Source organism: Clarias gariepinus, chromosome 2 (genome assembly GCF_024256425.1).
Source record: "Clarias gariepinus isolate MV-2021 ecotype Netherlands chromosome 2, CGAR_prim_01v2, whole genome shotgun sequence".
Classification (NCBI taxonomy): Eukaryota; Metazoa; Chordata; class Actinopteri; order Siluriformes; family Clariidae; genus Clarias; species Clarias gariepinus.
In genome coordinates this window covers 2,000,694-2,054,122 of record NC_071101.1, presented here as the reverse complement: position 1 = coordinate 2,054,122, position 53,429 = coordinate 2,000,694, and the positions used below count along the sequence as shown (strand labels likewise).

Sequence of the window (53,429 nt, the reverse complement as noted above, 5' to 3'; positions counted from 1 at the left end):
CCGCTCCTGTCTCACTCACCGTCGTCCAACAGGTTTCTACTGGGTTTAGATCTTAAGATGACTCCAGACGCTCCACACCACGTCTTTCACTTCTTTTTCACTTCACAGCTCCTCTTCACTCGAATCGACTCAATTTAATCGGCGACATCATCAGTTTAGTGCACAGGGAGGACTAAAACACACACTGTACATCCATAATGTTAACCCTGCCTGCGTCATGTTGTGTAGCGCCACCTTCTGGACTACATACGGCCTGTGAGGGTGTGCTGTGCTGTTTATGTTTCTGTCAAAATATATATATAATTTCTAAGCTTGAAACTAATCTCAACTTCAAAAGCAGCTGATTATAACCTGCATCACTTCTACCACCTAAGTGCGTCCTTATTGTCCAGGTGTCTCTTAATGTCGTTCTCTAGACAAGCACATGGTGGCGCTGCAGGTTTTCAGGTGTGATTTAAGGAAGGGTTTTTATTTCAAATGTTTATGATCCAAGTCTAGAAGAAAAAAAACTTTTTCTCTACAGTTTCTCTCCTTAGTTCAGCTCGAAACAGGAAGTGTGTGTTAACGTTAAGCTCACATGAAGTGAATTATTTATTTGGATGAACTTTATGGTTAAGATCTTCCTCATTTTCTCAAAGACACCACACGACACACACCGTTTATATTCAACACTTTTTAATTTCACTGTTGTATAAATAAACTCTGCTTGATCAACTGGACTGTACAGTCTCTCATATAGAATTATTACAGAAATATATTGTACAGTTTTACAGTCTCGTGTTCACCTTCACACACATTAAACAGACATCTTTACTTATTGAAAATAAATCTCTTCTTCGGACACAAAAAAAGATAAAGACGATAAAATCACCAGTGTTAGGACTTTATAAATTATAAACCTGATAAAAAATAATAAAGAATAATAAAATCTTAAAAAGAAATGTCATTTAAAAAATGAATCTTGGCTGCTCTTGGCTAAATCACGCACATATTAACACACACACACCATGTAAAATATAAATCCTTCTCTTATTAACGAGAAACCTGTCACACACACACACACACACACACACGGTCTCATCGCCAAGGGATTAAAATAACGGGACAACAGGACAGCTGCATTAAGTCTTTGGCAGAGTGTTGAGTCTGAGATTAGTCTTTGGTGGAGTGTTGAGTTTGATATTATTTTTAGCATAAGTCTTAAATCCGGGATTAGTCCTTTAGTTCTGAGATCAGACTTTGCAGGGGTTTTGAAGCCAAGATTAGTCTTTGCAGGAGGGTTAAGTCTCGGATTAGTCTTTGTGTGGCGTCTTGTATTATACTTTGATGAGTGTTGAGTCTGAGATTAGTCTTTTTTAACGTTCTTTATCTGGTATTAGTTGTTGCGGGAGGGTTAAGTCTAAGATTAGTTTTTGCGTGATTGTTGAAGTGCTAAGTATGGGATTAGTCCTGAGTCTAAGATTAGGCTTTTTGGGAGTGTTGAATCCAGGATTCATATTTGAGTTTTTAGTAGACGTTTAGTAGAGTTTTTTTCTTTGCAGGGGTGTTAAGTCCAAGATTAGTCTTTAAGACTGTTAAGCCTGGAGTGTCAGTATTTGTTGGAGTGTTAAGTCCGGGATTAGTCTTTGCTGGAGTGTTGAATCTGAGGTTGTCCTCAGGTGGAGTGTTGTTAACTAAACTGTACAGTTACTTACAGACAGTCAGGGGTTAGTTTTTGAAAAGTGAGTGGCTCTTAAACCATATATAGCTAAACTTCAAACGCTGATTAGCGCTAGCATTTGCATTTTAAGACAAACATGTTGATTATATGCTGTAGGAAAGAAGGCTCGGGTCGGCATTTAGGTAAAAGTGTGTGTGTGTGTTACGTCAGGAGTGTGTCATCTGTCAGAATCGTGTTAATGACTGTCTTATGGTCAAGTTCAAAAAGAAGTAAGAGGCTAAACACACCTTATTACAAGTCCGGGATTAGTCTTTGTCGGGTGTTAAGGTTTACAGGAGCGTCATGTTTGTGCCCTGAGACGCAACGCTATAAAATACGGGACGTCTCTAATCTATAAGACTCGGCTAACAAATGCTAGCGTTCTGAGATAAACATAGCTGCTTTCTTCTAAAGTGTGTTAAGTCTTAGGGTTTAAAAAAAAACGGAATAATTGATTAAACTAATTTGCTAACGCTAAAACTATAAGAGAAAAAAAAAACATGCTAATCAAATGTGCGTAAAATAATTCATACAGCTGAACTCAAACTAATAAACCAAAAGCCTAAACATGCTCTACAGAAGTCTTACTGAGGAATTTAAACTGATTCTCTCTGATGTTTAGACACCAGTGATGAGACCAGGATTAGTCTCTGAAGCTTCAGGTTGATTGGACTAAAGTTTAAAACTTGTTAACATTAAACGTAAACGCATGCTAATACAATGCCGTGAAAAGAGAAGGTTCAAGATAGTTATCTGCTGGAGTCTGAGATTAGTCTTTAGTACGCGTCACATTCGGTCCAGAACTCGACCTCTAATAAGTGCTAAAAGCTAAAGAATGCTAAAAACAATACCTGGCTAAAGTGCAGTGTGTGGAAGCAGGTAGAAGAGATGATTGATCATGTGACAGGAAGTTAGTGGAGCAGTACAGGAAGGTTCATTTTTTGGGTTGTTTGTTTTTCTTGTTCAGGATCTTCATTAGGTTCTTTGACATAAAGTAGGGTTTCTCAGCGCTGCCGTCGTTTCTCTCCAGGTCCTCCACTGAGGAACACAGTAAGGAGTATGGTGAAGAACATGGTGAAGAACTCTCAGAAAGGAACATGGTGAAGAACCCAGAGAGGAACATAGCGAGGAAAATGGTAAGGAACAATGTGAAGAACTCAGAGAAGAACATGGCAAGGAAAATGGTGAGGAACACAGCAAGAAGCTTGTTGAGGAACACAGTAAAGAACATGGCGAAGAGCATAAAGACGAAAAATAGTCATGAACATCATTAAAAAGACAGCAATGAATACAGCGAGGAGCAAAGTGAAGAACTCAGTAAAGAACTCAGAGAGGAACATGGCGATGACCACAGTGAAGAATGTAGTAAAAAATGTAGTAAAGAAAACGATGAGGAACACGATGAGGAACACATGAGGAACACTGAGTACATGATTAGGAGTAAAAGGGGGCGTGGCCAAGTCTCCCTTGTGGGCAGTGAGGTGGTGTACTTACAGAAGCAGAGGAACAGTGTATCCACACACATGCTGTAGACGCTGAAGAACGCGCTGGCAATGAGATACGCACCAAACACTACCGCCTGTTACCACACACACACACACATCAACACATCATTTCCCTGTCCCATAATTCATCAAGTGTAAGTGTGTGTGTGTGTGTGTGTGTGTGTGCGTGTGTTCTTACGATGATGGGCATCCAGTAGTAGTTAAGTGATGAAGCTGTGAAGGCCGAGTTGGGAACCACGATCCTCCCGCTGAAGAAGAAAAACGCCAGCACACCTGTGGAGGAAATAAACAAACAAACAAACAGATAAACAAGTAAACAAACAAATTAATAATAAACCAGTTTAAGTTCAATCTGAGAAAGAAATCAGGATTAATTTTAAAAAAATCATTTAAGATTTTAAATCAGAAACTAATGATACAAGCAAATTAACATGTAGACACTGAGACCGTCCGTCTGTCTGTCTGTCTGTCTGTCCGTCCATTTCTCTCTGTACGTCGGTCTTTACAGTGGTGCAAAAAAGTATTTATTCAGCCACCAATTGTGCGAATTCTCCCACTTAATAAGATGCGAAAGGCCTGCAATTTTCATCATAGGTATACCTCAACTATGAGAGACAAAATACTAAAAAAAAAAAATCCAGAAAATCACATTGTAGGACTTTTTAAGAATCTATTTGCAAATTATGGTGGAAAATAAGTATTTGTTCACCTACAAACAAACAAGAGTTCTGTCTCTCACAGACCTGTAACTTCTTCTTTAAGAGGCTCCTCTGTCCTCCACTCGTTACCTGTATTAATGGCATCTGTCATCAGTATAAAAGACACCTGTCCACAACCTCAAACAGTCACACTCCAAACTCCAAGACCAAAGAGCTGTCAAAGGACACCAGAAACTAAACTGTAGATCTGCACCAGCCTGGGGAAACTGAATCTGTAGGTAAGCAGCTTGGTGTGAAGAAACCAACTGTGGGAGCAATTATTATAAAATGGAAGATATACAAGACCACTGATAATCTCCCTCGATCTGGGGCTTCACGCAAGATCTCACCACATGAACTGTGAGCAAAAATCCCACAACCACACGGGGGACCTAGTGAATGACCTGCAGAGAGCTGGGACCAAAGTAACAAAGGCTACCATCAGTAACACACTGCGCTGCCAGGGACTCAAATCCAGACGTGTCCCCCTGCTTAAGCCAGTACTGCCCGTCTGAAGTTTGCTAAAGAGCATTTGGATGATCCAGAAGAGGACCCGGAGAATGTCATATGGTCAGGTTGAAACCAAAATAGAAATTTTGGTAAAACTCAACTTTCATATTTGGAGGAGAAAGAATGCTGAGTTGCATCCAAAGATCACCATACCTACTGTGAAGCATGGGGGTGGAAACATCATGCTTTGGGGCTGTTTTTCTGCAAAGGGACCAGGACGACTGATCCATGTAAAGAAAAGAATGAATGGGGCCATGTATCGTGAGATTTTAAGTGCCTCCTTCCATCAGCAAGGGCATTGGAGATGAAACGTGGCTGGATCTTTCAGCATGACAATGATCCCAAACACACACCGCCCGGGCAGCAAAGGAGTGGCTTCTTAAGAAGCATTTTAAGGTCCTGGAGTGGCCTAGCCAGTCTCCAGATGTCCACCCCATAGAAAATCTTTGGAGGGAGTTGAAAGTCCCAAAACATCACTGCTCTAGAGGAGATCTGCATGGAGGAACGGGCCAAAACACCAGCAACAGTGTGTGAGAACCTGGTGAAGACTTACAGAAAACCTTTGACCTCTGTCACTGCCAAAAAAAGGTATATAACAAAGTATTGCAAATAAATTCATAAAAAATCCTACAATGTGATTTTTTTTCTTCTTATTTTTCTCTCATAGTTGAGGTTTACCTATGATAAAAATTACAGGCCTCTCTCATCTTATTAAGAGGGAGAACTTGCACAATTGGTGGCTGAATAAATACATTTTTGCCCCACTGTATGTCTCTCGTCACGTCTGTCTGTCTGTCTGTGTCTATCTGCCTGTAATTGAATCTGTCTGTCTGTCTTTCATTGCATCTGTCTGTCTGTCTCTTGTTGATCTGTCTGTCTGTCTGTCGTTGCATCTATCGAGAGACGAGAGTCTATCTCTCATTGTGTTTTTCTGTCTGTCTCTCATTGTGTCTGTCTGTCTGTCACTGTCTGTCCCTCTGTCTGCCTTTCTGTCTCTCATTGTGTCTATCTCTCGTTTTACCTGTCTGTCTCCCATCGCGTCTGTCTGTCTGTCTCCCATTGCGTCTGTCTGTCTGTCTGTCTCTTATTGTGTCTGTCTCTCATTGCATCCAACTGTCTGTCTGCCTGTCTGTCTCTCATTGGTTCTGTCTGTCCGTCTGTCTCTCATTGCGTCTGTCCGTCTGTGTCTATCTGCCTGTAATTGAATCTGTCTGTCTGTCTCTCTCTCATTGCATCTGTCTATCTCTTGTTGATCTGTCTGTCCCTCTGTCTGCCTTTCTGTCTCTCATTGTGTCCGTCTGTCTCTCATTGTGTCTATCTCTCGTTTCATCTGTCTGTCTCCCATCACGTCTGTCTGTCTGTCTGTCTCTTATTGTGTCTGTCTGTCTCTCATTGCATCCAACTGTCTGTCTGCCTGTCTGTCTCTCATTGGTTCTGTCTGTCTGTCTCCTATTGTGTCTGTCTGTCTGTCTGTCTGTCTCTTATTGTGTCTGTCTGTCTCTCATTGAATCCAACTGTCTGTCTGCCTGTCTGTCTCTCATTGGTTCTGTCTGTCTGTCTGTCTGTCTCTCATTGCGTCTGTCCGTCTGTCTCTCATTGCGCCTGTCCGTCTGTCTCTCATTGCGTCAAACTATCTGTCTGCCTGTCTGTCTCTCGTTGTGTCTGTCTCTCTCTCTCTCTCTCTCTCTCTCTCTCTCTTTCTTACCCACTCCTCCCACTACCAGCAGTTTGCCGAAGAACAGCAGCAGGTCGGTCACTTTATCCAGCACCACCACCCTGAAACACACACACACACACACACACACACACACACACACACACACAGTTTAAACTATATTTTACTTCTTTCTCTCTACTCTGTTATAACTGTACTCACCTCCATTCAGTTTTTTTTGTTATTTTATTGTAATTTAACTAAAATCTAATAATAATTAAATGACTAAACCACAAATCTATCATTTACATACCCCTTATTTTTTGTTATGTATTTAGTTTGTTTATGTTTTGGGTTTAATCAATTCACTAATGTCATTACACTTAATAATTACAATCTTTTATTTATTATCAATGATGTATATGTACTATTGTGATGCTCAGTTGTCTTTACAGCTTCAGTATAAAATCTTATGAACATTATGATTATGATTATCGTTGTGTTGTTGTTGTTGTTGTTGTTACCTGATGATGTTCCTCATGAGCAGAGAGAAGGCGTTTTTGGCTGAGACACAGAAGTTTTTACCGTAAATAGCGATCTGTGAAGAGAGACAAAACGTCAGATTTAAAACTCTTACACTGACTCTGTGTGTGTGTGTGTGTGTGTGTGTGTGTGTGTGTGTGTGTGTGTTTTACCATGATGTAAGCGTTTCTGTTGATGAACTTGATGAATTTTTCCAGGCAGTAGAAGCAGCATTTTAGACAACAAATCAGAAACCGAGCACAGGGGTTCTGAGCCTCTGCACACACACACACACACACACACACACACACACACACAAGAAGAGAGACACACAAACTCACTAATTAGAGACATGAATTAGAGTTTGAGAAGTATTTGAGACAGGTGTTCAATACATGCGAATTAGAGTCGTGAATACGAGGCGGTTATTAGTCAAATTAATCTGAGACGTGTATACAAGAGACATGAATTGAGACGTGTATATGAGACACGTGAATTCAAGATGTGAATTTCGCACACGTGTATTCATGTATAAATAATTCATGTTATCACTGTACATGGTTAGGATATTTGAATTCATGAAACCTGTATTTTAGACGTGTGTATTCGACGTATTTAAAAGACGTGTGTATTCGAGTTCTGTGTAGTGAGACACGTGAACATCTGGGCGTGGTCTGCTCTTGGTCTCAGCCAGTCAGGTGTGTGTTAGTGTCACTTTAGGGTTTATAATGTAGCTTTAGCGTGCTAGATCATCTTTAGTACAGTAAGTGTGTGTGTGTGTGTGTGTGTGTGTGTGTGTGTGTGTACACACCTTTACACTTGTGGTCTATGTACTCCAGAATGATGCGCACTATTTGCACGATGGTGAGAATCAGAGCTCCGAACGCCAGAGAGCCGACGTGATACCTGAGAGAGAGAGAGAGACATGTGACTGGTTTGTTGGAATTGTTTGTTTGTTTGTTTGTTTGTTTGTTTCTTTGTTTGTTGTCTTCAAACTGTCACCAGTCCCAGTGTTTCAGAATCAGGGCGGTCTGTAAGCACTTATGGAGGAGAGTGATCTCCTGACTCCTGACCACACCCCCTTCCTCCACACCAGAGTTATCTCCAGGGCGTGTGGACGAGGTTCTCACCGTAGCGCCCTCATGAAGGACGAGATCAGAGGGCATGCTGGGATATCCGAGGGTTTGTCGAAGGCCCAGTAGTAGGAGGCGAAGGCGCCGGCCAGCGTGCACTGCCCCAGAGCGATGACGAAGTTCACGCACCACAGGAAGCCCACCACATTGTACACCTGCAGGTTGAAGAGGTTCCTCTGGAACAGACCGTCCGTGTTGTACTTTATGAACACGCAGCGCGCTGAAGAACAGTTCCCGTACGCCGAGGAGTTAAACGTCTGGACACCAGGGGGACAGAGACAGAGCGAGAGAGAGATTAGACCATAAGACATGAGGGAGTGGGAACACATATAATGATGAAGAAGAAGAAGAAAAAGGAAGGGGGAGATAAGAGAGAAATTAAATAATAGAATAAGGAAAATAAAGAGAGATATAGAGAGAGGAATTATTAAAAAAATAATACCTAAGACTGAAACATCCTATTTCCATAAGTATTCACCCCCATCCCTTAGTGTAATTGGTCAAAGCCCCTCTAGCAGCGAAGACTCCAGACTCGAGTCTGAGTAAGTGTGTGAGTGATGCCACAAGCTTGGCACACCTTTTTTCCGGGAGTTTCCTCCGTTATTCACAGCAGAATCGTTCTCGCTCCACCAGGCTGGATGTTCATTGTGTTCATTGTACACATCCATCTCCAGGTCTCTCCAGAGATGTTCTATTGGCTCCAGGACTTCCACTTCCACGTAGTTCTTCTGAAGTCACTCCTGGGTTTTCTTGGTCTTGCTGAACTGAAAAACCTTCATCCCAGCCTGAGACCCTGAGCACTCTGGAGAAGGTTTTCACTCAGGATAGCACTCTATCTGTCTTTATTGTTCCCTCTATACTGAGTAATCTCCCAGAACCTCACTCCTACAGAGTCCTACAGAGACCTACAGCATGATGCTGCCACCACCACATCTGACTGTAGGGATGCGTTTAATAAGAAGATGTGCAGGATTCCAGAAGTCTGAGAGTCCTTTTGTCTCTCTCCAAAACTCCGAGCTGGATGTGATGTGACCTTCAGAGAGGAATGGCTTCTGCCTGTCTGCTGGACCATACGGACCTGACCCTTCACATTTATAGGCTCTTCATCCCTGATTGTAGGTTGAAGAGTGTAGATTGTTCCACATCTCTTCCAGTTGAGAACGGTGGAGGCGACCAGTGTCTCAACACAATCCTGTCTCTCAGGTCTACAGATAATGGTTTTGTTTTCACAGATTTGTTTAGACTCTGAAACACACCATCTACTGTGAGTCCTAATATAGACAGTGTCTATGTGTGTGTATACTGTGTGTGTGTGTGTGTGTGTGTGTGTGTGTGTGTGTGTGTGTGTGTGTGTGTGTGTGTGTGTGTGTACCACGGGGTCACAGGTATCGTTGCCGGAGATGGAGCTGCAGCCGTTCTCTGAAGAGTTGAAAGCTACAACTTTGTACACTGGACCTCCAGATGTGGCCAGATAACTACACACTGTGTTAAGGGCAAATATTATCCCTCACGCGTACACACTCTCGCGTACACACTCTCGCGTACACACTCTCGCGTACACACTCTCACACGCACAGTGATACAGAGAGAGGATACAGAGCAGTGATGCCCCAGTAGGACACACACACAAGCAGCATCACAAAGGTGACTATCGGGAACACCAGCGTCGACATCATGTAGCCCACCGCCCTAAACACACACACACACACACAATTTAATTTAAAATGCTGCCTATATGTATAAAAATGTACAAAATACTGTGTGTGTGTGTGTGTGTGTGTGTGTGTGTGTACCTGCTGGACTCCTGAATAACTGCGATGGCGATAAGAATTCGAGTTCGGAGAAAAATCAGCAGTAACAGGAGAATCGCCTCGACCACGCAGAGAATGATCACTAAGGAACAGAGACAGACTAATCACACCACAGGCTCCGCCCACAACTTCCCTTAACCAATCACATGCCTTGCCACAAACTTCTCATAACCAGACACATCACAGGCCCCGCCCACAACTCCTCATAATATCTCAATGTCCGCCCACAACTCTCCCCTAACCAATCACCATGCAGGCTAGGGTTAGGGTTAGGGTTAGGGCTAGGGTTAGGGCTAGGGCTAGGGCTAGGGCTAGGGTTAGGGCTAACCCTAGGTGCCCACAACTCTCTTTACCAGTCCTGTTGCAGGCTCCACCCAGAACCCCCAGAACCAATCTGATCTCATGCGTTGCTCCCACAACAACCCCTTAACCAATATTTAATTCAATTTAATTTTATTTGTATAGCGCGTTTAACAATTGTCATTGTCGCAATGCACAATCAAAAGAATTATTTAAGTTTGTATGGAATGTGAATGTGTATGAATCAAAATGGTCGGATCGTCCCTGATAAACAAGCTGAGGGCGACAGTGGCAAGTAAAAACTCCCTGAGATGGTAATAGGAAGAAACCTTGAGAGGAACCAGACTCAACAGGGAACCCATCCTCATTTGGGTGAAACAGAATACAATACAATATCTGGCTCCTCCCCATAAACAATCCAATCTCATGCTCTGCTCACAACCCTTAATCAATCACATCACAGACTCCGCCCACAACTCCTACTTAACCAATTCAATCTGAGGCTATGATGAGAACTTCCCCATAACCAATCCGATCTCAAGCTCCGTTTACAAAACCCCTTAATCAATTACATCACAGACTCCGCCCACAACTCCTACTTAACCAATCTCCTTAACTCAACACACTCGGAGGACAGCGCTATCCACTCCTTCCACTTGTGCGAGCTCACAGACGCCTCTGATTGGCTGTAGACCAAGTACCTTGCATGCCTCCCCTGTGAGAGAGCTCGGCCAATCAGCTCTCTCTAGACCATCGGCTGCAGTGGCCCTTAAACTTAACCAAACTAATCTTGCGCTTTACCCACAACCCCATAATCGTTTACACAACATGCTCTGCCCACAACTCCCCATAGTCAATCACATCACAGTTCTTACAGAAGGCCAGCCAGGTGTCACGGATCTGCAGGTACACGTTGACGTTGGTGGTGAAGCCCACGTTGTTGTAGGTCAGAGTGGAGTTTGCCAGCAACGCATACTCATTATAGCAGTACCAGATACCTGAGAATGAGAAACACACACACACACACACACACACACACACACACACACACACACAGTGAGTCATCACCATCATCATCCTCCATCAGTTCCACACTGTAACATACCCAACCTACCGAACGCTCCCACTGCCAGAACTCCAATGATGAGGATCCACACCAAGATGGCCGCCAAGAAGCGCAAGAGAATCAGGAACAGCAAACTGACCACCATCGCTATCACCAGACCTCTGCGGGAGAGTGTGTGTAAAGGTTAATACACACACACTGCTGGTGTACAGCATTTACTACCTTTTAACTACATAAACACGCAGTTTTACACAATTTACACAATGTGCTCAAGTTAGCATGCAATTCCAGGTGTGACCACCAGGTGCTACACAACGGACTATTTTGGCTTGTTTAATAACAAAATGATGAATAAAGGAAAAAATGACAAGAAAGACACAAAAATCAAACAAAGAACAATAGAAACAACAACAACAAACACTGAAACTACAAACAAAAAGCTGAAAAATATCTCATCAGACACGTCTGATCTGATCTTATCTTATAGTGTCCGGGGTAACTTAGTGGTTAAGGGGTTGGATCACTGATCAGAAAGTTTGAGGGTCAAACTCCAGCACCAGCAAGTTAACTTTCAACGGCTCAGATATAAAATGAGATAAAATGTAAGTTACGCTGGATAAGAGAGTCTGCCACATGCCATAAAAAGAAAAAAAAAAACATCCGTCATGTCTCTTAGGGTCAGAGTGTCAGCATGTCACGCAGGATCTGGGGACATTAGGACATTTTCAAAAATAGGATTGTTCTTCACCACACCTAACCCAGGTGCCTTTCTGGGTCAATGGAGCTCCAGAATCTGCAGTGATGTTTTATCTGATGCAGCTCTCTCTCGAGTGGAGACGTTACAGAATCACGAATAAGATGGTGGAGAGTTTCTAGAGTGTGACTAAAATAGTGTATAGTGATGTTTTATTTCACACTCACAGGACGATCCACTGCCAAGTCGAAGCGAAGTCTGCGAAGATCCGCATCCCCACGTCTCGAGCGTTAAACCCACCGACAACGTCACTGAGAGACAGAGAGAAAGAAACTCTGTATGGGTTTTAATTCAACATTGTTAGCCATTAGCCATTCCCAGAGAGATCCCTGTTCACTACTACCCACAGCAGCTACACACACTCTACACACCACAGTCTCACACATACACACACACCAGACTAGCTATGTACTCTGTATAAGAAACCCCAGAGTGAAGCTCACTACCAGCTCTACAAATCAGCATGTGGTGTCCAGCTAACTAAAAGGTGATTGGAGAGAAGAAATAAGATGCTGAGTCCAATTTACAAATCTGAAGCGCTTGTTGTGAGTGTGGGTCCTAGATCCGGATTCATTTCCTGCTCTTAGCTGGTGTCTTCTCCAGATCTAGTTCCTGAGTTGTTGCCGTTGGTTTACCGTCCCCACAGAATTCTACATTCTGGTTCCTGAAGTAGTTCCTGTTCATTACTTATTAGGTCCCAATCTACCCTCTACCTCTGATCCTGATCACTTCTCAGTTCTAAAAGCTAATCATACCTTTTGCCTACTCATTCCTCCTACTCAGACCCCAATTGACTGTAACCCCAAGATCCTCAACGTTCCTTGTGATGCAACCCTCAACGTTCCTCATAGTGAGGCCCTAAAGTTCTCCTGCCAACATTTGAAACCTGCCTCGTCCCACAGTTCTAAGAGTTTCTCATCCCAAAACCACAAATGTTCCTCTTCCCGAGTTCCTAAAACTTCATCGTGCTTAGATCCTAAACTTGGTTCTTTGGATTCTAAATGTTCCTCGTCTCAAAATCCCAAACGTTCCTTGCGCTGGGATCCTAAACGTTCCTCATCCCAAAATTCCAAACCTGCCTTGTACCAAGGTCTATTACGAGTTCTCAACCCAAAATCCACACCTCAAAACTCTCATCACTGGATCTTCCTGTCTAGATCCTAATCGTTCCTTATCATTTAATCTTGTTCATTATGAATACATTTTTTCTATTTATTCTTTATTTCCCTGTTCTATTTTCAGCTTGTCCCTAAAGTCCCTAGATCCTGCACATCCTTAGTTTCAATTCACACCTCGGTCCCAGTTCATGTATCTATAATTATTAGTTTATAAGGTCTAGTTGGTCCAGTAGACCCCAGTCATCTGACCACAGAATCATCTGTGAATACTAGAGATTTGCTGAGTGAACTTTGCTTTATTTTGGATTGGAATCAGCTATATTCGGATGGATAAAGAAAGAAAACAAAAAGTTTTTTTTTCTTTTAAGCGTTAAGTACACTCGTGTTGACTCACGCTGAAAACCCTCCAGCACTGCCAAGGAAAGAGAGATACATGTTATGGCATGGTGAGCGTTTAATTAAAATTTAATCTGGGTGCATTTTGTACACATAGATACACTCACTGTATGGCCCAAAAGTATGTGCACCCGTGACCATCATGCCATTATGTGAACCCTTATATAAACACATTTTTCCCAGAAGAAATAAAAGGGGAGCAAATTATAATAAGCAGCATAATTCAGAAATGGCACGATCAACAAGGTCATATAGTTGGTGTGAAGGTCAGGGGTTCACATACTTTTGGCCATAATGGTGTATTTAGAAGTCTCTGTGTATTTGTGCATGGTGCAATGCTGGTGTATGTGATGTTACCCCGTAGCATTCTTGATCGCGTTCACAGTTTGATTGCCATTCATGCCATAAATAGAGAAGCTGGGAGGGATGAAATCATACGCTGGGCCTAGAGAGGGTAAACACCTTCCCAACACTACACACACAAACACACAAACACAAACAGTGAAGGTTCAATTCAGAATCATGTTCGAAACTCTGTCTCATACTACATCATTTCACCAAACGCTGAGGAGGAGTTAGGGAGGGTCTCAGGTCTCAGTGTACCTGATACTCAGAGCAACTAGTGATGTCATGATTACTGAGACATGACGAGTATTGATTCATTCCAATACTCAACACTTTCAGGTACGTCCTACATCACCATAGTTTATCCTGCAGGAACATTCCACCAACCGGCCTTGGAACGGTCACGAAGCTTTAGCATATCACAGTGACATTCAGTGCCACGTTACACCACCGAGCCAGATGAAAGTCACACAATCTAAGATTCCATTCCATAATTTTTAGCTTTGATTACAGCCAAATGATTCCTCATGCTCCCAGGACCTCTCTTTCACACTCTGTCCTGGAATATGGTCGTGTCATCTGGGAAGAAAAACTCCATAGATAATGATATCTATGGATAGATAGATATCATTCTTACGCTGATACGCCCATCACTCGGAAATAGGCTCAATCTGGACTCATCAGATCGCAGGACCTTTTTCCATCGCTCCAAAGTCCAGTCTGGTAAACAGTCCAGTTTTTGGCTCCAAACTCCAGTCTTTTTGGCAAACCCAAGCCTATTTTTTAAAACGTTTTTCTTATGGACACTGAGCTGTTTAGTCCCAATCCTGTGAGCGCTACTGGTGATTTGTTTTTACCATGCCTCTTCTCCAAGCGTTTAAGTGACCTCCCATAATGCTCATTCAGGATGTCCTTCTGACCACATTTCTCCTTAAACCGTGAGGGTTTAATAACGTTTTGTTTAGCTCTTCGTCCAGTTCCAGTCATTTCAGTACAATCTCATTAGTTGTTGTCGTTGCTTCATGCAGGTCTTTCAGAAACAGGGACAGCAGTGTATGAAACTTTGGACTATGCCATATGTATCTCTTTTACAAATGTGGGTTGTGAATTAAGAGAAGGTTGGCGAGTTTCTGCCCTGTTTAAATCACAGAGTAATACAGGGTCTCCATGTTGCAGGAGAAATTAACGCTGATTAGCAAAGGACAAAACCTCCTTTACAGGATGGACAGCCCCTGGTGAATACACACATCTCTCCCACTAAGCATGAACATCAGGTGTCAAAATGGAACAGAGAGAGAGAGAGAGAGAGAGAGAGAGGCGGACCTGAAGAGGTGGGCGTGTAGAAGAAGGCACACAGCTCCTTGTTAATGATGTCCGTGGCACTCTGAGTGGAACAGAGAGACGAAGGGTAGGTTAATGCAGTAGAACATGAAGCGGCAGTTATTTACAATGGAGTTCCTGACAAGTGGATGAATAAACAGACAGGTGTGTGACTGTGTGAGGTGGATGACAGACGTACATATTTTGAGTTACTGCTGAGGTTGAAGGACGGCACACACAGCTCCTGCTTAAAGTACTGACTCAGGGTCGAAGTGGGCGCCATGTAGGCTGCAGGGTCCAGAGACCAGAACCCTGAGGGACACGACTTCAGGCAGATCTGCAGCACAGGATGGGAGGCGTTAATCATACACACACACACACACACACACACACACACACACACACACACAATCTGTCCTTATATGTCTTCATGCTCACCTGAGTGGTGGGACACTGGAGGCCTTGAAGTGCGGCGGCCATGATGTTTGTAGATGTGGCACACTTGAGGATGTTAAAGTAAAATACGTTTGGCTTATCCCTGAGAGAGAGGGGGGGAGGGGGGTGTAACGATGATGTCATTAGATAAAAACCTACTTTTCACAAGGTTGTACATCATAACACAAATTGTGTTAAAGTTTGTGTGTGTATAAGTGTAAAAATCTATATGTGTGTAAGTGTGTGTGTGTATGTACAGTATGTATGTGTGTGTATGTATGTATGTATGTATATGTGTGTATGTGTGTGTGGGTGTGTGTGTGTGTGTGTGCGCTCACTGATTGGGTGGCAGACCACAGAAGGTGCCGGTGGAGTTTCGTGGGTAGAGAACGAACCGAGGGTCACCATAAATCCACGCTGCAACACACACACACACACACATACACACACACACACACACACATTTATTTTATCAGTGTTTTTTTTATTATATTCTATGATTTTATGGCTGCTTTACACTATTATCTGTTTTACGCGTGTGTGTGCATGTGTGTTCTGGTAAGACTCTGAGCTGTGTGTTATAAAGTGTGTGAGTGTGTGTTGTGTGTGTGAGTGTGTGTGTGTGCGCGCGCGCGTGCGTGTGTGTATGTGTTCTGGTGAGACTGAGCTGTGTGTTATAAAGTGTGTGAGTGTGAGTGTGTGTTGTGTGTGTAAGTGTGTGTGTGTGTGCGCGCGCGTGCGTGTGTGTATGTGTTCTGGTGAGACTCCGAGCTGTGTGTTATGAAGTGTGTGTGAGTGTGTGTTATAAAGTGTGTGTGTGCGTGTGAGTGTGTGTGTGTTATGAAGTGTGTGTTGTGTGGTATGAAGAGTGTGTGAGTGTGTGTGTGTGTGTGTTATAAAGTGTGTGTGTGTGTGTTGTGTGTGTGTGTGTTATGAAGTGTGTGTGTGTGCGTGCGTGCGTGAGTGTGTGTGTGTGTTATAAAGTGTGTGTTGTGTGTGTGTGTTATGAAGTGTGTGTTGTGTGCTGCCTGTACGTTTCCCATCCTGAGGTGTAACTATGCTAACACTAAGCTAATATCTTAGCATTTGCTGCTACATTATAACGAGCTGTGCGGTGATCTCTAACGCTAACATGTGGTGTGATCTCAGGATTAGCACTAAAATCTCTAACATGTTTATTTATTAGCACATGATAAAGCGTTATAATCACAGACTAGCGCTATAAACTGATTACAGAATGACTCAGCAAAAAAATAAATCAAGTGTGAAAGGTGACGCTGAGGCTAATCCACCTGGATCAGATCAATGCTAATATACTGATATTAAACTTACAGATTAGCATTAGCAATAGCATGGTTAACATGGATGAGGGTACAGGCTGTTGTGTGTGTGTGTGTGTGTAGACTAGATAAATTGCTTAAGCGTCATCACTAAATGGCTAAATGTTCATAACACTTCCTGGTTCATGGTATGTGTGTGTGTGTGTGTGTATATGTGTGTGTGTGTGTGTGTGTGTTTACAGCAGGTTACACCCTGTTTAATGTGAGTAAATAGATTGAGGATTCCTCTGAACAACACACAGTCATGACAGAGGCCTTTGTGTATACGTGTATGTACGTGTGTGTGTGTGTGTGTGTGGACCAAACCATTTGAATATGGTTCATGTTTGTCGAAGCTCCTGAACTAAGAATAGATCATGTGTGACACTATTAGCTGACTTAAACCGTTTACTAGCAGCTTAGCTAATACGCTAAGTGCTTACACCGCGTCATATAAACACCCATTGTTTCCTGCTACTTCGAGCCAGAGGTCACATGACCTCATTTAACTCGCGGTTTTAACCTAAGCTCCGCCCTTGTTGACCCAGGGAGTGTGTGTTTTCTCACCCAGAATTCCGACCACCATGTATCCGAGCAGGACGAGCATGAAGAGGACGCAGCAGATGATATCAGTGCAGCTCCTGGACAAAAACCACGCACATCAGCACTGCTTTCATCTCTCCAGTGCATACATTCAAGAGCAGTCACACACACACACACACACACTTGTACAAACCTGTTGTGAATGGGTCCATTAAACGATGGGTCATACTGCGTTGGCTCTCCTGAGAGGCAAAAGCATAAAACATGTTAGCGATCCTCATATCACATTGTCTTATCTCCAGCACAAATGGACGGGTGAAGAGAGCGAGCTAGTCATGCGCTAGCTACAACTCAAACTGATTCTTTGCGATTTATGGGAGAAAAAAAAACAAGCAGAAAATAACTTTTTTTAGTATTTTTCTTTTTACCCCTCACACATACACCTGGTACAACTGGTTGGATTTACCTCTTGGTGACAGAATGCTAAGCAGTTGTTTCGCTAACTTGCTAGCAGAGATGGGGGGAGGGGGAAGGGAATTAATTCGGTTACATTCTACGATTTTTTCTTGTGACAAATCGCATACAAGTACACTGATCACAAAACCGTATTTATATACAGGTACATGTGCATTCGGTGGAGACACTGTGCTGTAGTGGTTAGCACTGTGGCCTTGCACCTCCATGGTCGAGGATTCGATTCCTGTTTATGGAGTTTGAATGTACCCCAGCTTCCTCCCACAATCCAAAAAATATGCAGATTAGGCTAATTGATGTTCCCATATTGCCCGTATCATGTAAATGAGTGTGTATGCCCTGTGATAGACTGGCACCCTGTCCAGGATGTCGTCTGCCTCATGCCCACTTAAAATCCCTTGGTATAGCCTCCAGGCTTCACACGACCCCATAAAGGATAAGCACTGGAGAGAATGAGTGGTTGCATTTGAGGTGGTAAAATGTTGCAGGTCCTCTATAATCCTTCATGCTGTCAACTATTGTCATTATCATCGCGGGGGAGACGGGAAGGGTACACCTTTAACGGGGTGCCAATCCATAGCAGGACACATACACACTACGGGCAATTTATGAACGCCAATTAGCCTGATCTGCATGTCTTTGGACTGTGGAAGGAACCCAGAGAAAACCCATCAAGCACGGGGAAACCATGCAAACTCCATGAACACAGACCCAGACGCACAAATCGAACCCGGACTGTAACGGCATGAGCCCACAGTGCTAACGCCTACACCACTTTGCCGCTATGTTCTTAACTATTCACAAAAGGAAATTATTTGCCAAGTTTGTTTACAATTGTAACAAAATCTGAATTATGATACTTAAAAATAAATAAATAAACCACAATATGAATCGGATCTGCGGCTTGGTATCGTGATAATATCATATCAGGTGATGAGCCCTGATGGTTCCCCTTCCTCCTTACTAGCATGACCGTGAGCTGAACTGTGAAGCCGCTAATGCACTAATAAATCACCCAGACCCCAAGCTGGTTTGTTATTTAGACAGAATTCTACATAGCTTATGGAGTTGCCCTGGAGACATTAGCTTAGCTCCTCATTAGCTTAGATCATGACGTTAGCTTAGTCAGTTGACCTGAAAAGTCGTCCCTGTGACCAGGTGGCACCTGACTAAGCAGGAGGAGGGAACTACTGTAGGAGAAGTTTGAAATAAAGGGGTGGAACAATGTTACTATTGTTAGCTACCATGGTAACGATGTTTAAAAGGTCAGAACAGAACTGTACCGCAATAGCAAACTCGTAGGTAAATATAAGGACACAGGACATGGTGTGTGATTTGGGACACAGCCAGTACAACACATACAGGTGCATGAGTGTGTGTCGCTTTGGCGGCTTTGATATGAGTTAAAACTGGTTTCAATATGGGTTAAACCTGTTTAACAACAAAGATAAAGAATAAAGTGCTGAATCTGTGTGTGTGTGTGTGTGTGTGTGTGTGTGTGTGTGTATACGCATAAGGTCCTCTGTGCCTATTCAGTTAGGTCCATTTTATAAAAACAGAGATATAACCAGATGGAATTAATACACACATACAGAATTGGCAGTTTATTAGGAACTAAACAGGGACCCACTCTGTGCTTTAAGAGTCCTCTTTTATTAGGTTCATATTCGAACCTGAAACCCATTTTCTCACAAACACTAGTCTATCAATCGCCGGGTTATCTTGGGTCAACATTTCCTGCTTGGCCGGTCACTTGTCACAGAAACTCATAAAAATATGAGCTCATAATAGATCTAATCTTTCTCAAATAGCTATTAAACTACAATCAAGGCCTTAATATCATCAGTGTGTGTGTTTTATTCCTGTTTACATGAAATTATAGAACCAACACATTTTTCTAGTTCCAAAAAACAAGAAAAGTCATTACAATTTTGTGATTTAAAAAAAATCTTATTTACGAAGTTTATTTCTGATACACGACCTTTAAGAGTGCTACAGTAGCTGTCCTTAGCTGCTGTTACCATGGTTACCATAAGTACTTAATAGGAATCAGTGTTTAAAATTTCAGACTTCCATCATTCCTGAGATACAGGGGAGGTGTAACTATAATTATACAGAAAAAGCTTTAAAGTTCCATAAGTCATTACGTCTGAAGTATTCGGGCTAGACGCTTGAAATTCTCAGGATTTGCTGTCTAACAAAAGATATCCTTAATTTATAAAACTGAAAGTTAAGAGTTGTATATTTGGCAAATTCTGCAGTTGATTTAGAAAAATAATTCTGCTTTGCTAGATGAAAGCACATCAGATCTTTTGAATTGATTATATCCAGTCCTGCTGAGTATTTTAGGAATTAGATGTTTGTCTAAAAGAACTCTCTTACTTATGATGTGTATGTACAGTATACAAGGTACATTCAAGTCAAACCAAGACTTGTACTGAAATTCCTTGTAATTGAAAAAAGTGATTGACATTTACAGAAGACTTCAAGCACAGTATGGTGATGAGACACTCAGCCGCAGTAAAACATTTGAACAGTGCATGAAAACACGTCCGTGGAATACGCTGCCGCTTTGATGACTTTTTGTTTTAAAGGTTGTTGTTGTTATAATAAGGAAGTGCATCAATATTTTATAAGGATATATAAGGAAACAGTTTGAGACTGGGACAGCAGCATGTCACCACGTTATCAGATCAGGTTACTGATAAACTGTTACTTAGCTTGGTATGGGGGCGTTGTTAAGGAAATCATATTTTATATATATATATATATATATATATATATATATATATATATATATATATATATACACACAGTATATATATTTATAAATATAATTTTTCTTACACTTGTTGATAGGTGAACTGGTGTGGCCTACAGGAAATAAAACTCTCTGGAAATTGCTGAAATAGAAAATGAATCAACCTCAGGGTTGGACCATTAACTCATCTCACCACGCCGATCTTTCTGTAAATGGTTTTCTTAAAATAGCTTTCTAACATGACTCAGAATTTTCGTGATATTTTTCTCCAATTAGTGTGTGTGTGTGTGTGTGTATGTAAAGAAGGACACTCCTGACTTTAAGGGCGTGTCCAGGCTGAGCCACATGCGTATGGATCTCTGAGGGAGCGAGCGCTTTGTTTCCTGGCAGCTCTAATGCTTTAGTTGGCATGCGACACACATACACAAACACACACACTGTCGACATAATAAGGCAATTTAGGATATAATCTATCCCCCCCTCCCAACTCCACCACACTGCAGTTTTATTTGTTCATTTACCTGAGCTACAGTAGATGTGCGTCCTGCATTTTTTTTACACAACCACAACTACAAACACTCAAATGATACGATTCTCGGATCTCTGTCCCGTCTTTATAACTGCGATGAACCGTGCAGAAAGCAGGCTAGATCCTCCTGTACCGTTCATATACTCATTATATTTACAAAAAAAAACAATAAATAACTACAATAATAGATCTTAATTAACAATCTCAGTTACTTCTTCATTTTCCCTTTTTTAGATTGGCCGTAATACAGCTTTTAATTTTGCTTTTTTTCGGTTTGTGTTCCTGGTTGCTCTTTAGGTTAAGGGTCACGCTGTAGACAACTAAAAGCTGATGATTTGATTAAAAACAAGGAGGGAGAGAGATTGGGGGAGGAAATGGACTTTAATATTTGACTCTAATTTGCATTCTCTAAGCCTGATGCAAACGTGTTCAGCTCGCTGCACCTCTGTGTTTTCCCCCGGACTCAGACAGTCAGTTCACCCCAAAGCCACCCAGATCACGTCTCTGAACATGTCTTCTTCCTGCTCCAGAACCTGCTGCAGAACCTGCTCCACAGACCAGACAGGAACCGTATCCTGTATTCCCCCTCCACTCACGTCCCAACCTATGAAATTGGATGACATGCTGTACACGTTACCCCGTGACTACTTTCGATTGACAGAACGAGTCAGCTGTAGGGGTGTGCTGTGATCACAGCTGCGATGTACTGTGTGCTTTAGACCATTAAGGTTCTGGACTGCATTGCACACGGATCTGACTAAAGATCCCAGAGCACTAGCAAGTTCTAGCCAAGGGCGAGTCTCTAATACAGAGAAGGACAACAAAGTGAACAGAGCTCCAGCACATTACAAACACAGTCCAGAGCTCGTCCAAATCTTAAACCCAATCTGGAGATCCTCCAAACGCCAATACCAACCTAGAGCTCCACCAGACATCAAGTATAATCTAGGAGTCGTCCAAATCCTAAACCCAATCTAGAGCTCATCCAAACACCAACCCACCAATCTAGAGCTCCTCCAGACACCAAACAATCTAGAACTCCACCAAACATCAAAAGAAATGTATAGCTCTGCCAAATCTAAACCAATTTAAAGCTCCTCCAAATACAAACCAAATTTAGAGCTGCTCCAAATACTAATCCCAATCTACAACTCCTCCAAACACCAATGCCAATCTAGAGCTCATACAAATCCCAAACCTAATCTAGATTTCTGCCAACCATCCATCCATCCATCTAGGGACCTCTGCAATCCAACGAGGGACGGTGGAGGCCAGTAGGGACCACTGTGTTTGTTTCCACTTTTTTACAACCGTGATAGAACAAGTTCTCCACCAAACACCAAACCCAATCTGGACCTCTTTTACTCCCAATCTGATTTACCGTTCCTGTAAATCCAACACACTCTACAGTTTCTCAAAGTCCAGTACAACACCCAGTCTAGCCTGCCTCCAAATCCAAAACATATTTTGGCATTTATAATTTTATTTACATAAATTAAATTAAAGACATTTTTATGAAAAATCGTGGTCTGCTCTAATAGTTATGTGAATATTTTTGAGCCAGTCTAAGCCAGAGTTTAACGAGTGCGTGATTAAAGTTCTCTTAAAGGAGCCATTAGGCACTCGGGGATTCAGACTCAGATTGAGATTAAAGCGAGCCATTATGAGACGTTTCACATGAATGTCTGTCCTGTGTCCCTGAGGAACCTGTTCCACTGGAAAAGATCAGATCACATTACACTGAACAAAGAAGAATGGAAGAGGAAGAGAGAGAGAGAGAGAGAGAGTAGAAATGAAATAGAAATAAAAACATAAAAGGTGACTCTTTAGTTTAATTCTGTTGTTCTACTGCAGTCTTGTCTTTGTACTGAAATCTTTCTATTCTGTTCTATCTTTAGGTCTTGTAGAGAGGCGTTTCATATCGCGCTGTGTGGTCATGTACATAACAAATAACATTAGAATTTGATTTGAATACAATAATCCACTCTAACCATCACCATGCCTGTTAGCTCTGTGTGTAAATATTTATTTAAGCCTTCGGATTAAAAACACTCTTAATAATTATTAAGTATTTCAACAAAGTCAAATAATCTGTCATCAAGGTTTTATAAAGTCCTGGTGGAAACTCGACCGCATCATCTCTAATCATCTGATTAATAATATAAATCTCTGTTGTCCTGGTTAAAGTCTGATTAAACCTCCACCCATTTGTTTAACAGTCAATCTCTCTGTCTGTCTCTCTGTCTCTCTCTCTCTCTGTCTCTCTGTCTCTCTCTCTGTCTCTCTCTCTCGTACCTGACCACACTCTGATAAAGTCTAACACTATGAAACTCTTACTGTTTGCTTATCTATCATCTGATTGTACGCTGTAACGTCCCAGCTCGGTTGTGTGTTCTGCTCGTCTTCACGTCATGAACAGTGTGGAGTTCTGCATCCTGATTGGTCAGGAAGTGTTGATTCATTCTCTATAAGCTTTATAGTAATGCACGGTCGCTCTGATACGTTATGGTTTCCATAGTAACATCATGTTGATAGGGACCTGTCCAGTGAACGGTATGGTCTTTCAGTTAGAAGTCTTTTAGGGAAGGAGTCTCCAGTGTCAGAGGAGGTTTCTCAGTCAGGACCGCAGCGAGAGCAGGAAGTAACATCTTTTTACCAACATTAAATGTCACAATAAACAGAGAAGGTGAGAGAAACACATTTATACATTAAACCCGACCTCGTGAAACATGGGTTAATGATTCATCCGAGCCCATGGGATAACTCTGGGAACTCGAACCCGGCTTTGTTCTTCTCTTAAGGTCGTGACATGGCTCACGGCTCACGACGGCGTGATCGTGTCACTGGGAAGCATAAACGTTTACCAACACGGCGCGGACTTTCCTGTCTCTACACTCGGTCTCAGTTGCTCCATTTCTGGCGTCTTCTTCATTGGGTCCATAAATACTCACAGTTTCCCAGCAGCAGTTTGTTTTTTCCAACTTTAGTTCTCAAACACTTGACCTTTTCCACCGAATTCAGCATTAACGTCATAAAGCCTCCTCACTGCTCTGAAACATGAGACTGCAGGAAGTGTGTGAAGTATGAGAACACCTGTATCTGATATAGACAACACACACACACACACACACACACGCACACACACACACACACATGTGCACGCACAGATGGACACTCACTATGTGCTGCTCTTAAAACTCTCACAAGTCTAAAGGTTAAGAGCCGAGGCAGAATGTAAAAAGTTCCTGTGGTTAATCATCAAAACACATCACGATATTCCTCATCACACACACACACACACACACACACATACACACACACACACACACATCATGTGATCACACAATTTTTTACATTTCTTCGTTGTGTTTTTTTTTTGCGGTTTAATAAACTGTTTGAAGGTTTTTTTTCTCAGTACAGTGGAGTATTGTCCCCCTTGACGTCCCCTACACAATGCTCTAACACACGTCTCCCCTCAGAGAGACACCAAACCCACAGGGAATCCCGAGTGTCGTACACACGCTGCACTCAGTTACGTCTTGGTTCACATTTAAAGTGTGAAGCAGGACAGAGAGGAGAGAAACCGAAGCTGGACCAGGTGTTTCAACGCCCTGGTTGGAATGTCCTCGACTCTTTACTGTCAAATGAAGCTGTTTCTGCCAAAGGTCTACCAAACACAGAGTCTAGACACACACACACACACACACACACCAAACCAAATGCAGAATCTAGGGCCCTAAACCCGACCAAACACGGAGCCTTAAAATGTATTTACAGTTACGGCTTTCCGCAGACACCATCATCCAGAGCAACTTCGCTGGATCTGTTTACCCAGTTTAATGATGACGCGGGTTCAGGGCCGCGCTCAAGGGCCCAACAGTGGCAACCTGGTGGTGGTGCTGGGGTTTGAATTTGGACCTTCTGATTAGTACTCCAACGCCTTAACCAATGAGAAACTCAATGCCTACCAGATGCAATGTCAAAAATTCTCAACAGTGACCCAAAAACTACCGAATGAAGAGTCCAGAGACCCGACGCCAACCAAACACTGTCCGCAAATAAGAGACTATAAATAGAGACATTTACATTTGCGCTACACAGATGTTTAGCAGAAGCTCTTACAAAGCGATTCACAAAAGGGCTTTGATGTTTTCGTCACTGGACAGATTCTTGTGTAGTGTGTGTGTTGTGTAGTGTTGTGTAGTGTGTGTGTTGGGGATCACAAAGTCTCTAGACTGAACTCCTACTAGAGACCCAACTCCCACCAAACCCAGTCTAAAAACAGAGACCCAATGTCCACCAGAGTCACGAGACACCTACCAACCACAACACCTCCCAAACCAGAGTCAGACACAACATCGTCTGGAGCTCGAACACAAAGTCGTCTGGATTCTGATTGACATATGTTTCCCAGTCGTCTCCCTGGACCTCACACTCCCGTCTCATATCAGCTGTTTATGGCCGAGTTTTTACAGAATGCCGTAAACCTCTGGATGATACCAGGAACGAATCCTCCTGCAGGACGTAGAGTCTGGGTAAGTAAGAAGGAGGTTCGGGGACTGAACACCGTGATGACGTTATCAAACAGAAGTGCACTGTGTAGTGTATAGAAGAGATCTGACACACGCTCTCGTCTGTTTGACGTCAATAAGAGATCAGAGGGAGTTTATTACTCGTTATATACATGAAGAACTCTGTATATGACTATAGAGTATAAATGATCAGATTTACACCGACACAGAGTTCACTACATCCAGGGTAAAACTCAATATTGTCTAGAGCAATGTTACTGTATGTGCCAAAACGTGTAAAAAGTGTCTCATCTAAAGGGTGAAAATAGTTCAGACAGGATCATATACAGTAACACCGTATTACATAACACTTAACGCTTCTTACATCCTGATCCATGCTTCAGGCTTTTTCTTTTTTACATACACATTTATATTTTAATCCAATAAAAAGAAACACTTTTGCTAAACACAATTTCATGCCCTTTTTATGTCCGTAGTGTCCGTAACTTTTTTTTTTCATTATTCAAATCTTTCAGTAATTAATTGTCATTCAGATGAAACTTGACCTGTTTAGATTTTACATGAAAAGACATCAATTATCCTAAAATGAATAACTGTTAAGATATTGCCACATAATTGTGACATGGTTACGGACACTACAGTATTTATTCATTTATTTACTTATTTTGCTTTTTATGCTTTTACCAAAAACCAGTTTATGTGTACGTGCATGCGTGTGTGTGTACACTCGCTACAACAGTGTGTATTACAGTATCTTCTACACTGTCTCTGGTGCTACACACACACACACACACACACACACACACACACACACGACTGTATGATGAGTGAAGGTGTAGTGAGATGTTCCTCAGACAGACAGATATTAGAGAGAGAATCTTTCCCTAATGATGATTAAAGCACACACACACACACACACACACTCACCATACTCAGACGACTGCTGTTCTGTATCCTCTTTCTTCTTCCCCATGATGATGAGGTTCTCTGTAGAACCCTGAGACTCACAACAACACAAATCTCTTCCCTCTCTCTCTCTCTCTCTCTCAGTAACAGGTTTCCAGGCAGTGACGTCACAGTGCACCTGCTGCGGCGCTGCTCACCTGAGCTCCCCGCCCTCTCAGCTCCGCCCTCTCAGCGCACTGGAACCCGAAGCGCCCTCTGGTGGCCGAGTGAGAATAAAACAAGGATTTGATTTTATTATTATTATTATTATTTGAGCACTTTTTTCCCCTATTTTTATAATTGAGATCCAACATTGAGAAGAGGATCAGTTATAGTGCTCTCAGTGGTTTCTGTTGGTTTTACACCCCTGTCACATGTTGATCATGACTTTATATAGTTTTTTGCCACATATATATATATATTACTTATAGGTGTGTATAAAAATGTAAATTAAAAAAATAGATACACACTTCAGAAAAAACTATATAGTTATTTTATTTATTGATATACATTATATATTGATATATATTATAAATTTATATTATTTTTTCTCTTTTCCTAAAGTGTGTATAATTTTTTTGTCTGAATCTCTCTTATACACACACACACACACACACCTCTGTGTGTATCTGAGTATTTTATTTCTCATGAAGGACATGTTAATGTGTCTTCTCTTTTATGTTATTTCCTTGTTATTCATCCACAGGATAATTTACACTGCTTGTGCAAACACTGACCCCGCCCACTTCTCACACACACACACACACAGTCTTACAACTGGACACACAGAGCTTTCTAAGGGGCAATAAGACACCAGAGGGCTTTTTCAGTCATGCCTTTAGGAAAAGTGCAGTATGGGGGAGGGGGGGGGTGAACATATTCCTGTGAAAGTTGTCCTGGTCTGTGTGTGTGTGTGTGTGTGTGTGTGAACAGCAAGGAAGCAAATTAAATAACACACCTTACTGTTGTATCAAATATTTATTTTAACTACATAATTAGTAACAAAAACAGTTTCATCACGGTCATGACACTCTTACAGTAAATTAAAGTAAAAATAATAATAATAATAATAATAATAATAAAACTGAGAAACCTAACGAAGGGAATGCTACAAGTCCTCCAATATTATACACTACCTAGTGCACCCTACAGAGGGCGCTCTCCAGCACTAACGTGTGTAACACTGCTTTTAATGCACTCTTGTCCATTTACTGTCATGACCTAGAGGTGTGTGTGTGTGTGTGTGTGTGTGTGTGTGTGTGTCTGCTATATCCAGTCCAGAACACCTGAGTGCATAACGTCTCCTGTGGTGTGCTGATGTTCTGAGAGTCCGTTCTGTCTGTCTTCACTGTCTGTTCTAGAACCTGTTCTCAAGCAGGCGTGGCCGGCCCTGAGGAACCTGGACCAGGTGTGTTCAATCAGTCTGAAGCCAGAAGATATCGATTCACTTTGTCCTCCCCCACTCCACCCTTATCTATGATAGTATCTTCCAGTTCTGACGGACCGAAAACGCCAGATGCAGGTTTCTGAGGACCAAAGTTTGCCACGCCCGCTCTAGAACATCTCAAGATTGTTGGCTTAGGAGCACTTCCTGATCAGCAGGCTAGAACACATAGTAAAGATGGTTTTACTGCAGATCTCGAGGACCAGGGTTGGTGTCCACCCCCGCTCTAGAACCACCACACCGGGAACAGATGGAGTGAGTACGTCTTGCTCAGGAAGTTTGCTAGAAATGATTGTCCTCTGAACAGGAGCTGTAGAACCAAAACCTTCTCAAGAACCCTTAAAAATGGGTTGTTTAAAATACCATGGAGTAGAAAGTCTTCTAAAAGTTCTAAAAGTCTTCCAGAAAGGATTCTAGAGCCGCCAATCCAAAACCACTGGACATAGAGCTCCAGAAACGTCCAGGTGATGATCTACCAAGATAAAACCCCGTCCTGAACACTGACAAGCAAACCTGGGTGTTGTGTGAGGAAACTGATGAACGTGTGTCCCACTTCAGGACTCTGGACAAGTTCTGCTTCCTTATCCAAGTGATCTGAGACGATTATAGAAGGTTTGGTGAGGGACAGGTGGAGGAGGACGCATTAGGAGCATAATGTAACGGAACCGTTCACTGAGTGGCTCTGAGAGCTGGTCATGTGTCCTGTACAAACTGAGAAGATGAAGAAGATCATCATCATCATCAGCAAACAAAAGGAGGGAAATCCACTGGTTTAAACGTGTTTAAAGCTATAACACTGTACAGTGCAGTCAGCTCCCACAATGCACTACTGCACACGGAGAGGCGGAGCTCACGAGGTTCCTGGTGCGGTGAACCCGGGGTCGGTGGGCGGGTCTGGGAACCCGGGGTCGAGGCGCGCCTGTCTGCTGTGCTCCAGAGCGATGGCCTCCGCTGAGTGTTTACACTTCTCCGAGCCGCACTGACACGTGAAGTACTTACTCTTAATGTCCCAGAAACGATCTCCGTAATCAAACCTGGCGCACACACACACACACACACACACACACACACACACGTTAGAGAAAACGTCGACTGTCACTTATACTGCTGTATAAACTGTAGCATTTAAAAGTGTGTGTGTGTGTGTGTGTGTGTGAGTGTGTGAGTGTGTGTGTGTGTGTGTGTGTGTTGTACCCGAGCTCCTGGCCCGTGAGGATGTCTCTGGAGCTGAAGAAGGCTATCCGGGGGAAGCGCAGGTCCTGATGCAGCATGAACACTCGCACCGGGATGATGTTTGGGTCACACAGGTGGTTGATGAAACGACTGATGTTACCATAGTAACGCGCATCAATACAGTATACCTCTCCGTCCTGTAGGGGACAGAGTGGGAAAAAAGGCTAAAGAGACTCGATAGAGGGAACAAAACTGGTCCAAAGGGGGCGGGTCTATAGAATGAGAGCAAAGGGGGTGTGGGGTCTATGGGACAAGAGCAAAGGGGGTGTGTCTATGGGACAAGAGCAAAGGGGGTGTGTCTATGGAGCAAGAGCAAAGGGGCGGGTCTATTAAGTGAGAGAAAAGGGGCGGGTCTATGGAGCAAGAGCAAAGGGGGCGTGTCTATGGAGCAAGAGCAAAGGGGTGGGTCTATTAAGTGAGAGAAAAGGGGGCGGGTTTATGGAGCAAGAGCAAAGGGGGCGGGTCTATGAAACAAGGGCAAAAGGGCGGGTCTATGGAACAAGCGCAAAGGGGCGGGCATATTAAGTGAGAGAAAAGGGGCGGGTCTATGGAGTAAGGGCAAAAGGGCGTGTCTATGGAGCAAGAGCAAAGGGGGCGGGTCTATGGAGCGAGAGCAAAGGGGCGGGCCTATTAAGCGAGATAAAAGGGGGCGGGTCTATGAAACAAGGGCAAAAGGGAGGGTCTATAAAGCGAAAGCAAAGGGGGCGTGTCTATGAAGCGAAAGCAAAGGGGGCGTGTCTATGGAGTGAGAGCAAAGGGGCGTGTCTATGGAGTAAGAGCAAAGGGGGCGTGTCTATGGAACAAGGGCAAAAGGGCGGGTCTATGGAACAAGCACAAAGGGGCGGGCCTATTAAGTTAGAGAAAAGGGGCGGGTCTATGGAGTAAGGGCAAAAGGGCGTGTCTATGGAGGAAGAGCAAAGGGGCGGGTCAATGGAGTGAGAGCAAAGGGGCGGGCCTATTAAGCGAGAGAAAAGGGGGCAGGTTTATGGAGCGAGAGCAAAGGGGGCGGGTCTATGGAGCGAGAGCAAAGGGGGCGTGTCTATGGAGTGAGAGCAAAGGGGGCGGGTCTATGGAACAAGGGCAAAAGGGAGGGTCTATAAAGCGAAAGCAAAGGGGGCGTGTCTATGGAGTGAGAGCAAAGGGGGCGTGTCTATGGAGTGAGAGCAAAGGGGGCGTGTCTATGGAGTGAGAGCAAAGGGGGCGTGTCTATGGAGTGAGAGCAAAGGGGGCGTGTCTATGGAGCGAGAGCAGAGGGGGCGTGTCTATGGAGCGAGAGCAGAGGGGGCGTGTCTATGGAGCGAGAGCAGAGGGGGCGTGTCTATGGAGTGAGAGCAGAGGGGGCGTGTCTATGGGCCAAACAGGTGGATTAATTAAACATGTACCTTGTTGTCCAGATCAAACAGGTACGAATCGTCTTCCCTCACATCTGCTTCTGCATCTGAGATCAGTTCCCCAACGTACCTACACACACACACACACACACACACACACACACACACACACACACACACAGTTAACATAAAGGAGGGAAGAAATAAAGGGAGGAAGTGGAGGAAGTGGAGAACACTGACTCGCAGATGAAGCTCCCCTGAGGAATGTCCTGAAGAGCTCTGACGCCCCACCCCATCTTCTCCGTGCGGTACAGCTGTAAACGCACCCTTACACACACACACACACACACACACACACACACACCCAAACACACACACCGTTTAACAGATTCACAGCCCTGAGACTAAAGACGATGTCACTGTGGATGCTGCGACGTGATTGGCTCACTTGATTCCCGCCTGGACGACTCTGTTCTTACAGGTCTTGTGACAGGAGCAGGCGAGGTTACACTCGAAGATCAGCGGGGGCTCGATCTTATTAAACTCCTGCAGCAGACGCTGATCCTGTCACACACACACACACTTATATATATATAATACACACACACACACAAATTAAAGCCCACACACACACACACACACACACAGTCCTACCTTGTCGTACCAGCAGCGGATGCTGAGTTGTCCACACAGACAGTTACTGGAGGAGCAGTCATCAGTACAGTTACAGTGCTACACACACACACAAATATAATGTTAGAGTAACAACCATAAGTATAGGTGTGTGTGTGTGTGTGTGTGTGTGTGTGTGTGTGTACCTGCAGGTGTGTGATGTTGCGGTCGATGTTCATGGCGGAGGTCTCACAGTTCTCAGCGATGTATTTGTAGTCTGATGGACAATCTTCATCGTCCACACCGTTAACACACGGGATCGGGACGTTCTCGTACCCCTGCGCCACGTCACTGCACGCGCACACACACACACACACACACACACACACACACAGGTTTGTTCACAAGCACATATTCCAGTTCCCACCAAATTCCCACAAGGGCTCACTCTAACACTAAAGGTTCCAGTCACAGTACCCAAAGTTCCAGCTCCAATAACAAATGTCTCCCTATGGATCCAGTGGAAACCTCAGGAAACATTAAGTACCAAAAGTACCAAATCAACTGAGGTCCAATATCAAAGTTCAGCCCTGGTACCACAGGCTACCGATACCGCAGCAGGATCCACAATCATACTACAGACAACATTAAACAACAAACAAAAATAAAAAGTTCCCAAAGGTTCCTGTACTTCCAGTCATCCAGTACCAAAAGGGTCCAGTTCTAATACAGAATAAGGAACCAGTTGTGGCATCAGTTACACTTTCATGTTGTAAAATCAAAGATCTCATCTTGGAAGGTTCCACTTACAGTCTCCAAGGTTCCAGCTTTAACATACAAGGTTCCTGATCTGGTAACTAAGGTACCAGGTTCAAACCGGTAACTGGAATGGGACTATGTTGGTTCTGTACCAATAGAACGTGAAAAACACACATTTCAAATACAAGATCCCAGTTCCAGTACTAAACAACCCTAGGGCCAAAATTAATGCAATTCAGATTTAAACTGATACCAAACAGTTCCAGTACCAAATGGATTTAAGTCCACCACACTAAGGTTCCAGTTCCAGTACCAAACAGTTCCTATTGCAAACAATTCAATTTCAGTACAAACACAGTACATCGAGTTCTAAAACCAGATCTGGTCCTGGTACCAAAGAGATCATCACCGGTTTCGGTACTAAGGATCCGATTCACACACACACACACACACACACACACACACACACACACACACACACTCGGACCTGCAGATGATCCTCTCCGTCCTCACGATCCGATTGGCTATCCCTCTCCTCAACTTCCTGTTTATCTGGAGCGCCACCCAGACCGGCGAATCGGCTCGCGCCAGCGACAGGGGCGTGTCCCCTTCTTTATTCACAACGTCGATATCCGCCCCCCGGGACAGGAACAGCCTGCAGGACAGAGACAAGCTTTAATACGAACAGGATCAAAAGAAAGATAATAAATGAAAGTGATATAAATGGGAGACATAATTTAATAAGAAGAGAAGGAAGACGGAGGTGTAAAATGTTCAAGATAAAAAAAGTAAATAAAAAGTAGAACAGAAAAATGGAACGAAAGACGGAGAGACTAAAGGAAAAGAGGGAGACACAGAAAGACAGTTATACAGAGATACATGGAGAGACAGATAAAAAGACAGGACGAAATACCAAAAGAGAGACAGAGAGAGAGAGACAGTATGGAGGACAGACGGACGTGACGCAGTGGATGTGTCCCTCGCGGGCGGCGATGTGCAGGGGTGTGTCCCCGTGCAGGTTGACAGAGGACAGGGGACACCCGGCGTTCAGGACCATCTCGGCGATCTCAGCGCTGCCAGCGAACGACGCCCAGTGTACACACACGTTCATCTCCTGCATACACGCGCACACACACACACACACACGTCCTCGTCTGTAGTTCTGAAATGTATGTGTGTGTATGTGTGTGTGTGTGTGTGTACGTGTATGAGGTGTAAGTGGTGTATAAGGTGTGTGTGAGAGACCTTGTCCTTCATCGTGACATCCGCTCCTCGATTCAGCAGTGCTCTGATCACATCAGTGTGTTTGTGTTCAGCTGCCCAGATTATAGGAGTCCATCCACCACTGTCCTACAGAGACACAGAGACAGTGGGAGAGACAGAGACAGGAAGAGGGACAGGGAGAGAGACAGAGACAGGGAGAGAGACAGAGACAGGGAGAGACACAGGGGAAGAGACAGAGACAGGGAGAGAGACAGAGACAGGGAGAGAGACAGAGACAGACACAGGGAAAGAGACAGGCAGACAGGGAGAGAGACAGACAGACAGGGAGAAAAACAAGAAGAGAGACAGGGAGACAGACAGGGTGAGAAACAGAGACAGTGAGAGACAGGGAGAAAGGGGGACAGGGAAACAGACAGAGGCAGAGAAAGAGACAGGGAGAGAGACAGTTGCAGAGACAGAGGCAGAGAAAGAGACAGGGAGAGAGATGGAAGGAAAAAAGGAGAGAGACAGGGAGAGACACAGAGTGAGAGACAGAGACAGGGAGACAGACAGGGTAAGAAACAGACAGTGAGACACAGGGAGAGAGACAGTGAGAGACAGAGAGAGGGAGAGAGAGACAGAGGCAGAGAGACAGACAGGGGGAGACACAGGAAGAGACACAGGAAGAGAGACAGGAAGAGAGACAGAGTGAAAGACAGAGACAGAGACAGGAAGAGAGACAGAGTGAAAGACAGAGACAGAGACAGGAAGAGACACAGGGAAAGAGACAGGAAGAGAGAGAGACACAGGGAGAGAGACAGGGAGAGAGACAGAGATAGGGAAAGACACAGAGTGAGAGACAGAGACAGGAAGAGAGAGAGACACAGGGAGAGAGACAGGGAGAGAGACAAAGATAGGGAAAGACACAGAGTGAGAGACAGAGACAGAGAGACAGAGACAGGGAGAGAGACAGAGAGACAGACAGGGTGAGAAACAGAGACAGGGAGAGACACAGGGAAAGAGAGGGGAAGACAGGGAGAGAGACAGAGGCAGAGAAAGAGACAGGGAGAGAGACAGACAGGGTGAGAGACAGGGAGAAAGACAGAGACAGGGAGAGAGACAGAGAAAGACAGAGAAAGAGACAGGGAAAAAGACAGAGACAGGGAGAGAGATAAAGAAAGAGACAGAGGCAGAGAAAGAGACAGGGAGAGACAGAGACAGGGAGAGACAGACAGGGGAAGAGACAAAGAGAGAGACAGAGACAGGGAGAGAGACAGAGACAGGAAGAGAGATAAAGAAAGAGACAGAGGCAGAGAAAGAGACAGGGAGAGACAGAGACAGGGAGAGACAGACAGGGGAAGAGACAGAGACAGGGAGAGAGACAGAGACAGGGAGAGAGATAAACACTCAGAGGTGTACCAGCCATTACTCTCAGAGCATCTTCATGTTAATCAACAAAAACACACACACACGTACACACGAACACGCACGCACACACGTACATGCGCACACACGTACACACACACGTACACACACACACGTACACACACACACGTACACACACACACGTACACACACACACGTACACACACACACACACACACACACACACGTACACACACACATGTACACACACACGCACTTACACACCAGTACACACACACAGGGTTGAGACTGACCTGGGCGTTGATGTCCACCTGTCCGGTGTTGAGCAGCAGTGTGACGATCTCCAGGTTCCCCAGTTTAGCAGCGTGATGGAGACCAGTGGAGCCGTCCTCCTCCTGTGTGTGTGTGTGTGTGTGTGTGTGTGTGTGTGAGAATTATTATTATTAAACATTATTCACTTCATCATTAAGTTACTGATCCAAATGTTTAGTTTGTGTTAATGATGAACACTAAACTGTGGTGTGTGTGTGTGTGTGTGTGTGTGTGTGTGTGTGTGTGTGTGTGTGTGAACACTCACAGCGTGGTACACACATGCTCCACTCTGTATGAGGAACCTCGTCACCTCCACCTGATTGTTACTGATGGCCTCCAGCAGCGCCGTCCTCTGACTCTTATCCTGGGCGTCCACTTTAGCACCTGCCTAAAACATCATCACACACACACACACACACACACACACACACACACACACACACACACACACACACACACACACACACACACACACACAGAATTAGTGGCTCAGCTCCGGGGATTATCTTTGGTGACAGATGAATCCCCTGGATGTTCCCAGTGTGAGTGAACCTGTCCTAACTGGTGGTACTGGTACCTGTACGAGGAGGTAACAGATCTCCAGCAGGCCGCGCTGAGCCGCGGCGTGAAGAGCAGAGCGCCGACTCTGAGAGTCCGACTGATACGCCGGGTCTATACCCTCCACTGTGGACAGACAGAGACAGGGTGTAAAGAGGACATCTGATTGGTGGAGAAGGTTATAAACGGAGAGATCCGATTGGACGGTGCGGTGCGGGACGTACTGAGCATGAGCAGAACCCTCTGCACCTCGGCCTGCTTGGCTGCAGGGTAGAGCTGACGTGGGTGGAACCGCAACTTCTTCTTCCTGATCAATCAGAATGAATTAAGAACACTTGTGTGTGTGTGTGTGTGTGTGTGTGTGTGTGTGTGTGTGTGTACACAACCTCGTTACCTCTCAGACTCCTGATTGAGAATGGCTCTCTGCAGTGCCGCCCTGCTGTCTCCAGCAGGAAGTGCGCCGGGACACACCGGCTTCCCGTTGGGGAGGACGAGGGAGGGGCCGACGCTGTCCACGCCCCCCTCGCCCGGGGCGACCACGTCCTCGACTCCGCCCACCCCTGAGGCAGTGGGGGGTGTGGCCTGAGACCCCACGCCCTTCCTGGACTCACCACGCCAGTGCATCCTCGCACTGATGGAGGAGAAGAAGAGAGAGAAGTCACTCGTGTCCATACACACAGTCACCTCGCGGCAACGTCTCGAGCGTCCTCGTACCTGATTGGTTCTCCGGTCCGCCTCTCGTTGCTGAGCGGAGAGTTCGCCGCCGTCAGCGCGGAAGGAAGGATGGGCGTGGTGGAGGAGGCGGTCGCCGTGACGACGGCCCCCGAAGACGAGGACGACGGAGGAAGGGTGACCTCCTGCGCCTCGGACGCGTCCTCGCCGCAGTGGGGGCAGAAAAGCAGGCCGACGCCGATCAAGCTGCCCCGGCTCCGCCCGCCGCCCAGCACGGACACGCAGCCGCGGTGGAAACGATGCGCGATACGGACGTCTGGACAACACTCCAGGAAGGTCCCCTAGGACATCGTCCAGATGGTTAGAACAGTGTCTGTGTGTGTGTCTGTATGTGTGTGTGTGTGTGTGTGTGTCTTACAGAGAGACAGAAGTATCCACAGCCCGGGCAGCAGTGGTGTTTGACCATGTGAGAGCGGTGCGTCTCACACAGCACCATGAGAGACACACGGCTGGACGGACGCATCGTCTCCCCCTTCACGATAGGGTTGGTACAGCCCACCAGCTTAAAGACACAGAGGGCGGGGGTACGGGCATGTTATTCCACGCGCATCTTTCTTATTGAACTGGTTTACTCACGACACGGACTTCCAGAAGTTCTTCGTCTCTTCGTTTATTTTGTTTTAGGTTTTACAGTTTCTTAATTACGGTCAAAAGCTTGACACTTCGGTATCGTAACAGCTACTAGCATGCGTGGTAGACATGCAACAACACAACTATGGAACGACGTCACAGAACAACTTATGAAATGATGTCACAGTACAACTTCAGATCATCATAAATAAATGCTTAACTAATAACTTTAAATAAACAACAACAACAAAATTAGAAAAATGAAATATGGCTCTTACAGCGGGGCTTCTGATTAGCACTCCAGCACTCCCTCTGTCCATCCCGCCCATGTCCCCCCCTACTCCCCCCTCCTGACCCCGCCTCCCCCTCACCTGTCCGTCTACGCTCTCGATGGCCATGCAGGTGGGCTGTGTGTTAGCGGTCAGTCTGTGCACGCGCGGCGCCTCCATCCTACAGCTACACAACGGCAGCTCCTCCATCCGCTCCATCTCTCTCTCGTCTACACACACACACACACACAGGTTATTTGCATGCGTACCCAGCCCTTTATTAGGCCACGCCCCCTGTGGAGGGTAAACAGACCTGTGTGAGGAGACAGAGTGAGACTTTCTGCACCTGAGATGTCCAGAGAGCCCAGAGGAACCTCAGTGTACTCAGTGGAGCCTCCTACTGGAGGGGCTGAAACACACACACACACAAATCAAGATTCAGAAAAAGGGTTTTTTTGTGCACTTCACAATAAACTTTCCATTACTTTCTTTCATCACATATGATGACTAAAATCTTCGGCCTTGCAATGTTGCCATCTAGTTGCTGCACAGAATTTGTCCACTAGATGGCAGTACAATGAGCCCCTGAATGGAGCTTAATGAAATGAACCTACTGGCTAAAAAAACCTCGACACCTACATGAGGCGTCACCTGACCATCACTGCCGTCTAGACGTCTGTCCATCTGTCCACCTGTCTGTCTATCTTCATGCTCATCCCTCTGTCCATCTGTCCATCCCTTTACCCGTCTGTCTGTTCTGTAACCTGTCTGTCTGCACATCTGTCTAACTGACATTCCTGACCCACCAATTAATTATCAATTACCATCGACGTGTTTTACACACACACACACACACACACACACACACCTCTGTCTGTCTCTGCAGCTGGCAGCGTGCCCCTCTTCCTGTCCTTTCGTTGCTGTTTCCATGGTGATTCGCGCTCCTCTCCTTTCTTTTTAAGCTCTCCTACTGGGAGATCGGATGAAGACTCCTACAAACGCGCACACACACACACACACACACACACACACACACACACACACACACACACGTCACGAAACCTGACAGCACATGAGCATGCTCGGAGTTAAACAGGAAAAAGAGACCAGGCTTTGCTGTGATTGGCTGGAGATGCTCACATGATCAGAGGTTCTCTCCGCCCCCTCCTCCTCCTCCCCCATCCGCATGTCCTCTCCCTCCATCATCCCATCTTCAGACTGTAACACAAACACACACATATATATCAGGAATCAGAGCATCGTGTGTGTGTGTGTGTGTGTGTGTGTGCGCGTGTCAGCACCTTGCTGTCGGAGTAGATGACGTCGTCTCCCGCGTAACTGTTGTACAGCAGGTGGAAGTCTTCCTCGTCTGCGTCGTCGTCCAGATCCTCCAGCCAACCACAGCTTAGCTCTTTGGTCTCCGGGGCGACAGGCTCCGCCTCCTCCACCACCACCGGGACAGGTGATACAGTCACTGTAGGCTAATAAGAAAAAACACACAAACACATATATACAAATATATATATATATATATAAACAAATATAAAAATTCATTCCCAAAGTTCCCGAGGTTTAAAACGTTACCACGTTAACTTGTGCCTTCGTTTGCTCTGAGCATTTCTCTGACTTTTCCACAGGGGGTGCTGTGGAGTCGCTGTCCAACTTCTGCTTTTTTACAGCTAAAAAAAAAAAAAAAAAGACAGAAATTGTATGTAAGTATAAGTATGTATAAATTATATTAACAATCCTCCTTTAAAAAAAAAAGATATATATATAAATAAATAATTATAATACCTACAAGTAGTCCCCGACTTGTGAACATTCGAATTACAAATTTCTGCGGATCGCAGTTCTACAAACATTCAGCGATACGAACAAATCATGGAAGTAGCTCACGTGTATTTTACAAACAATACACACTGCAGTGCACCAGGTACCAATAATTACAATTATACACAATATTCTTAGTGTTTAAGTGAATGTATAAAATATCTGAATATCTATAGTATGTGTGAGAGAGTAACGGCTAGTAACATCTAACATGTAAGATAAATTTCCTTTGGCACGGTTAAGGCTTTTGGCCACATAATAGCAGTGTGGAGGAAGGGGACAGATTTAGTCAAGTGGATTGGTATGATTTATATTGTAAACTTGTGTCAAAAGTCTATAAGACTTACTTTGTCGGACTTAAGAACAAATCTGACTTACGAACATGCTCCTGTTCATAAGTCGGGGCAATAATAAGACCGTAATTATAAAAAGTCTTAGACGTAGAGAGAGAAATGAGACAGAAATATGAGAGAAACCTGTATCGGTATCTGCAGCACTACTGGTATTCGGTTTCTCTGGAGTTACAGTGGTCTGGACTGAGCGCACCTGAAACACACACACACACACACACGCGTGCGCACGTTATATGAAAACATGCACGCTGATTACACAACACGCCTGCAAGATCTGATTTGATGGGTGTCAGACCAGAGCCGTGGTGATGTGGGAGTTTCTCGGCCGACTCGTCCTACCTGTGAGATGGGGGGTCTGTTCATGGTCTTGCGGGCTCTGTGGACTTTGGGTGGAGGACCGGATGTGGACGGGGGAGACGGAGACACCGCCGTCTTGTTGCCCGGGCCGCTGACACTCATCTTTGCACGACCAAAAACAGAAGACGGAGATGACGGAGGAAGCGACTTTGCCGCATGACCTGGTGAAGAGACGGCATTAGCGCTACACTGCAGTGTGCTAGCTAATAAAACTGGAACTCAGATTGGTTTTGAATTACAAACTCGACACAAGCTGAGCCCGACTTTACCTGCAAGGCTTTTCCCTGGTGTGGCCGCTTTCTCACCGCTCGGTTTGTCTTTGGGCGACGCGCTTGGCTCCGTTAGCGCTGCAGTGCATAAAGATGGGTCAGGGGTCGTTTGATTTTAAAGGAGCATATATGTAGATTTTATACGCAGTAAATGTTAGATAGTATATTAAAAAGATATATATTTAAATTGAAGAAAAAAATTTGCTTACCTATGTGCTCGCCGCCGCGCTCCGGGCTACAAACAGACACATCCTGAATAAAACACAAACGCACAGTTATACTAGCCAGCTAATGCCACGTTCAACAACAGTTTCTGTAGGAGCACGGAGTAGGTGTATGAAGGAGAGTATAGAGTAAAGGTAGGTAGGGGGACAGAGTATAGTATGGAGTAGGGGTACGGAGTATTCAATTCAATTCAATTCAATTTTATTTGTATAACGCTTTTAACAATTGTCATTGTCCCAAAGCAGCTTTACACAATCAAAAAAAATTATTTAAGTTTGTATGAAATTTGAATGTGTATGAATCAAAATGGTCAGATAGTCCCTGGTGAGCAAGCCGAGGGCGACAGTGGCAAGGAAAAACTCCCTAAGATGGGAATACGGAGTAGGGGTACGGAGTAGGGGTACAGAATATGGTAGAATACGGAGTAGGGTACAGAGGAGGGGTACGGAATAGAGTATGGAGAAGAGTATGGAGTAGAGTATGGATACGGAGTAGAGTACGGCGTAGGGGTACAGAGCAGAGTATGGATAGTCAAGAATTCATGAATTCTTTATTGTCATACCAGCACACTTCCATGTTATGGTACGAAATTAGGACTCAGGTCCCGTTTACGCCACATAGAAAACAGAGTAATAAAAATATGAGGATGCAGAGTACTGATAGGGAGTAGAGTACGGATACGGAGTAGAGTACGGATAGGAGGAGGGGTACAGATTAGAGTACGGAGAAGAGTACGGATATGTAGTAGAGTATGCAGTAGGGGTACAGAGCAGAGTATGGATATGGAGTAGAGTATGGAGTACAGTATGGATATGGAGTAGAGTACGGAGTAGGGGTACGGAGTAGAGTACGGAGAAGAGTACGGAGAAGAGTACGGAGAAGAGTACGGAGAAGAGTACGGAGAAGAGTATGGGGTAGGGGTACGGAGTAGAGTATAGGGTAGAGTACGTAGTAGAGTATGGAGTAGAGTACGTAGTAGAGTACGGAGAAGAGTATGTAGTGAAGTATGTAGTAGGGGTACAGAGTAGAGTACGGAGCAGAGTACGGAGCAGAGTATGTAGTAGTGTGTGCAGTAGAGTATGTAGTAGAGTACGGAGCAGAGTATGGAGTAAAGTACAGAGTAGAATATGGGGTAGAGTACGGAGTAGAGTACGGAGTAGAGTAATGGGTAGAGTACGGAGTGGAGTATGAGGTAGAGTACGGAGTAAAGTATGGAGTAAAGTACGGAGAAGAGTATGTAGTGGAGTACGTAGTAGAGTACGGAGTAGAGTACGTAGTAAAGTACGTAATAGAGTATGGAGTAGAGTACGGAGTAGAGTACGTAGTAGAGTATGGAGTAGAGTACGTAGTAAAGTACGGAGTAGAGTATGTAGTACAGTACTGAGTAGAGTATGTAGTACAGTACGGAGAAGAGTATGTCGTAGAGTACGGAGTTGCATATGTAGAAGAGTACGTAGTAGGGGTACGGAGTAGAGTATGTAGTAGGAGTACGTAGTAAAGAATGTAGTAGAGTACGGTGTAGAGTATGTAGTAGGGGTACGGAGTAGAGTACACAGGAGAGTATGGAGTAGAGTATATAGTAGAGTATGGAGTAGGGTATGGAGTAGAGTATATAGTAGAGTATGGAGTAGAGTATATAGTAGAGTATGGAGTAGAGTATGGAGTAGAGTATATAGTAGAGTACACAGGAGAGTATGGAGTAGAGTATATAGTAGAGTATGGAGTAGGGTATGGAGTAGAGTATATAGTAGAGTATGGAGTAGAGTATATAGTAGAGTACACAGGAGAGTATGGAGTAGAGTATATAGTAGAGTATGGAGTAGAGTATATAGTAGAGTACACAGGAGAGTATGGAGTAGAGTATATAGTAGAGTATGGAGTAGGGTATGGAGTAGAGTATATAGTAGAGTATGGAGTAGAGTATATAGTAGAGTACACAGGAGAGTATGGAGTAGAGTATATAGTAGAGTATGGAGTAGGGTATGGAGTAGAGTATATAGTAGAGTATGGAGTAGAGTATATAGTAGAGTACACAGGAGAGTATGTAGTAGAGTATGTAGTAGAGTATGTAGTAGAGTATGTAGTAGAGTACGGAGTAGAGTATGGAGTAGGGTATGGAGTAGGGTATATAGTAGAGTATGGAGTAGAGTATATAGTAGAGTACACAGGAGAGTATGGAGTGGAGTATATAGTAGAGTATGGAGTAGGGTACAGAGTAGAGTATATAGTAGAGTATGGAGTAGAGTATGTAGTAGAGTACACAGTAGAGTATGGAGTAGAGTATGTAGTAGAGTACGGAGTAGAGTACGTAGTAGAGTATGTAGTAGAGTACGGAGTAGAGTACGTAGTAGAGTATGTAGTAGAGTACGGAGTAGAGTACGGAGTAGAGTATGTAGTAGAGTACGTAGTAGCGTTCGGAGTAGAGTATGGATTAGGGTATGGAGTAGAGTACTTGACAGACTTGACACTCAATTCTCTCGTCTCACAGAGTGTGTATTATATCTAACTCTGTGTTCATGTGTAAAACTACATCTTTATTTTTATATCTCTCTCTATAATAGTACACTTACACCACATTATTTATCTGTGTGTGTGTGTGTGTGTGTGTTTATATACAATCTGATTGATGTTTACCGCTCGTGCATCTCCCTCCCTCTCTCTCTCACACACACACACACACACACACACACACTCTTACACACACACCTGTATAACTGCACACAGGTATCTGCTGTAACATTTATAAAAAGCCCAGTGTGCCGTGGTGACTATAAGTTTGTGCACCCACCTGTTCCTCCCTTCTCCCCTCCGCAGACATCTTCCTGCCGAAAGGAAACACAACGCACAGGGTGAAGACAGACAGACACACCGCGGGAACCGGACCAACATGGCCGCCGAGACGCGCCGCGTTTCACAATAAAAATCACTGGGAAAAAAAAAAACCTTATTGTCTTCTGTTGTTCTGTTTTAGTTTGATTTTTTATATATATATTGGGAAATAAATACGGATCTTACCCCGTCATTAAAGCCCTTAATCGGTCATTTTAATGAATGAGACTTTAAATCTGTTTTAATTTCTTTGTGAACAGTAGAAGGCTTCGCTTTTGGCGAGTGACGTCACCTGAGTCAGGATTGATGGAGCGGTTTAATCGTCGAGTCTGGTTGCTATGGTGACGAGACAAAAGTCACGAATAAATACCTTTCTACGTTTGTTTATTGATAAATTGTTATAGAATTGAATTAATTGTAATTATTTATTAATTTTCATAATGTTCATCTAAACAATTCCACCTTCTTATAATCATAGCCTGTAGACCCTATAAACGCTTTAAATATATTATATGCTTTAATCCATATTATTATTTATTAGTAGTAGTAATATTAACAGTATTATGATTATAATAATTATTATTGTTCAACCCGCCGTCTTTCTCATGAGTGTTAAATATTACCCAATCACAGCACAGGAAGCCGCACTCTAGACCAATCACAGTGTGGCAGGGGGCGGGACACAGCCCAGCCAATCACAGCGCGGTTATCTGTCACATGGTTAGCTCTCCACATCATTCAGGTGGAACGGCTCACTACACGGAAGCAGTAAGTTACACAAACAAATACATTCAAATATTAATATTTGTAGCATGTTTTATGTTGTGGATGTAAACGGAAGTGAAAGCCAGGTTAACGCTGTTGTTATAAAAATGGAATTAAACACTTAGAACACGATCTGGCTGGTGATTAGCCAGCGCGAGCGAATGCGCGAGACTTTGGCCTGCGTCCTAAATCGCGGGTTCGGTCTCTGTGTAGGCGCCCTAAGCGACGGGACGTAGCGGAGCACACACAGGAAGTGAGGTAGTGCACTTGGGGTGAGGATTGGGCCACAGCCGCAGGGTGGCTAACTGTTCCCATTTGTGTACAGAGAAAATTAATGCTAATGTCAGCTGATTAAATTCACCTTTTATATCAGAATAGTTCAAATTATATTAGTAATGTGGGTTAAATATTTTATAAATATGTTTTAAATCATTGAACCCCCATTAAAAATGAGTTGTTTTCTTAGTAGTTGGTTTTAACTTGCAGCTGTTTGTTTGTAATAAATCAGTGAAACAAGAACAATTTAAACTGAACTAATGGTTTATAACAGAAGAATAAATATCAAAAGTATTTGACCCCCTTTATGAGAAAACATCTTCAGTACACAGTAAATAATTGTATTTATTTGACCACACAGGACACAGTGCTGCCCGTCAGTGTGTGTGTGTGTGTGTGTGTGTGTGTGTTCAGTGTTACATGGTTTTTCTGCATAATTTTTGAAACATTTGTATTCATACGATTTATTTATTAATCAGTTTATTTTTCTCTCTCTCTCTCTCTCTTTCAGGACGATGTCGTGTGTGTGAGTGTGTAGGACGATGTCGGGCGGGGCGGTCTCCCCGCGCTGCAGGGACATCGAAAGGAATGCGGGTTACGTGCGTCCCGAGGAGTGCGCCGTGCCTCCCTCGGCCTCGTCGGCGCCCCCCTCGGGCCGGTGGTGTATCCGGGACGCGTGCGGCGTGGTGTGCGCCGCCTTCACCTGGTTCCTGGTGCTGTACGCCGACTTCGTGGTGATGTTCGTGATGCTGCTGCCCGTCCGGAGCGCCGCGTACAGCGTCCTCAACGCCGCCCTCTTCAACTCCCTCGCCGTGCTCGCGCTCGCCTCGCACGCCCGCGCCATGTGCACCGACCCCGTGAGTGTGTAACCGAACCAGCGGCCCTCCCTCCTGTCAGTGTGTCTATGTCGGACGTGTGTGTCACGGATGTGTGTGTGTGTGTGTGTGTGTGTGTCGTGTCGCCGCAGGGCGCCGTGCCGAAGGGAAACGCCACCAAGGAGTACATCGAGAGTCTGCACCTGAGACCGGGACAGGTCGTCTACAAGTGTCCTAAGTGCTGCAGCATCAAACCGGACCGTGCTCACCACTGCAGGTCACACACACACACACACACACACACACACATGTCTAGGTGTCGAGGAGTGTTGGTGGTGATTTGAGACACAGCCTGAGGAGAGACTGAGAGATGCACCATGGCCTACTTTCACAGAGAAACACCCTCATGTGTGTGTGTGTGTGTGTGTGTGTGTGTGTGTGTGTGTTTCCTCCCTACAGTGTGTGTAAGCGCTGTATTAGGAAGATGGACCACCACTGTCCCTGGGTGAACAACTGTGTGGGTGAAAACAACCAGAAATACTTTGTGCTTTTTACGGTAAGAGCATCTTACACACACACACACACACACACACACACACACACACACACGGGCAAACCTCAAACCACGACCTCACCTCAGTACCTGTGTCCTATCAGCACTGTGAGTCAGTGGACAGTGTTACAGGTGTGTGTGTGTGTGTGTGTGTGTTTATCACTTCTGAGGTGTGTCGGTGTGACCGTATTTCTCCAGAGAGCCAAACACACACACACACACACACACACACACACACACACACACACACACACATCACTCACCACATCAAAGAGTGAGATAATCACCCACATACAAGTGCAATGTAGCGTAGCCAAGAAGTGAAGATGACGTCTTCGACCCGACAGTCCTCGAGAGACACGCCTCAGAGACAGAGCTGCAGTATGTCTCAGGCTCAAATCGTGTATGAGGACATGCATGAAGGTACAAGTAAGGGCAGGTAATGATAGTCGAGTCCCGAGTCAAGGGTGGACGAGTTCAGGATTGTGTACAAACTGTCCTCGTGTCCCAGATGAAATCACAAGTAAAAAACTAATCGTCAAGTCCATTTGAATAGAGTTAAAGTCCCACGTCTCACGAGGAGCACCTGTGAAGAAGGACAAGTCAGGATTGACAAATGAAGTACCAAGTGAGACGGTAGAACCCCCGTCAGAGACGTTCTCCCTGTCCAGTCAGGTTCCCGGTGAAGACAGTCATGTCCCAAATTCTGAATTAAGTTCTGGATAAAGACAATCGAGCCTCAAACCCTGAGTCCAGCTCTAATCAGAGACAGACCAAGTCAAGTCTAAAACAAGGGTGGGGTCCAGATGAAGACGGGTTCCGACTAACCGTTCGGCAGTTTCAGGTACAGCTTGTTCTCCTCAACGTTTACTTTACGGTTGAACAGCCGAGTCCCCGCTGAGCCGCTTAAACCCAGTTAAGTGTGTTAAACCCGCAGAGGTGAAAATGTTTAAATCATATCCACGTGTGTGTGAGTTCAGATGTTTTTGTGTGTGTTGTAGATGTACATCGCTTTGATCTCGCTCCACGCCCTCTTCATGGTGGCCGTCCATTTCTTCTTCTTCTGCTTGGAGCAGGACTGGGGAAGTAAGATCACATGATGTGTTTCAACAGTTGTGTTTGAAGCTCTCTCTCTCTCTCCGTTCCTCTGTCCCTGATCTCCGTCCCTCCGTCCCTCTCTAACTCTACACATGGACTCCTTGTTTCATTCTTCTAACCCCATCACGCCGCTGCTGTGCCCTGTCACAGACTCCACCCCTCGCCTGCCCCTCCACACACCCACCTGTCTCTCTCTCTCTGTCTCTCTCCTCAGAGTGCAGCAGGTTCTCCCCCCCCACCACGGTCATCCTGTTGGTCCTGCTGTCCTTGGAGGGACTCCTGTTCTTCCTCTTCACCTCCGTCATGTTCGGTACCCAGGTTCACTCCATCTGCACCGACGAGACCGTGAGTTGCACCCTGATCCCTAACTGCTGTTCGTATCGCCTTCACGTCTGACGTTACATCCTGTCACGTCCTCTTTTTTTGTTTCTGTGTGTGCGTGTTGTTTCAGCTTGTGGCTTGCGCGCTGCACAGAGATGAAATAAAACACTGAGGCGTTATCTAGAGAATAGACACGTGGTCGCGGCCCTAAGTACAGGGTTATTAGTCTTAATGGGACGGATCACACAACACTGCAGCTCCAGCGCTTATTGTCCTGTTTGTAGGAATTAAATGTTTGAGAGAAGTGAAATTGTCGCGGCCAAGTTTAACACAGGACCAGATAACATCGGTTTTTCATAATACTTAATGCTTTTTTTAAATATATTCATACACACGTATATTTTTATCAGATAAAAGGAAACACATTTAATAAACACAGTTTCAGGCCCTTTTATGTCCGTAGTGTCAGTTACTTTTTAAAAAAATTTCAAATCTTCCAACGGTTTTAACTGTCACTCAGATGAAACTCGATTTAGATTTCACATGAAAAGAGACAAACCTGAAAAAGTCTTTAATTATAAAATGCAAATTTGTTAAGATATCACAACATAAATTTCACATAATTTATGCAGGTTATTTTGCTTTTTAAAGCTTTTACAAAAAATATATAAATTTATGTAATTATTTTCACGTCAAACACTTCTAGAATTTTAAAAACTTCCAATTTAAGTATCATACTCATAAAGAAATATGAATAATTAGCATTTTAAATTATTAAAAATACATAATTAATAAATACATTTTTATATTATTTTTTCGGGAAGCAAGGTCGATTAATTCCATGTAACATAAACTTTAAAAGGAGCTTCTTTTGGCCACACACAACTTTTCTGTATTATATGTGTAACATAAAAAAAAAATAATAATAAATTCAGCACCTGTAATGTGTTTTTGCAAATAGAACAAAAAAAAATTTTATCGCTTAGAATTTAAGCAACATTTCACTAGAAATATGAATAATAGTTTTATATTTTGGTTTACTTAAATAATTATTTTTATAAATTATAACTTTCTAAGTAGTTTTTTTCATCAGGAGACGTTTAATCTTCACCTGTAGATGTTGTGTGCTACAGTTTTATAGTTTAATAGACTTTGAAGTCCATACATGGAGGTATCTAGATACAACATCAAAGTTAGAAAAAAAGTTAAAGTTAGAAAATAAACACGAATGTAATTTAGTATTTTGTACATTTCCGTAATGTGTCCTGCTGTCTCTCTCTCTCTCTCTCTGTAGGGAATCGAGCAGCTGAAGAAGGAAGAGCGACGGTGGGTCAAGAAGTCCAAGTGGATGAACCTGAAGGTGGTCTTCGGCCACCCGTTCTCCGTAGCGTGGCTCAATCCGCTCGCCGTCCCCGAACACGGCAAAGCGGACCTCTTCCAGTACATCGTCTGACTCCCGAGTCACGCTCAGGACCTGCACTATAGACGGCCTTATTTTATAATAATAATGTCTGCGTGTGTGTTTCAGGACTCGCGTCTCGTCCTGTGTGTACGTTTCATGTTTGTTCTTGATTGTATTTTCACACTCTGGTGTTCTTACGTCTTTAAAGACGTAACGAAAAAAACACTAACTCGACCTCCAGCACGCTGTACACACACACACACACACACACCGTGTGGTGTTCAATCAGAGGAGGCGTTCAGCAGTGTTTCAGTCGGCAGGAAAGTAATAATGACATAGGGAACGGGATCAGTCAGGAGTCTTAGTGTTGAGTCTTGAGCGAGTTTGGAGAGTTCTCACGCACGACATCGTCGCCTTAAACACACCGTCTGGCCTAAAAACAACAAGGGTCGCGTTATTCAAGCAAAGAAAACAACTAAGGAGATTCGAAATGACTTCTGCTGCTTAATCTCACAGTTCTCACAAATTTTATTTTCAGCTGGTGTCAAATAAAGTGTTTTTTAAAAAGATGTGACATCCTGTCTCACTGGAGCAGGGAGCGTTCTTAGTCATACACTGACATTTTAAACTGAATGATCTTTATCTTTAGATCATGTTTTATAAAATTACAGAAATATATAAATAAATGGTTGATTAGCTTTTTCCGAACATAGAGACGAACCTGGCACGGTTTACCCTGTACAAGAGGAACAGATTTCAGACGTCTGTGAAACTCCAGCATTTCATTATAAAATATGAATCGTGTACAGTTGTTTATGTTCTTTTTTTTTTTTTTGTCTTTAAATCTTAACCAGAAGCAGCAGGTGGTGATGTTCATAGATTTTAATCTGGTCCAGTGTTTTGAATCTTCATGACTTTTTACATCAGTGATTTACATAAAATGCAATAAATTCTATTGATCTTTTTATTGGAATGTCAGTCTCATACTTTTCAAAAACCAAATAAAGGAAGTGGATTTATCCTCTCTAACAGCAGCACGTTTTTAATATTGTTTACATGCTTGTTTCCATAGTAACAGCCCATTCACTGGAGCGTACACACCACTGTAAATAAACTTAAACGCATTTAAAAGTCTCTGATACAGGAAGTAAGGACACACGTAACGTTTAAAGGAATCTACACTTTTTTTTTTTACACTTCTTTACAGTTTGCCAATGAAGTGCACACTTTAGTCTTAGAGAAAGAATAAGGAAACAGGAAGTCATTCTCAAGGAACTCCACGCTAACAGAAACGTTTTTATTATTATTATTATTATTATTATTAATATTCTTATATACATTCATTCCATATAGTTACACAAGCTTAGTAGATCTTACCCAGGTGATATGTGGAACGCAGGCATGTCCTGATGATACATTCTTTTAGAATAAGCAACTTTTTAAAGGTACATAAAATCTCCATCCAAAAGTATTGGAACGCCAAGGCCAATTCTCTTGACTTCGCTATCCATGTTTGAGATTAAAACCCGAACAGGATCATTCATTATTAATTTTGATAATTATATCTATATGTTTTCAAAACAACTTAGAATATGGCACTTTTACAGGTAAAACTCGTCTGTTTTTCAAATGATCTAAAGTATTGGAACACAACAGACTGATTGTTTACCTCAGTGCCTCTGAATGGCTGGGCTCAATACTTTTGATTCCTGGGTTTCACCCGTGTTTGTTGTAAACCAACATCAAAGACCAGAGAGAAGAACGAGGACCAACGTCCTGACAGGCAGATACACAACAGGTCGGGCAAGGAAAACTACAACACTGAGAGCTGTGAAGAAAAATTCCTCCCAAAAAACACGTCAGTGATGTCACCTCCTCAGGACACGGTGAAGGTCTCAACATCACTGTAAGAAGAAGAGAGCAGGAGCATCCAGGCCATACGAGATGATGGAAATCTCTCACTCAGAAGGTCAGGTTGGAAAGACGCAAGGGGTCTGGAACCAAGTTGAACCTCTACATCAAAGGATCTGCTGAGGATCCAGAACACCCGAGATGATGACTGCTGAAACACAGTGGTGGTAGCATCACAGCGTGGGTTTGCATGGCTGCTTCTGGAATGTTCTCACTGATCTTTATTGATGATGGAAGTCATGATGGAGATCTTCTATCCTACATCATGGAGCGAGACATACTGCACCACGACTCAGGACTTCATCAGAGATGGAGGGAGGGGACGGGGGGCAGAAAGGTCCATTAGCTGATGTAACCCAATTGAGCAGCATTTCACCCCCTGAAGAGAAGACGGAAGGGAGAAACCCCCACTAAAAACACACGATTCCTGGAGAAAGCTGCGCTATAAGCCGGAGAAGAAGGCCCAGGTTCGATTCCCACCCAAACCCCAGCTTCCAAGCCTGGATAAAATGTGAGGGTTGGGTCAGGAAGGGTAACCTGGAGAAAAACCCTGTGCTAAGATGGATGGTGTACGGTGGCGAAAGACATAATGACTGTGTATTCCAATACTTTTGAACAAGCGGTCTAACAGCACACTTACCATGTTCTAAGTTGTTTAACATTTCCATTTACATCACACACTAATCTCCTCGACGTCTTTACTTTAGCTAGCTGCCGTAGCCTTTCAAATGGGATTCAACATCCAATAAAACTACGTTAATATCCTGAATGTTGCAAAATTGTACAACCGGCACATGCCTCGTTTACATTTAATACACAACACTGAAATAAACATCAGCATTAAAAATAGAAATGACACATTTGAACACTCATGCTATATAATATCCTGCATACCTATATTAGCATTCTCGGCTATTCTACTTATATCTTTTATTTTTTACACCTACAGCGTGAACGCGATACAGAGAACCAGTGTTGGGGGACGTTACTTTATAAAGTAACTAATTACATTACAAAATGACTGTCATTAAAAAGTAATCAGTTACATTACAGCGTTACTTTCTGATAAAAAGTAACTAGTTCAAATACATTCCCACTGCAGAAAATGAAAACTCCTTTGTGATTCCATAGGCCCATAATCTGTTAATTACTAATACCCCTATCCCACCTACTAATACCCCTATCCCACCTACTAATACCCCTATCTCACCTACTAATACCCCTATCCCACCTACTAATACCCCTATCTCACCTACTAATACCCCTATCCCACCTACTAAAACCCCTATCCCACCTACTAATACCCCTATCCCACCTACTAATACCCCTATCTCACCTACTAATACCCCTATCCCACCTACTAATACCCCTATCTCACCTACTAATACCCCTATCCCACCTACTAATACCCCTATCTCACCTACGCAATTTCACGCGGTGGCCATAAGTACGGTTCATCATGATTCACCGCGAGTTTTGAGATAGGGCTATAACAGCAGGAATAACAGAGGGGGGAGGGGGTGTATCGGGGGCGGGGCTTGTAGACGACTTTTACACACACACTAACGGATTGGGCATGGCTGCTGTCTGGATTACATACATTGTCTAAAAAACGGATTACATTTTTGAAAATATAACCAAATAACCGATTACATGGCGGACCTAACGCGTTAGATTACTTGTTACATCAAACGTGATCCAATTACTCTGACGCGTTACACACAACACTGCAGATAACGCAGTTTAACTCGACGCGTCACGGTTCGAAAAAAACACATCTTCACCCACGGTGTTTTTCCCAGTAAGGTTTAGAGCCGTGCCTGAAGTTGCCGATGTTTAACATCTGGAATTTCAGCTCACAAGTGTGAAAGAACTAACAAATAACACACATCTGTATCTCAGATCAGAGTAATATTAATATAAATAAACAAATAAATAAACAAATATCTCACATTGTCAGGGACTTGCATGGAAAATTAGACACGTAATTAGAAACGTACACTTTGGATCTGGTGATTTAAAAAACAAATGAAAATAAAAGGCGTCCAGCATGGATCTCCCAGTTAGTCCATTTCAGTCAGAGAGATTCCCAGTAAACTGGACGCAGGAAGCACTGGAGAGTCACAGCGAGGCGTTAAAAACGCAGTGATCGAGTTTTGCTACGGTTGACCAAACTAGCTCCAACTGACACGCTAATCTAGCAGTTAGCATAGTTTTTCCGGTCACAGTTAGCAGCTCGCTGCTAGGACACACTTCAATGCGATTCGAACGCTAACGCTATGTAGCTAAACCGCTACAGGATTAGCAGCTACGTGAAAATTTAAACTTATCTAGTTATCTAAACAACGTGTTTGTTTGTTTGTTTAGCGGTTAGCAACTTCACCTAATCTTTTTGAATATGAGATGAGGTTAATATATGAATTATACATAATACTTATTTAATAAAGGCGGCATGGAGGCGGCCATCACTTAGCGCTGTTGACGTATATAACGTAATTAATATTATTTATTTAACCTTATTGGTCATTCTTATAAGCATAATGAGTTTTATATCTGAAACCATTAAATAAGAAGATTAATGCAAAAATAAATAATAAAATAAAAACTCTAAGATGCTGTAATGCTAATCCTTCCTGCTATCATGCTATCTAATAACTTTAATAAATAATTACTCATAAATATTATTATTTAATTATTATTATTATGATTATCTAAAGAAAAAAACAATTCTAACAATCTCTTATTCTTAATTCATTATTTTACTTTTGTTTAAGGTGGAATTAGGAGTTAGCACAGCGGTTTGCTGAAATGCTAATGCTAATGGGAAGCAGTGTTGTCACTGCTAAATAGTTTTGCTATTTTAAATGAGTGGATGGTTATGTCTTAGCAGTTTAATCTGACATTTTTTTCTGAGCAACTCTAATAGCATGGTTTTTTTTGTTGTTGTTTTTAGAGGGTAGTTTACACTAGCCGTTAGTGCTAATCATGCTAATCCCGCCTGAAAGTTTCATTCAGCTATTTTGTAAGCATTTCTTCAACATTAAGGTTTTAGAAATTCTACACTAAAGTTTTAAAGTTCTACACACACACACACACACACAAATCCGTAAATGAATAACGAACGTATGAGGTGTTTTGTGGAAGTTCTGGATTTGGCTGTTTGAGTACAAATTGTGCACTTTGTCCGTTTCTCTCCGACGGTAGAAGGCGCGCGACGTGAGACGGCCGTGTTTGGAGACGAAGGGTGACGGTTGTGCTCGTGGTTTTATTGCATCTGTGCGGCTCTGGGATCACAGTGACGCGTCTGTGGAAGAGACGATGAGCCTCGGCGTTCGTTCATCACGCGCACACACACACACACACTGCTAAAATAAGCGCATCTGGTTTCTCTAGAGCCGCTTCCAGGTCACAATGTCCTAATGTGTGTGAGAGCAGAGGCACAGAGGAGGTTGTGAAAGATCTCAGCTTCAGAAGATATAAAATCATAGCGTCATGGAGCGGCTTCAGCTCCGTCTCCTCTCAAACAAAACCACTTCGTGGAGGAAACAATACGGAACCCCAAAATAAATTGGAAAACTTCTAATCGAAGTGCGAAACCTTTCCTTTTAAACCAACTGACAGCTGATGATGTCACAATAATCAGCTGA

General features: G+C 43.7%; 3 protein-coding genes across 4 annotated transcripts; 1 reads left to right on the top strand and 2 right to left on the bottom strand.

Annotated features, from left to right (window-relative positions):
- Window positions 1–658: 658 nt before the first annotated feature.
- On the bottom strand, window positions 659–26,474 carry slc44a4 (solute carrier family 44 member 4). Its single transcript, XM_053491142.1, has 22 exons — window positions 26,352–26,474; window positions 17,322–17,370; window positions 17,153–17,226; window positions 15,605–15,683; window positions 15,270–15,369; window positions 15,031–15,168; window positions 14,835–14,895; window positions 13,524–13,638; window positions 11,820–11,903; window positions 10,947–11,059; window positions 10,708–10,830; window positions 9,515–9,614; window positions 9,318–9,410; window positions 9,094–9,196; window positions 7,719–7,978; window positions 7,400–7,494; window positions 6,762–6,865; window positions 6,591–6,664; window positions 6,118–6,188; window positions 3,383–3,477; window positions 3,194–3,278; window positions 659–2,737 (listed from the first exon to the last, which is right to left on the bottom strand). Exons 1-22 carry the CDS (start codon window positions 26,395–26,397, stop codon window positions 2,634–2,636), a joined length of 2,166 nt encoding a protein of 721 aa, XP_053347117.1. The 5' UTR covers window positions 26,398–26,474; the 3' UTR covers window positions 659–2,633.
- Window positions 26,475–27,328: 854 nt separating this feature from the next.
- Window positions 27,329–42,680, bottom strand: ehmt2 (euchromatic histone-lysine N-methyltransferase 2). 2 transcript variants are annotated; one of them, XM_053491139.1, is made up of 28 exons: window positions 42,601–42,680; window positions 39,797–39,839; window positions 39,588–39,665; window positions 39,301–39,479; window positions 39,085–39,154; window positions 38,363–38,457; window positions 38,080–38,259; window positions 37,919–37,996; window positions 37,647–37,770; window positions 37,092–37,187; window positions 36,881–37,008; window positions 36,298–36,441; window positions 35,922–36,220; window positions 35,602–35,838; window positions 35,432–35,514; window positions 35,227–35,333; window positions 34,915–35,037; window positions 34,631–34,732; window positions 32,994–33,098; window positions 32,708–32,862; window positions 32,236–32,403; window positions 31,196–31,340; window positions 31,032–31,109; window positions 30,826–30,941; window positions 30,618–30,704; window positions 30,429–30,507; window positions 29,008–29,183; window positions 27,329–28,847 (listed from the first exon to the last, which is right to left on the bottom strand). In XM_053491139.1, the coding sequence occupies exons 1-28, from the start codon at window positions 42,628–42,630 to the stop codon at window positions 28,664–28,666; spliced, it is 3,489 nt and encodes a 1,162-aa protein (XP_053347114.1). In that variant the 5' UTR covers window positions 42,631–42,680; the 3' UTR covers window positions 27,329–28,663. The 2 variants fall into 2 exon arrangements, with proteins under 2 accessions (XP_053347114.1, XP_053347115.1); XM_053491140.1 differs by having other exon boundaries at window positions 37,125–37,187.
- Window positions 42,681–43,342: 662 nt separating this feature from the next.
- On the top strand, window positions 43,343–48,836 carry zdhhc3b (zinc finger DHHC-type palmitoyltransferase 3b). Its single transcript, XM_053488660.1, has 7 exons — window positions 43,343–43,409; window positions 44,194–44,539; window positions 44,650–44,774; window positions 44,957–45,053; window positions 46,052–46,136; window positions 46,363–46,493; window positions 47,764–48,836. Exons 2-7 carry the CDS (start codon window positions 44,225–44,227, stop codon window positions 47,920–47,922), a joined length of 912 nt encoding a protein of 303 aa, XP_053344635.1. The 5' UTR covers window positions 43,343–43,409; window positions 44,194–44,224; the 3' UTR covers window positions 47,923–48,836.
- Window positions 48,837–53,429: the final 4,593 nt, after the last annotated feature.

Bases quoted from the DNA above. Each gene is read 5' to 3' on its own strand.
- slc44a4 (XM_053491142.1), bottom strand. From the start codon at position 26,397: ATGGGGAAGAAGAAAGAGGATACAGAACAGCAGTCGTCTGAGTATG. The intron at 11,904-13,523 runs GTAACATCACAT...TCTGTCTCTCAG, and splicing joins GCGATCAAGAATGCTACGGG to TGACGTTGTCGGTGGGTTTA. The intron at 2,738-3,193 runs GTAAGTACACCA...TGTGTTCCTCAG, and splicing joins TACACTGTTCCTCTGCTTCT to TGGAGGACCTGGAGAGAAAC.
- ehmt2 (XM_053491139.1), bottom strand. From the start codon at position 42,630: ATGTCTGCGGAGGGGAGAAGGGAGGAACAG. The intron at 38,458-39,084 runs GTTTCTCTCATA...TTTTTTTTTTAG, and splicing joins TGCTGCAGATACCGATACAG to CTGTAAAAAAGCAGAAGTTG. The intron at 33,099-34,630 runs GTCAGTCTCAAC...GTGTCTCTGTAG, and splicing joins AGGTGGACATCAACGCCCAG to GACAGTGGTGGATGGACTCC.
- zdhhc3b (XM_053488660.1), top strand. From the start codon at position 44,225: ATGTCGGGCGGGGCGGTCTCCCCGCGCTGCAGGGACATCGAAAGGAAT. The intron at 46,137-46,362 runs GTAAGATCACAT...CTCTCTCCTCAG, and splicing joins CTTGGAGCAGGACTGGGGAA to AGTGCAGCAGGTTCTCCCCC. The intron at 46,494-47,763 runs GTGAGTTGCACC...CTCTCTCTGTAG, and splicing joins CCATCTGCACCGACGAGACC to GGAATCGAGCAGCTGAAGAA.